Here is a 72,089-nt window from a genome sequence, read left to right on the forward strand (position 1 = left end):
AACGCCATCCTCCCATTGTCATGGTGACTCACCCTACCTGAAGAGAAACACAAACGCCATCCTCTCATTGTCATGGTGACTCACCCTACCTGAAAAGAAACGCCAACGCCATCCTCCCATTGTCATGGTGACTCACCCTACCTGAAAAGAAACGCCAACGCCCTCCTCCCATTGTCATGGGGACTCACCCTACCTGAAGAGAAACACATCCTCCCGTTGTCATGGTGGCTCACCCTACCTGAAGAGAAACGCAATGCCATCCTCTCATTGTCATGGTGACTCACCCTACCTGAAGAGAAACGCCAATGCCATCCTCCCATTGTCATGGTGACTCACCCTACCTGAAAAGAAACGCCAACGCCATCCTCCCATTGTCATGGGGACTCACCCTACCTGAAGAGAAACGCCAACGCCATCCTCCCGTTGTCATGGTGGCTCACCCTACCTGAAGAGAAACGCCAACGCCATCCTCCCATTGTCATGGTGACTCACCCTACCTGAAGAGAAACGCCAATGCCATCCTCCCGTTGTCATGGTGACTCAACCTACCTGAAGAGAAACGCCAATGCCATCCTCTCATTGTCATGGTGACTCACCCTACCTGAAGAGAAACGCCAACGCCATCCTCCCGTTGTCATGGTGGCTCACCCTACCTGAAGAGAAACGCCAACGCCATCCTCCCGTTGTCATGGTGACTCACCCTACCTGAAGAGAAACGCCAACGCCGTCCTCCTGTCTTTCATGTTGATGAAACTGTCCATCACTCTGTCATACAGTACAACCTTTACATTTTTTTTGTTGTCCTTGGCTACCTGGCTAAAACCATTGCTCGCTATTCTAACTTCCTTTCCTGGGCAACGATTAGCCAGCTAGTTAACATGAGCCTTCTACATCTAGCTACATGTTGAACTTCCATCCTCTCAGGCCAGAGGCACAATGTATGAATCTATAGTTGGGTCAGAATCGCCATTATAGTCATTGGCCAGTATGGAGAATGATGTAAAACCACAAGTCCAAATCTCTAATTTAGGAAAGGGCCAATGTTAGCTAGCTAGCTAGACAACAACACAACGAGATGCCACAATTCAAGTTGTTGTGATAAAATATATTTTTTAAATGTCTTGGTGAAGTTTTGGGGTGAAAGCGAGACATAGTGTTGAAACAGACATGGTGCTGTCTGACACAGACATAGTGCTGACACAGACATGGTGCTGACACAGACATGGTGCTGTCACAGACATGGTGCTGACACAGACATGGTGCTGACTGACACAGACATGGTGCTGACACAGACATGGTGATGACACAGACATGGTGCTGACTGACACAGACATGATGCTGACACAGACATGGTGCTGACACAGGCATGGTGCTGTCTGACACAGACATGGTGCTGACACAGACATGATGCTGACTGACACAGACATGATGCTGTCTGAAACAGACATGATGCTGTCTGACACAGACATGGTGCTGACACAGACATGATGCTGTCTGACACAGACATAGTGCTGACACAGACATGGTGCTGACACAGACATGGTGCTGTCACAGACATGGTGCTGACACAGACATGGTGCTGACACAGACATGGTGCTGACACAGACATGGTGCTGACACAGACATGGTGATGACACAGACATGGTGCTGACTGACACAGACATGATGCTGACACAGACATGGTGCTGACTGACACAGACATGATGCTGACACAGACATGGTGCTGACACAGACATGGTGCTGTCTGACACAGACATGGTGCTGTCTGACACAGACATGGTGCTGACACAGACATGGTGCTGACACAGACATGATGCTGACTGACACAGACATGATGCTGTCTGAAACAGACATGATGCTGTCGGACACAGACATGGTGCTGACACAGACATGATGCTGACTGTCACAGACATGGTGCTGACACAGACATGGTGCTGACACAGACATGGTGCTGACACAGACATGGTGCTGACACAGACATGGTGCTGACACAGACATGGTGATGACACAGACATGGTGCTGACACAGACATGGTGATGACACAGACATGGTGCTGACTGACACAGACATGATGCTGACACAGACATGGTGCTGACTGACACAGACATGATGCTGACACAGACATGGTGCTGACACAGACATGGTGCTGACACAGACATGGTGCTGTCTGACACAGACATGGTGCTGACACAGACATGGTGCTGACACAGACATGGTGCTGACACAGACATGGTGCTGACACAGACATGGTGATGACACAGACATGGTGCTGACACAGACATGGTGATGACACAGACATGGTGCTGACTGACACAGACATGATGCTGACACAGACATGGTGCTGACTGACACAGACATGATGCTGACACAGACATGGTGCTGACACAGACATGGTGCTGACACAGACATGGTGCTGTCTGACACAGACATGGTGCTGACACAGACATGGTGCTGACACAGACATGGTGCTGACACAGACATGGTGCTGAAACAGACATGGTGCTGACTGAAACAGACATGGTGCTGACTGACACAGACATGGTGCTGACTGACACAGACATGGTGCTGACACAGGCATGGTGCTGACACAGACATGGTGCTGACTGACACAGACATGGTGCTGACACAGACATGATGCTGACTGACACAGACATGATGCTGTCTGACACAGACATGGTGCTGACACAGACATGGTGCTGACTGACACAGACATGGTGATGACACAGACATGATGCTGACACAGACATGGTGCTGACACAGACATGGTGCTGACTGACACAGACATGATGATGACACAGACATGGTGCTGACACAGACATGGTGCTGACTGACACAGACATGGTGCTGACACAGACATGGTGCTGACACAGACATGGTGCTGACACAGACATGGTGATGACACAGACATGGTGCTGTCTGACACAGACATGGTGCTGACACAGACATGGTGCTGACACAGACATGGTGCTGTCAGACACAGACATGGTGCTGACACAGACATGGTGCTGACTGACACAGACATGGTGCTGACACAGACATGATGCTGACACAGACATGGTGCTGACACAGACATGGTGCTGACACAGACATGGCGCTGACACAGACATGGTGCTGACTGACACAGACATGGTGCTGACACAGACATGGTGCTGACACAGACATGGTGCTGACTGACACAGACATGGTGCTGACACAGACATGGTGCTGTCACAGACATGGTGCTGACACAGACATGGTGCTGACACAGACATGGTGCTGACACAGACATGGTGCTGACTGACACAGACATGGTGCTGACACAGACATGGTGCTGACATAGACATGGTGCTGACACAGACATGGTGCTGACTGACACAGACATGGTGCTGACACAGACATGGTGCTGTCACAGACATGGTGCTATCTGACACAGACATGATGCTGTCTGACACAGACATGGTGCTATCTGACACAGACATGGTGCTATCTGACACAGACATGGTGCTGTCACAGACATGGTGCTGACTGACACAGACATGATGCTGTCTGACACAGACATGATGCTGACTGACACAGACATGGTGCTGACTGACACAGACATGGTGCTGACTGACACAGACATGGTGCTGACTGACACAGACATGGTGCTGACACAGACATGGTGCTGACACAGACATGGTGCTGACACAGACATGGTGCTGACTGACACAGACATGGTGCTGACACAGACATGGTGCTGACTGACACAGACATGGTGCTGACTGACACAGACATGGTGCTGACTGACACAGACATGATGCTGACACAGACATGGTGCTGACTGACACAGACATGGTGCTGACACAGACATGGTGCTGACACAGACATGGCGCTGACACAGACATGGTGCTGACTGACACAGACATGGTGCTGACTGACACAGACATGGTGCTGACACAGACATGGTGCTGACTGACACAGACATGGTGCTGACTGACACAGACATGGTGCTGACTGACACAGACATGGTGCTGACACAGACATGATGCTGACACAGACATGGTGCTGACACAGACATGTTGCTGTCTGACACAGACATGGTGCTGACACAGACATGATGCTGACTGACACAGACATGGTGCTGACACAGACATGGTGCTGACTGACACAGACATGGTGCTGACTGACACAGACATGGTGCTGACTGACACAGACATGGTGCTGACACAGACATGATGCTGACACAGACATGGTGCTGACACAGACATAGTGCTGTCTGACACAGACATGGTGCTGACACAGACATGGTGCTGACTGACACAGACATGATGCTGACACAGACATGGTGCTGACACAGACATGATGCTGACACAGACATGGTGATGACACAGACATGGTGCTGACACAGACATGGTGCTGACACAGACATGGTGCTGACACAGACATGGTGCTGACACAGACATGGTGATGACACAGACATGGTGCTGACACAGACATGGTGATGACACAGACATGGTGCTGACTGACACAGACATGATGCTGACACAGACATGGTGCTGACTGACACAGACATGATGCTGACACAGACATGGTGCTGACACAGACATGGTGCTGACACAGACATGGTGCTGTCTGACACAGACATGGTGCTGACACAGACATGGTGCGGACACAGACATGGTGCTGACACAGACATGGTGCTGAAACAGACATGGTGCTGACTGAAACAGACATGGTGCTGACTGACACAGACATGGTGCTGACTGACACAGACATGGTGCTGACACAGACATGATGCTGTCTGACACAGACATGGTGCTGACACAGACATGGTGCTGACACAGACATGGTGCTGACACAGACATGGTGCTGAAACAGACATGGTGCTGACTGAAACAGACATGGTGCTGACTGACACAGACATGGTGCTGACTGACACAGACATGGTGCTGACACAGACATGGTGCTGACACAGACATGGTGCTGACTGACACAGACATGGTGCTGACACAGACATGATGCTGACTGACACAGACATGATGCTGTCTGACACAGACATGGTGCTGACACAGACATGGTGCTGACTGACACAGACATGGTGATGACACAGACATGATGCTGACACAGACATGGTGCTGACACAGACATGGTGCTGACTGACACAGACATGATGATGACACAGACATGGTGCTGACACAGACATGGTGCTGACTGACACAGACATGGTGCTGACACAGACATGGTGCTGACACAGACATGGTGCTGACACAGACATGGTGATGACACAGACATGGTGCTGTCTGACACAGACATGGTGCTGACACAGACATGGTGCTGACACAGACATGGTGCTGTCAGACACAGACATGGTGCTGACACAGACATGGTGCTGACTGACACAGACATGGTGCTGACACAGACATGATGCTGACACAGACATGGTGCTGACACAGACATGGTGCTGACACAGACATGGTGCTGACACAGACATGGCGCTGACACAGACATGGTGCTGACTGACACAGACATGGTGCTGACACAGACATGGTGCTGACACAGACATGGTGCTGACTGACACAGACATGGTGCTGACACAGACATGGTGCTGTCACAGACATGGTGCTGACACAGACATGGTGCTGACACAGACATGGTGCTGACACAGACATGGTGCTGACTGACACAGACATGGTGCTGACACAGACATGGTGCTGACACAGACATGGTGCTGACACAGACATGGTGCTGACTGACACAGACATGGTGCTGACACAGACATGGTGCTGTCACAGACATGGTGCTATCTGACACAGACATGATGCTGTCTGACACAGACATGGTGCTATCTGACACAGACATGGTGCTATCTGACACAGACATGGTGCTGTCACAGACATGGTGCTGACTGACACAGACATGATGCTGTCTGACACAGACATGATGCTGACTGACACAGACATGGTGCTGACTGACACAGACATGGTGCTGACTGACACAGACATGGTGCTGACTGACACAGACATGGTGCTGACACAGACATGGTGCTGACACAGACATGGTGCTGACACAGACATGGTGCTGACTGACACAGACATGGTGCTGACTGACACAGACATGGTGCTGACACAGACATGGTGCTGACACAGACATGGCGCTGACACAGACATGGTGCTGACTGACACAGACATGGTGCTGACTGACACAGACATGGTGCTGACACAGACATGGTGCTGACTGACACAGACATGGTGCTGACTGACACAGACATGGTGCTGACTGACACAGACATGGTGCTGACACAGACATGATGCTGACACAGACATGGTGCTGACACAGACATGTTGCTGTCTGACACAGACATGGTGCTGACACAGACATGATGCTGACTGACACAGACATGGTGCTGACACAGACATGGTGCTGACTGACACAGACATGGTGCTGACTGACACAGACATGGTGCTGACTGACACAGACATGGTGCTGACACAGACATGATGCTGACACAGACATGGTGCTGACACAGACATAGTGCTGTCTGACACAGACATGGTGCTGACACAGACATGGTGCTGACTGACACAGACATGATGCTGACACAGACATGGTGCTGACACAGACATGATGCTGACACAGACATTACATTTAAGTCATTTAGCAGACGCTCTTATCCAGAGCGACTTACAAATTGGTGAATTCACCTTCTGACATCCAGTGGAACAGCCACTTTACAATAGTGCATCTAAATCATTAAGGGGGGTGAGAAGGATTACTTATCCTATCCTAGGTATTCCTTGAAGAGGTGGGGTTTCAGGTGTCTCCGGAAGGTGGTGATTGACTCCGCTGTCCTGGCGTCGTGAGGGAGTTTGTTCCACCATTGGGGGGCCAGAGCAGCGAACAGTTTTGACTGGGCTGAGCGGGAACTGTACTTCCTCAGTGGTAGGGAGGCGAGCAGGCCAGAGGTGGATGAACGCAGTGCCCTTGCTTGGGTGTAGGGCCTGATCAGAGCCTGGAGGTACTGCGGTGCCGTTCCCCTCACAGCTCCGTAGGCAAGCACCATGGTCTTGTAGCGGATGCGAGCTTCAACTGGAAGCCAGTGGAGAGAGCGGAGGAGCGGGGTGACGTGAGAGAACTTGGGAAGGTTGAACACCAGACGGGCTGCGGCGTTCTGGATGAGTTGTAGGGGTTTAATGGCACAGGCAGGGAGCCCAGCCAACAGCGAGTTGCAGTAATCCAGACGGGAGATGACAAGTGCCTGGATTAGGACCTGCGCCGCTTCCTGTGTGAGGCAGGGTCGTACTCTGCGGATGTTGTAGAGCATGAACCTACAGGAACGGGCCACCGCCATGATGTTGGTTGAGAACGACAGGGTGTTGTCCAGGATCACGCCAAGGTTCTTAGCGCTCTGGGAGGAGGACACAATGGAGTTGTCGACCGTGATGGCGAGATCATGGAACGGGCAGTCCTTCCCCGGGAGGAAGAGCAGCTCCGTCTTGCCGAGGTTCAGCTTGAGGTGGTGATCCGTCATCCACACTGATATGTCTGCCAGACATGCAGAGATGCGATTCGCCACCTGGTCATCAGAAGGGGGAAAGGAGAAGATTAATTGTGTGTCGTCTGCATAGCAATGATAGGAGAGACCATGTGAGGTTATGACAGAGCCAAGTGACTTGGTGTATAGCGAGAATAGGAGAGGGCCTAGAACAGAGCCCTGGGGGACACCAGTGGTGAGAGCGAGTGGCGAGGAGACAGATTCTCGCCACGCCACCTGGTAGGAGCGACCTGTCAGGTAGGACGCAATCCAAGCGTGGGCCGCGCCGGAGATGCCCAACTCGGAGAGGGTGGAGAGGAGGATCTGATGGTTCACAGTATCGAAGGCAGCCGATAGGTCTAGAAGGATGAGAGCAGAGGAGAGAGAGTTAGCTTTAGCAGTGCGGAGCGCCTCCGTGATACAGAGAAGAGCAGTCTCAGTTGAATGACTAGTCTTGAAACCTGACTGATTTGGATCAAGAAGGTCATTCTGAGAGAGATAGCGGGAGAGCTGGCCAAGGACGGCACGTTCAAGAGTTTTGGAGAGAAAAGAAAGAAGGGATACTGGTCTGTAGTTGTTGACATCGGAGGGATCGAGTGTAGGTTTTTTCAGAAGGGGTGCAACTCTCGCTCTCTTGAAGACGGAAGGGACGTAGCCAGCGGTCAGGGATGAGTTGATGAGCGAGGTGAGGTAAGGGAGAAGGTCTCCGGAAATGGTCTGGAGAAGAGAGGAGGGGATAGGGTCAAGCGGGCAGGTGGACATGGTGCTGACTGACACAGACATGGTGCTGACTGACACAGACATGGTGCTGACTGACACAGACATGGTGCTGACACAGACATGGTGCTGGCTGACACAGACATGGTGCTGACACAGACATGGTGCTGACTGACACAGACATGGTGCTGACTGACACAGACATGGTGCTGACTGACACAGACATGGTGCTGACTGACATAGACATGGTGATGACACAGACATGGTGATGACACAGACATGGTGCTGACACAGACATGGTGATGACACAGACATGGTGCTGACACAGACATGATGCTGACACAGACATGGTGCTGACTGACACAGACATGGTGCTGACACAGACATGGTGCTGACACAGACATGATGCTGACACAGACATGGTGCTGACTGACACAGACATGGTGCTGACACAGACATGGTGATGACACAGACATGGTGCTGACACAGACATGGTGCTGACACAGACATGGTGCTGACACAGACATGGTGCTGTCACAGACATGGTGCTGACACAGACATGGTGCTGACACAGACATGGTGCTGACTGACACAGACATGGTGCTGACACAGACATGGTGCTGTCTGTCACAGACATGGTGCTGACACAGACATGGTGCTGTCTGACACAGACATGGTGCTGACTGACACAGACATGGTGCTGACACAGACATGGTGATGACACAGACATGGTGCTGACACAGACATGGTGCTGACTGACACAGACATGGTGCTGACACAGACATGGTGCTGACACAGACATGGTGCTGACTGACACAGACATGGTGCTGACACAGACATGGTGCTGACACAGACATGGTGCTGACACAGACATGGTGCTGACACAGACATGATGCTGACACAGACATGATGCTGACACAGACATGGTGCTGACTGACACAGACATGGTGCTGACACAGACATGGTGCTGACACAGACATGGTGCTGTCTGACACAGACATGGTGCTGACACAGACATGGTGCTGACACAGACATGATGCTGACACAGACATGGTGCTGACACAGACATGGTGCTGACACAGACATGGTGCTGACACAGACATGGTGCTGACTGACACAGACTTGATGCTGACACAGACATGGTGCTGACACAGACATGGTGCTGTCTGACACAGACATGGAGCTGACACAGACATGGTGCTGACACAGACATGGTGCTGACACAGACATGGTGCTGTCTGACACAGACATGGTGCTGACACAGACATGGTGCTGTCTGACACAGACATGATGCTGACACAGACATGGTGCTGACACAGACATGGTGCTGACACAGACATGGTGCTGACACAGACATGGTGCTGTCTGACACAGACATGGTGCTGTCTGACACAGACATGGTGCTGACACAGACATGGTGCTGACACAGACATGGTGCTGACACAGACTTGATGCTGTCTGACACAGACATTTTAGAGATCGGAAACCCAAATTGGTCTACATGGACAAGTTCTGGCCTGGTTTAGATCTTATCTGTCGGAAAGATATCAGTTTGTCTCTGTGAATGGTTTCTCCTCTGACAAATCAACTGTAAATTTCGGTGTTCCTCAAGGTTCCGTTTTTAGGGCCACTATTGTTTTCACTATATATTTTACCTCTTGGGGATGTCATTCGAAAACATAATGTTAACTTTCACTGCTATGAGGATGACACACAGCTGTACATTTCAATGAAACATGGTGAAGCCCCAAAATTGCCCTCGTTAGAAGCCTGTTTCAGACGTAAGGAAGTGGATGGCTGCAAACTTTCTACTTTTAAACTCGGACAAAACAGAGGTGCTTGTTCTAGGTCCCAAGAAACAAAGAGATCTTCTGTTGAATCTGACAATTAATCTTAATGGTTGTACAGTCGTCTCAAATAAAACTGTGAAGGACCTCGGTGTTACTCTGGACCCTGATCTCTCTTTTGAAGAACATATCAAGACCATTTCAAGGACAGCTTTGTTCCATCTACGTAACATTGCAAAAATCTGAAACTTTCTGTCCAAAAATGATGCAGAAATATGTATCCATGCTTTTGTTACTTCTAGGTTAGACTACTGCAATGCTCTACTTTCCAGCTACCAGGATAAAGCACTAAATAAACTTCAGTTAGTGCTAAATACGGCTGCTAGAATCCTGACGAGAACCAAAAAAATTGATCATATTACTCCAGTGCTAGCCTCCTTACACTGGCTTCCTGTCAAAGCAAGGGCTGATTTCAAGGTTTTACTGCTAACCTACAAAGCATTACATGGGCTTGCTCCTACCTATCTCTCTGATTTGGTCCTGCCGTACATACCTACACGTACGCTCCGGTCACAAGACGCAGGCCTCCTAATTGTCCCTAGAATTTCTAAGCAAACAGCTGGAGGCAGCTTATTATTATTCGACCCACATATGCTCTCTCTAATTCTCTTTCTTTCTCTCTCTCGGAGGACCTGAGCCCTAGGACCATGCCCCAGGACTACCTGACATGATGACTCCTTGCTGTCCCCAGTCAACCTGGCCATGCTGCTGCTCCAGTTTCAACTGTTCTGCCTTATTATTATTCAACCATGCTGGTCATTTATGAACATTTGAACATCTTGGCCATGTTCTGTTATAATCTCCACCCGGCACAGCCAGAAGAGGACCTGCCACCCCACATAGCCTGGTTCCTCTCTAGGTTTCTTCCTAGGTTTTGGCCTTTCTAGGGAGTTTTTCCTAGCCACCGTGCTTCTACACCTGCATTGCTTGCTGTTTGGGGTTTTAGGCTGGGTTTCTGCACAGCACTTTGAGATATCAGCTGATGTACGAAAGGCAATATAAATAAATTTGATTTGATATGATGGTGCTATCTGACACAGACATGGTACTGTCTGACACAGACATGATGCTGACACAGACATGGTGCTGACACAGACATGGTGCTGACACAGACATGGTGCTGACACAGACATGGTGCTGTCTGACACAGACATGGTGCTGACTGACACAGACATGGTGCTGACACAGACATGGTGCTGACACAGACATGGTGCTGACACAGACATGGTGCTGTCTGACACATGTTAAATGGTGCTGACATGCACAGACATGGTGCTGACACAGACATGGTTAAACACAGACATGGTGCTGACCATTTGAAAGACATGATGCTAAAATCCCCAAATGTATCATGGTGCATGACACAGACATGGTGCTGAGCACAAACATGGTGCTGACAAGTTGAATAAACATAAAAAGATGTGGAACAAGTGACATAATGCTGACTAGCTGAAATGGTGCTGAAAAAGACAGTGTTTCTGTACTGACACAGACATGGTGCTGACACAAGACATGGTGGGACAGGACATCAGACATGGTGCTGACTATGCTCCTTCAGATTCATGGTGCTGACACAGACATGGTGCTGACTGACACAGACATGGTGCTGACTGACACAGACACACGCACACAGACATGGTGCTGACACAGACACAGACATGGTGCTGACACAGACATGGTGCTGACTGACACAGACATGGTGCTGACTGACACAGACATGGTGCTGACACACACACATGGTGCTGACACAGACATGATGCTGACACACACAGACATGGTGCTGACACAGACATGGTGCTGACACAGACATGGTGCTGACTGACACAGACATGGTGCTGACACAGACATGGTGCTGACACAGACATGGTGCTGACACAGACATGGTGCTGACACAGACATGGTGCTGACTGACACAGACATGGTGCTGACACAGACATGGTGCTGACTGACACAGACATGGTGATGACACAGACATGGTGCTGACTGACACAGACATGGTGCTGACACAGACATGGTGCTGACACAGACATGGTGCTGTCTGACACAGACATGGTGCTGACACAGACATGGTGCTGACACAGACATGGTGCTGACACAGACATGGTGCTGACTGACACAGACATGGTGCTGACACAGACATGGTGCTGACTGACACAGACATGGTGCTGTCTGACACAGACATGATGCTGACTGACACAGACATGGTGCTGACACAGACATGGTGCTGTCTGACACAGACATGGTGCTGACACAGACATGTTGCTGACACAGACATGGTGCTGACACAGACATGGTGCTGACCCTGACACAGACATGGTGCTGACTGACACAGACATGGTGCTGACACAGACATGGTGCTGACACAGACATGGTGCTGACACAGACATGCTGCTGACTGACACAGACATGGTGCTGACTGACACAGACATGGTGCTGACACAGACATGGTGATGACTGACACAGACATGGTGCTGACACAGACATGGTGCTGATTGACTGACACAGACATGGTGCTGTCTGACACAGACATGGTGCTGACTAACACAGACATGGTGCTGACTAACACAGACATGGTGATTTCTGACACAGACATGGTGCTGACTGGACACAGACATGGTGCTGACACAGACATGGTGCTGACACAGACATGGTGCTGACTGACACAGACATGGTGCTGACACAGACATGGTGCTGACTGACACAGACATGGTGCTGACACAGACATGGTGCTGACACAGACATGGTGCTGACACAGACATGGTGCTGACACAGACATGATGCTGTCAGACACAGACATGGTGCTGGACCATGTTACACAGACATGGTGCTGACACAGACATGGTGCTGACACAGACATGGTGCTGACACATGTTATGGTGCTGACACAGACATGGTGCTGACACAGACATGATGCTGTCAGACACAGACATGGTGCTGACACAGACATGGTGCTGACACAGACATGGTGCTGACACAGACATGGTGCTGACACAGACATGGTGCTGACACAGACATGGTGCTGAAGATCATAATGTCGTGATCCAGTTAGAGGACATGTTTGGAATGATAGCTAAATGAACATGCACAATATCAACATGTGTCAAATATGTACATTGAAAACATTGTATGTTAAAAGCACTGTGGACCATGTGTGTGGTGATTTAACTGTCTTGATTTGGACATGTTTATGTTAAAATTTCCCAAATGTATCACTGTCTTGAGTTTGGACCATGTTAGTTTGTTGGTGATTTCATATGAACAAAACTGGCTTTCTCAAGTTGGACCAAACACTTGTTTTTTTCTTCAGCTGTCTAAAAGTTGAATAAACTATAAAAAGATGTGGAACAAGTGACGTAATCATGACTAGCTGAAATGTGTTTGGAATATTTTTGTTGGTGTTTCATTACTACACAAAAAGAGAGAGAGGACACAAGTCTAGCTGGGACAGGACATCTGGGCTTGCCCTGCTAATACAAATATGCTCCTTCAGATTTCAAATTCCACTGCCTGTCTCTGCCCAACCCGCTCCTTACACACACCATGTTAGTTTGTTGGTGATTTCCACACTTCACACACTACGTGTGTTTGGACCATGTTAGTTTGTTGGTGACACCCACGCACACTGTCTAGGTGTGTTTGGACCATGTTAGTTTGTTGGTGATTTCCCTCTTCACGACACACTTGGCAGACACAGACCATGTTAGTTTGTTGGTGACACACACACAGACACAGACACACACCAGATACAGACACACTTCACACACAGACACACCATGTTACAGACACACACACCCTCTTCACGACACACACACACACACACACCATGTTAGTTTGTTGGTGATTTCACACAGTTTGGACCATTGGTGACCCTCTTCACACACACACACACACACACAGATTTGTTGACCCTCACACACACACACACATGATACAGTTGGTGATTTCCACACACACACACTACACCATGTTACACCACACACACGACACACACACACACCACGACTGTCTACGCACCCACTTCACACACACACACCATGTTACGCAGATTTCACACACACACACACACACCACCACGTTTGTTGGTGATTTCAGACACACACACACACCATACAGACACACACACACTACACACATGTTACATTTCCCACACAGACACGTGCACCATGTTACACACAGTCTTGACAGACACACACACACACATGTTAGTTTGTTGGTGATTTCCCTCTTCACACTGTCTTGACACTTGGACCATGTTACGTTGGTGATTTCCTCACACACACACCATGTTACGCAGACACACTGCACCATGTTACACACTTCACACACCACACTTCACACTGTCTTGAGGATCACTATTTCAGAGGAGGATTCTGCTTCCACCATGTAAGGGCTGTAATCAAGTTCATGTTTCATCACTTTAATGTGAAAAAACAATGAGCCAGTTGTTTGTGTGTGATTTCCCTCTGTGTCTTGACGTGCTTGGACCATGTGTTGTTGGTGATGACTGTTGTGTGTGTGTGGTGATTTCCCTCTTCACGTGTGTGTGTGTGTGTTAGTTTGTTGTGTGTGTGTGACGTGCTTGGACCATGTTAGTTTGTTGGCATTTCTGTGTGTGTGTCTTGTGTGTGTTGGACCATGTTGTTTGTTGGTGATTTCCCTCTGGTGCAGCTGTAGAACCTTTCATGGATCTGAGGACCCATGTTAGTTTGTTGGTGATTTCCAAATCTTTCCAGTCTCCTGAGGAGGACTAGGATTTCCCTCTTCACGACTGTCTTGACGTGCTTGGACCATGTTAGTTTGTTGGTGATTTCCCTCTTCACGACTGTCTTGATGTGCTTGGACCATGTTAGTTTGTTGGTGATTTCCCTCTTCACGACTGTCTTGACGTGCTTGGACCATGTTAGTTTGTTGGTGATTTCCCTCTTCACGACTGTCTTGACGTGCTTGGACCATGTTAGTTTGTTGGTGATGTGGACACCAAGGAACTTGAAGCTCTCAACCTGCTCCCCAACAGCCCTGTCGATGAGAATGGGGGCGTGGCTCGGTCCTCCTTGTCCTGTAGTCCACAATCAACTCCTTTGTCTTGAAGGAGAGGTTGTTGTCTTGGCACCACATGTCCAGGTCTCTGCCCTCCTCACAATTGGCTGACACATCGTTGTCGGTGATCAGGCCTACCACTGTTGTGTTATCGGCAAACTTAATGATGGTGTTGGAGTCGTGCCTGGCCATGCAGTCATGAGTGAACAGGGAGTACAGGAGGGGATGGATCACGCACCCCTGAGGGGCCCCTGTGTTGAGGATCAGTGTGGCGGATGTGTTGTTACCTACCCTTACCACCTGGGGGCAGCCCATCAGGAAGTCCAGGATCCAGTTGCAGAGGGAGCTGTTTAGTTCCAAGGTCCTAAGTTTAGTGATGAGCTTTGAGGGCACTGTGGTGCTGAGCGCTGAGCTGTAGTTAATGAATAGCATTCTCACATAGGTGTTCATTTTGTCCAGGTGGGAAAGGGCAGTGTGGAGTGCAATAGAGATTGCATCACCTGTGGATCTGTTGGGGCGGTATGTATATTGGAGTGGGCTTAGGGTTTCTGGGATAATGGTTTTGATGTGAGCCATGACTAGCCTTTCAAAGCACTTCATGGCTACAGACGTGAGTGCTACGGGTTGGTAGTCATTTAGGCAGGTTAACTCAGTGCTCTTGGGCACAGGGACTTTGGTGGTCTGCTTGAAACATGTTGGTATTACAGACTCAGCCAGGGCACAGGTTGAAAATGTCAGTGAGGACACTTGCCAGTTGGTCAGCGCATGCTCGGAGAACACGTCCTGGTAATCCGTCTGGCCCTTCGGCCTTGTGAATGTTGATCTGTTTAAGGCAGTATTCAGAATTTCGGATGACTGACGTGCCCAAAATAAACTGCCTGTTACCCAGAAGCTCTGATATGCATATAATTGGTAGCATTGGACAGAAAACACTCTGAAGTTTTTCCAAAACTGTTTAAATCATGTCTGTGAGTGTCACGTCCTGACCTTAGTTCCTTTTTTATGTCTCTGTTTTAGTTTGGTCAGGGCGTGAGTTGGGGTGGGCATTCTATGTTTTTGTTCTAGGTTTTGTATTTCTGTGTTTGGCCTGGTATGGTTCCCAATCAGAGGCAGCTGTCGATCGTTGTCTCTGATTGAGAAGCATACTTAGATAGCCTGTTTTCCCACTATGATTTGTGGGTAGTTGTTTTCTGTTGTGTGTCTGCACCAACCAGAACTGTTTTGGTCGTTCGCTTTGTTTGTTTTTTTGTGATTTCAGTGTTCATCAAATAAATATAGACACATACCATGCTGCACCTTGGTCCTCTAATTCTTCCACCTACGGAAATCGTTACAGTGAGTATAACAGAACTGATATGGCAAAAACCTGAGGAGAATCCATCCAGAAAAACATTTGAGGTCACCACCCATTCAAATGCTTGTCTATGGGATATTCAAAGGAAATCCTCCCAAATTGCAGTTCTTAAGGCTTCCACTAGATGTCAACAGTCTTTAGAATGGGTTTCAGGCTTGTTTTTTGAAAAATTAGTTAGTAATTGTAGTTTTTCAAGGTGGCTCTCATTTTGGACTGTAGTCTTGTGGTGCGCGTGGATGAGGGCGCGCACTTCGTTATTTATCTCCGGTATTGAACATACTACCTTCCGTCTTAAATTGTATCGTTTATTTACATATTAGGGTACCTGAGGATTGATTAGAAACGTTGTTTGACTTGTTTGGACAAAGTAACTTTTTGGGGGATATAAAGAAGAACTTTATCGAACAAAACAACCATTTGTTGTGTAGCTGGGACGCTTGGGATTGTCAAACATAGGAAGATCTTCAAAGGTCAGTGATTTATTTTTTTTGCTATTTCTGACTTTTGCGACGCCTCTGCTGGGTTGGAAAATGTTTTTAATGCTGGTGCGCTGTCCTCAGATAATCGCATGGCTTTTGCGGTAAAGCCTTTTAAAAATCTGACAAAGTGGCTGAATTAACAAGAAGTTAAGCTTTTAAATGATGTATGACACTTGTATTTTCATGAATGTTTAATATTACGATTTTTGTATTTTGAATTTCGCGCTCTGCAATTTCACCGGATGTTGTCGAGACTAGCGTCCCACCTAGCCCAAATAAGCAGGTCTTACTCACATCGGCTGCGGAGGGCGTGATCATACAATCGTATGAATAACCACACGTTAGATACCTAAAGATTTGAGCTAGTCAATGCCTTGGCTTAAACTCAGTGAACTGAGTCTTCTAACGCCTAGGGCTTTAACTCTGTGTGCTTCCATAGTCATGTGGATTACAGGAGACTTGGGTTCCCTTATATGGGAACAAGATAACCTTTCTAATGTGGCACATCTGTTCTTCACTCAGGATTCACTTCCAGGCTGGCAAACTGTCTAAAGCTGACATTGAGACCTGTGAGTTGGTTTTGATTGTTTCTCAATGCTTTCCTAAAGGTACACTGATTATTTTTTGGAGCTCATATCATCAAATATAATACTCTCTCTTTCTCTTCCTCCTCTGCAGATGTCTGTCTGTCTGTCTGTCTGTCTGTCTGTCTGTCTGTCTGTCTGTCTGTCTGTCTGTCTGTGTATGTCTAACTCTCTAGATATTTCTCTCCCTCCCTCTTTCCATCTCACTCACACTTTAACACCCACAGGCTTCTGTCCCAAATGGCACCTTATCCCTCGTAGGGTCCTGGTCTAAAGTAGTGCACTACACTATATTATAGGGTGCATTGGGTCCTGGTCTAAAGTAGGGCACTACACTATATTATATGGTGCATTGGGTCCTGGTCTAAAGTAGGGCACTACACTATATTATATGGTGCATTGGGTCCTGTCTAAAGTAGGGCACTACACTATATTATATGGTGCATTGGGTCCTGTGCACTCACTATTATAGGGTGCAAGTAGGGTTGGGTCTGGTCTAAAGTAGTGCACTACACTATATTATATGGTGCATTGGGTCCTGGTCTAAAGTAGTGCACTACACTATATTATAGGTGCATTGGGTCCTGGTCTAAAGTAGTGCACTACACTATATTATAGGGTGCATTGGGTCCTGGTCTAAAGTAGTGCACTACACTGTATTATAGGGTGCATTGGGTCCTGGTCTAAAGTAGTGCACTACACTGGTCTATATTATATGGTGCATTGGGTCCTGGTCTAAAGTAGTGCAGTGCATTGGGTCCTGGTCTACACTACACTGTATTATAGGGTGCATTGGGTCCTGGTCTAAAGTAGTGCACTACACTATATTATAGGGTGCATTGGGTCCTGGTCTAAAGTAGTGCACTACACTATATTATAGGGTGTATTGGGTCCTGGTCTAAAGTAGTGCACTACACTATATTATAGGGTGTATTGGGTCCTGGTCTAAAGTAGTGCACTACACTATATTATAGGGTGCATTGGGTCCTGGTCTAAAGTAGTGCACTACGCTGTATTATAGGGTGCATTGGGTCCTGGTCTAAAGTAGTGCACTACACTGTATTATAGGGTGCATTGGGTTCTGGTCTAAAGTAGTGCACTACACTATATTATAGGGTGCATTGGTTCCTGGTCTAAAGTAGTGCACTACACAGGGAATAGGGTGCCATTTTGGACGCAAGCACATAAACATGTTGAGATGTGAGCACTCAGCAGGTATCCAGGACCCAGCAGGTATCCGGGACCCAGCAGGTATCCGGGACCCAGCAGGTATCCAAGACCCAGCAGGTATCCGGGACCCAGCAGGTATCCGGGACCCAGCAGGTATCCGGGACCCAGCAGGTATCCGGGACCCAGCAGGTATCCGGGACCCAGCAGGTACCTGGGACCCAGCAGGTATCCGGGACCCAGCAGGTATCCAGGTGACACACACTTTACCCCTGTGTGTGTGTGTGTGTGTGTGTGTGTGTGTGTGTGTGTGTGTGTGTGTGTGTGTGTGTGTGTGTGTGTGTGTGTGTGTGTGTGTGTGTGTGTGTGTGTGCATATTCATCTTGTCAATGAAATATGTGTAGAAATAAAATAAATTTCAATCGATTGAATCAATTTAATCAATGGTGGACATGCAAGATGGCGGCCTCCATGCACTTATGTCTCGTTTGCTAAATTTGTCGTATTGTAGCTTAATCTCGTTATAAACTACTATCTGCATGAGCACAGTTTAGGCCTACATGATCCCAAGACGCTGGCAATATAAAAATAAATGGGATAAAGTTGATTGTGTTGATTGGTTGTTTTGAAAACTGTGGTCCCGTGGGCCTAGTTCTAAAATGATGACGGTCAAATCTGTAATTCTGACATCTTTCTAGACATGAACAGAGAGGAAGAGGCAAAGCGAGAGGGTTTACTCTCGTCAAAATCTATCCATGATAAGCAGATCGCCAGCCTTCCCGCCTTGGGACAACAACTCCCATTGATAGGACAGAGACAAGACCATCTGGTCATCATTGTGTCTTACTTTGACTTTCTGTTTTCCTCTGTAATGAGATACCTAAGCCACAAGGTGGCGCCAAACATCAGTCCTTTCACCTCAGCTTCACTACAAGGATCAACTGGAGATACTGTAAGAGGTGTCTGAGCAGTTTTCGTCAAATATAAAGATCTGAAAGAGATTAATAAAAGTGGTCTGAAAAAGTACCTGGTTAAAATGTATTAAAAACACAAGATACATTCAGATAAAAATAAAAACAACCGGAAAAAAGCAATGCCTAAATGTTCAACCTCGGCCAACATATGAATATATGACATCATTAAACAGTTACCCAGGGGCGCAACTTTGGTTTTATAAGTGGGGGGGGGGGGACATAATTATTCTTATTATTATATATCCAGTCGGATAAACACTCCAAACAGCCTGTCCGACTGCTCAGAGGCAGTGTCACATTCCAATGATAAAACTGGGGAGGACGAAAATACAATGCCCCCCTGCCCCTCCCCCTGCCCCCCTGTCCCCTGTCCCCCCTGCCCCTCCCCCCCCTGTCCCTCCCCCTCCCCCTGCCCCTCCCCCTGCCCCTCCCCCTGTCCCCCCTGCCCCCCCCCCCTGTCCCTCCCCCCTGTCCCTCCCCCCTGCCCCCCCCCCTGTCCCTCCCCCTGCCCCTCCCCCTGCCCCTCCCCCTGTCCCCCCCTGCCCCCCCCCCCCCTGTCCCCCCCCCTGTCCCTCCCCCCCCCCTCCCCCTGCCCCTCCCCCCTGCCCCTCCCCCTGTCCCCCCCCCCCCCTGTCCCCCCCCCCCCCTCCCCCCCCCCCCCTGCCCCTCCCCCCCCTGTCCCCAGCGAAAGGTGCACCCCTGCCTGAGCAACCTAATAGGTATTCTAACCAGGCAATGATGAGCACAATTTGTTCAAAGATAACGGTTTATTTTATTTAGGTAAGTTTATGTTATCAGCGTTATTACTCATTTAAAAAGGTTGTAATTAAAAAACTTTGCTATAACAATAAAAACAAATATGAATAATTGTATTCGCGATCAGTGTTTCATAGTGCTCCTAAAATCTTCCATGTTTCATAGTGCAGGCAGCATACTGTTCTGTAAACTCAGGGTGTTTCATAGTGTAGGCAGCATACTGTTCTGTCAACTCAGGGTGTTTCATAGTGTAGGCAGCATACTGTTCTGTAAACTCAAACTCAGGGTGTTTCATAGTGCAGGCAGCATACTGTTCTGTAAACTCAGGGTGTTTCATAGTGCAGGCAGCATACTGTTCTGTAAACTCAGGGTGTTTCATAGTGTAGGCAGCATACTGTTCTGTAAACTCAGGGTGTTTCATAGTGCAGGCAGCATACTGTTCTGTAAACTCAGGGTGTTTCATAGTGCAGGCAGCATACTACTGTTCTGTAAACTCAGGGTACTGTTCTGTAAACTCAGGGTGTTTCAGTGCAGGCAGCATACTGTTCTGTAAACTCAGGGTGTTTCATAGTGCAGGCAGCATACTGTTCTGTAAACTCAGGGTGTTTCATAGTGCAGGCAGCATACTGTTCTGTAAACTCAGGGTGTTTCATAGTGTAGGCAGCATACTGTTCTGTAAACTCAGGGTGTTTCATAGTGCAGGCAGCATACTGTTCTGTCAACTCAGGGTGTTTCATAGTGCAGGCAGCATACTGTTCTGTAAACTCAGGGTGTTTCATAGTGCAGGCAGCATACTGTTCTGTAAACTCAGGGTGTTTCATAGTGCAGGCAGCATACTGTTCTGTAAACTCAGGGTGTTTCATAGTGCAGGCAGCATACTGTTCTGTAAACTCAGGGTGTTTCATAGTGTAGGCAGCATACTGTTCTGTCAACTCAGGGTGTTTCATAGTGCAGGCAGCATACTGTTCTGTAAACTCAGGGTGTTTCATAGTGTAGGCAGCATACTGTTCTGTAAACTCAGGGTGTTTCATAGTGTAGGCAGCATACTGTTCTGTCAACTCAGGGTGTTTCTCAATATGTATACTACCGTACTTCACACTCTCATGCTACAGTATGTGTGCATTCTACTCATTCTTGAGTACGTTCTTGTGAGGACGCGAGTGTGGGGAATGCATCCCTTACCAATGATACATAGCCTAGTCCAGACATGGGCAACTTTGATGGGGCTGGCCTCAAATAATCTAAACTCATCATGAGAGCCTGCCATTAACCTCCACCCATCCCCCAAGTTAATTTGTTGTAATTCTACACATTATGCAATGGGGTGTAGAGAAAATGCTGTGAGTTTAAAGCAAATTTGCTGAAATTCTAAACATGTTGCCATAGGATAGAGAGAGATGTTGACAGTTGTGGCTGTAATATCTGAGTGAAATTGACTAACAAAATCAATGGGGAGCCCCCAGGTGGTCATTTGGCCATGATTACTACAAGTTTAGATAGCTGGCTACTAGACTAATTTACCAAGCTAAAACATGTTCGCTGACATGGGCTAATTGAGGAACTATCAGTGATTGAAATAACGAGAAAACTGCTAATGTGCAACCGAATTTGATTTTTTTTTTTACCTTTATTTAACCAGGCACGTCTGTTAAGAATAAATTCTTATTTTGTACCTTGTGTATTCTACTATTCTAACTCGCAACCGTAAACAACAGACGGGGGGGAGGGGGGTTTCCCGGGGGAGGTCCCCGTCCCTGGCCTAGTCATTACTGTTCTACCGAGCCCAACGGATGAGGCGGGGAGGCCACACCAGGTGACCAACCGACAGTGAAGCCTACGGGTTAGATAATCTTCGCGCAGGTCTGTGCTGTCCATGTGACTCTGGAGCGCGGTGTGTGTTTGTGTGCGTGTTATCCGCTTACAGGGGCTCTCAACGCAAAGCCCCTGTCATCTTGCTCGCGCTGCTGCTTGCTCATTCCCGATGTGCCAACTGGAGAGAGAAGAGAAGCGACGTTAGTTGCTTGAACCGTTAAGGGGAAAACGTTAGGAGAGCCATGGCGAACCCAGGACAAAAAGTGGTCCTAATCACCGGTTGCTCCTCCGGGATCGGGCTGAGGATGGCGGTGATGCTCGCTAAGGACGAGAAACAGCGCTATCACGGTAAGAGAGTAACCTCCAGGACCTCCAGGAAGTATTCACATACCCTTTGACTTGTTCCACTTTGTGTTGCAGCCTGCATTTAAAATGTATACCGTTTAGATGGTTGGCCACTGGCCTACACACAATATCCCATAGTGTCAAAGTGGAATTATGTCTTTTTAAATTGTTACAAATGAATACAAAAAAGTGAAAAGCTAAAGTGTCTTGGGTCAATAAGAGTTCAGTCCCTTTGTTACATCAACCCTAAATAAGGAGTAAACATGTACTTAACAAGTCACATAATAAGTTGCATGGAGTCTGTGTGCTAAAATAGTGTTTAACATTATTTTTGAAATAAATTCCTCATTACCTGTAAAGTCCCTGAGACGAGCAGTGAATTTCAAAACACAGATTCAACCACCCAGAAAATAAACATAAGAATTTGTTCTTAACTGACTTGCCTAGTTAAATAAAGGTTCTAACCACAAATGAATTCACCCTTCAGCAGGACAATCACCGATAGCCAAGGCCAAATCTACGCTGGATTTGTTTCCCAAGAAGACAGGGAATGATGCTGAGTGGCTGAATCACAGTTTCCACTTAAACCTATGGCAAAACCTGAGAGTGGTTGCCTAGCAATGATCATAAACCAATTTGACATCCCTTGAAGAATTCAGAAAAGAATAATGTGCAAATGCTGCACAATCCAGGCATGGAAAGCTCTTAGAGACTTACCCAGAAACACTCACAGCTGTAATCACTCTTAGAGACTTACCCAGAAACACTCACAGCTGTAATCACTCTTAGAGACTTACCCAGAAACACTCACACACTCACAGCTGTAATCACTCTTAGAGACTTACCCAGAAACACTCACAGCTGTAATCACTCTTAGAGACTTACCCAGAAACACTCACAGCTGTAATCACTCTTAGAGAAACACTTGTAATCACTCTTAGAAACACTCACAGCTGTAATCACTCTTAGAGAAACACTCACAGCTGTAATCCTCTCAGAAACACTCACAGCTGTAATCACTCTCTTAGAGACTTACCCAGAAACACTCACAGCTGTAATCAAACACTCACAGCTGTAATCACTCTCTAGAGACTTACCCAGAAACACTCACAGCTGTAATCACTCTCTTAATCACTCTTAGAGACTTACCCAGAAACACTCACAGCTGTAATCACTCTTAGAATCTTACCCAGAAACACTCACAGCTGTAATCACTCTTTAGAGAGACTTACTGTAATCCAGAAACACTCACAGCTGTAATCACTCTTAGAGACTTTCACAGCTGTAATCACTCTTAGAACTTACACACTCACAGCTGTAATTGCTCTTAGAGACTTACCCAGAAACACTCACAGCTGTAATCACTCTTAGAGACTTACCCAGAAACACTCACAGCTGTAATCACTCTTAGAGACACCCAGAAACACTCACAGCTGTAATCACTCTTAGAGACTTACCCAGAAACACTCACAGCTGTAATCACTCTTAGAGATTTAAATCAGAAACACTCACAGCTGTAATCACTCTTAGCATTTAATTTTCACCCAGAAACACTATGCAATCATTTTTTACTCAAAACATGTTTTGTAATCACTTTGAGACTTACCCAGAAACACTCACAGCTGTAATCGCTGCTAAAGGTGCTTTGACAAAGTGTTGATCAGGGGAGAGAATAATTATGTAAATGAGATGTTTCTGCATTTAATTTTCAATAAATATGCAACATTTTTCTCAAAACATGTTTTCACTTTGTGACTATGGCGTGTGTGTGTGTGTGTGTGTGTGTGTGTGTGTGTGTGTGTGTGTGTGTGTGTGTGTGTGTGTGTGTGTGTGTGTGTGTGTGTTCTGGTGTACAGCAGCCTAATGGTGACGATGCTGTTGGTAGGTTATTAAGTCCAAATAGTCCAATATATTGGGTTATAAAAACCTGTAGTCTTATGATTTATCTCCATAAAAAACATGATTTATGGTTAAAAGTAGGGTGCACTGTGTAGGGAATAGGGTGGACTGTGTAGGGAATAGGGTGCCCTGTGTAGGGAATAGGGTGGACTGTGTAGGGAATAGGGTGGACTGTGTAGGGAATAGGGTGCACTGTGTAGGGAATAGGGTGCACTGTGTAGGGAATAGGGTGCACTGTGTAGGGAATAGGGTGCACTGTGTAGGGAATAGGGTGCACTGTGTAGGGAATAGGGTGGACTGTGTAGGGAATAGGGTGCACTGTGTAGGGAATAGGGTGCACTGTGTAGGGAATAGGGTGCACTGTGTAGGGAATAGGGTGGACTGTGTAGGGAATAGGGTGCACTGTGTAGGGAATAGGGTGCACTGTGTAGGGAATAGGGTGCACTGTGTAGGGAATAGGGTGCACTGTGTAGGGAATAGGGTGGACTGTGTAGGGAATAGGGTGCACTGTGTAGGGAATAGGGTGCACTGTGTAGGGAATAGGGTACACTATGTAGGGAATAGGGTACACTATGTAGGGAATAGGGTGGACTGTGTAGGGAATAGGGTGGACTGTGTAGGGAATAGGGTGCACTGTGTTGGGAATAGGGTGCACTGTGTAGGGAATAGTGTGCCATGTGACACTAACACAGCAGGTTAACACTAACACAGCAGGTTAACACTAACACAGCAGGTTAACACTAACACAGCAGGTTAACACTTACACAGCAGGTTAACACTTACACAGCAGGTTAACACTTACACAGCAGGTTAACACTAACACAACAGGTTAACACTCACACAGCAATCACCACCTTCCGGAGACACCTGAAACCCCACCTCTTCAAGGAATACCTAGGATAGGATAAAGCAATCCTTCTCACAGCAGGCTTAACATGATTTAGATGCACTATTAACACTAACACAGCAGTAAACAGGCAGTTCCACTGATGTCAGCAGGTGAATTCACCAATTTGTAACAGTCGCTCTGGATACACAGCAGGTTAACACTAACACAGCAGTTCTGGCTTCAACACTTAAAGGTTTCAGACTTAAATGTAAATGTAAATGTTAACACTTACACAGCAGGTTAACACTTACACAGCAGGTTAACACTTACACAGCAGGTTAACACTTACACAGCAGGTTTCAACACTTACACAGTAGGTCAACACTTACACAGCAGGGTTACATGATTGTCCGTGTATGTACAGTACCAGTCAACAGTTTGGACACGCCTACTCATTCCGGGGTTTTTCTTTATTTTTACTATGTTCTACATTGTAGAATAATAGATAAGACATCAAAACTATGAAATAACACATATGGAATCATGTAGTAACCAAAAAAGTGTTAAACAAATCAAAATATATTTTCTGGTTTGAGATTCTTCAAATTAGCCACCCTTTGCCTTGATGACAGCTTTGCCAACTCTTAACCTTCTGTAAGTGTCCGTGGAAACGTTCTGCTTTACTCCAACCCCTGCTAGAGACTCACATACACAACACACATCAACTACATAGCAGGTTATAACACTGGTACACAACACACATCAACTACATAGCCGGTTATAACACTGGTACACAACACACATCAACTACATAGCCGGTTATAACACTGGTACACAACACACATCAACTACATAGCCGGTTATAACACTGGTACACAACACACAACAACTACATAGCAGGTTATAACACTGCTACACAACACACATCAACTCCATAGCATGTTATATCACTGGTACACAACACACATCAACTACATAGCAGGTTATAACACTGGTACACAACACACATCAACTACATAGCAGGTTATAACACTGGTACACAACACACATCAACTACATAGCAGGTTATAACACTGGTACACAACACACATCAACTACATAGCAGGTTATAACACTGGTACACAACGCACATCAACTACATAGCCGGTTATATCACTGATACACAACATACATCAACTACATAGCATGTTATAACACTGGTACACAACACACATCAACTACATAGCCGGTTATATCACTGATACACAACATACATCAACTACATAGCATGTTATAACACTGGTACACAACACACATCAACTACATAGCCAGTTATATCACTGGTACACAACATACATCAACTACATAGCATGTTATATCACTGATACACAACACACATCAACTACATAGCCGGTTATATCACTGATACACAACATACATCAACTACATAGCATGTTATAACACTGGTACACAACACACATCAACTACATAGCCGGTTATATCACTGATACACAACATACATCAACTACATAGCATGTTATAACACTGGTACACAACACACATCAACTACATAGCAGGTTATATCACTGATACACAACACACATCAACTACATAGCAGGTTATAACACTGATACACAACGCACATCAACTACATAGCAGGTTATATCACTGGTACACAACACACATCAACTACATAGCAGGTTATATCACTGATACACAACACACATCAACTACATAGCAGGTTATAACACTGGTACACAACACACATCAACTACATAGCAGGTTATAACACTGGTACACAACACACATCAACTACATAGCAGGTTATAACACTGGTACACAACACACATCAACTACATAGCCGGTTATATCACTGATACACAACACACATCAACTACATAGCATGTTATATCACTGGTACACAACACACATCAACTACATAGCAGGTTATAACACTGATACACAACACACATCAACTACATAGCCGGTTATAACACTGGTACACAACATACATCACTTACATAGCAGGTTATATCACTGGTACACAACATACATCACTTACATAGCAGGTTATAACACATAGCATGGTTACATGATTGTCTGTCTGCAGTCTGGGCTATGTAAGGCTCTGTGTATGTAAGAGTGTGTCTGCAGTCTGGGCTATGTAAGGCTCTGTGTATGTAAGAGTGTGTATGTAAGAGTGTGTCTGCAGTCTGGGCTATGTAAGGGTCTGTGTACGTAAGAGTGTGTCTGTAAGAGTGTGTCTGCAGTCTGGGCTATGTAAGGCTCTGTGTACGTAAGAGTGTGTATGCAGTCTGGGCTATGTAAGGCTCTGTGTACATAAGAGTGTGTATGTAAGAGTGTGTCTGCAGTCTGGGCTATGTAAGGCTCTGTGTACGTAAGAGTGTGTCTGCAGTCTGGGCTATGTAAGGCTCTGTGTACGTAAGAGTGTGTATGTAAGTTACACATCATGGTTATTATGTCTCATCCCTGCTTAACCTGAGACCAATCAGTAAGAGTAGTAGCATTATCACTGCTCTCAGTGTCCTAATGCCTGGTGGATAATACCTAAACCTCCAGGAGGGGCCCTGGCTGGGCCGCTTACTGCCCCACTTAGAGGCCTCATCCTGGGCCGCGGGCGAGCCAGAGGGTAGGGTGGGATGGGTATTCTTGGTGCTGTCGGGTGAGTGCTAACGCTAAGCTAGCCCCATAATAAGATCAGCCCACAGTGCCAGGGCTAAATCAGACAGCAGACACGTGAGGCACAGGTAGTTCAGGGCCGTCTGGCTGCCATCTATAGAACAGTATAACGCAGTGTTTTTTAATCCTGGTTCTGAGGGGCGAACATGTTTATGTTTTAATCCTTAACTCTATTCAGTTGAATCTCTCTGATCAACACATCGTTAAACCTTTCATTAGTGGAATCAGCTGTGCGTTACTCAGAGCCATGTGGTATAAGGTAGGGACATATAGATGTATATAGTAGTATAGGATAGTATAGGATACTCAGAACCATGTGGTATATATTAACCTGTACAGGGTTAATTGTTATGTATATAGTACAGGATACTCAGAGCCATGTGGTATGAGGTAGGAACATATAGATGTATATAGTAGTATAGGATAGTATAGGATACTCAGAGCCATGTGGTATGAGGTAGGGACATATAGATGTATATAGTAGTATAGGATAGTATAGGATACTCAGAGCCATGTGGTATGAGGTAGGGACATATAGATGTATATAGTAGTATAGGATAGTATAGGATACTCAGAACCATGTGGTATGAGGTAGGAACATATAGATGTATATAGTAGTATAGGATAGTATAGGATACTCAGAGCCATGTGGTATGAGGTAGGGACATATAGATGTATATAGTAGTATAGGATACTATAGGATACTAAGAGCCATGTGGTATAAGGTAGGGACATATAGATGTATATAGTAGTATAGGATACTATAGGATACTCAGAACCATGTGGTATATATTAACCTGTACAGGGTTAATAGTTATGTATATAGTACAGGATACTCAGAGCCATGTGGTATAAGGTAGGAACATATAGATGTATATAGTAGTATAGGATACTATAGGATACTCAGAGCCATGTGGTATAAGGTAGGGACATATAGATGTATATAGTAGTATAGGATACTCAGAGCCATGTGGTATGAGGTAGGGACATATAGATGTATATAGTAGTATAGGATACTATAGGATACTCAGAACCATGTGGTATAAGGTAGGGACATATAGATGTATATAGTAGTATAGGATACTCAGAGCCATGTGGTATGAGGTAGGGACATATAGATGTATATAGTAGTATAGGATACTATAGGATACTCAGAGCCATGTGGTATAAGGTAGGGACATATAGATGTATATAGTAGTAGGATATAGGATACTCAGAGCCATGTGGTATGAGGTAGGGACATATAGATGTATATAGTAGTATAGGATACTATAGGATACTCAGAGCCATGTGGTATGAGGTAGGGACATAGATGTATATAGTAGTATAGGATACTCAGAGCCATGTGGTATGAGGTAGGGACATATAGATGTATATAGTAGTATAGGATACTATAGGATACTCAGAGCCATGTGGTATGAGGTAGGGACATATAGATGTATATAGTAGTATAGGATACTCAGAGCCATGTGGTATGAGGTAGGGACATATAGATGTATATAGTAGTATAGGATACTATAGGATACTCAGAGCCATGTGGTATGAGGTAGGGACATATAGATGTATATAGTAGTATAGGATAGTACAGGATACTCAGAGCCATGTGGTATGAGGTAGGGACGTATAGATGTATATAGTAGTATAGGATACTATAGGATACTCAGAGCCATGTGGTATAAGGTAGGGACATATAGATGTATATAGTAGTATAGGATACTATAGGATACTCAGAGCCATGTGGTATAAGGTAGGGACATATAGATGTATATATTAGTATAGGATACTATAGGATACTCAGAGCCATGTGGTATGAGGTAGGGACATATAGATGTATATAGTAGTATAGGATAGTATAGGATACTCAGAGCCATGTTGTATGAGGTAGGGACATATAGATGTATAGGATAGTACAGGATACTCAGAGCCATGTGGTACACACAGTTAGATGGAGACCAGCGGTACACAACCTGTGGTCCGTGGACTGGCGCCAGCCCCTGGGGTGATACTGAGCGGTCCATCAGATAGTTAACTGACAGTTATTTAGTTATACGGGGCGGCAGGTACTGCCGGTTCGAATCCCGGGGTCTGACGGGACCCATGAGTTGCTGGAATCAAATCCCAGCTGCCATTGCTTGTCGTTGTACCCTTGAGCAAGGCACCTAAACCCCCCCCCCCCCCCCCACACAACTGCTCCACGGGCGCCCAGTGTGACAGCCCCCTGCTACAACCTCTCCAACCTGTATACAGGTGTCCTATCTTAATTTGATCACTCTGTTTTCGCAGAGAATTTTCCTGCACAGCAGAAAATTCTTAATTTGATATTTTTTGGGGGGCTTCTAAATTTCGTAATTTCCACTGTAAAATCTCTGAATGTATCAACTCCTACAAAAATGTCTATTAATCATAATCCACAGAATAATTCAAATGTCCTGTTGCTGCAGAATTGTTTTCCTGCCGTGAGAAACTAGTCAAATTAAAATGTAACATATTTTTGTGTCTTTCAGAGGGGTTGGGATCATTTGGGTTTGACCTTGTATACAGATGATGAAAAAAAGGATCTCCATCTTTTGATGTAGCTAAACGGTCCTCCTTCCTTCTCTCTAACCTTAAGGCTAACTGACCTTAAGGCCTATTGGTGTGTGTGTGTGTGTGTGTGTGTGTGGTTCCACCCTGAATGAACTGTCATATGAACAGCATAATGTGCTACAAGAAGAGACCGACCTGGAAAAGGTCCCCATAAAGAAGTAGAGGGGGAGGGAGAAGGTCTCCATAAAGAAGTAGAGGGGGAGGGAGAAGGTCTCCATAAAGAAGTAGAGGGGGAGGGAGAAGGTCTCCATAAAGAAGAAGAGGGGAGGGAGAAGGTCTCCATAAAGAAGTAGAGGGGGAGGGAGAAGGTCTCCATAAAGAAGGAGAGGGGGAGGGAGAAGGTCTCCATAAAGAAGTAGAGTGGGAGAGGGGGAGGGAGAAGGTCTCCATAAAGAAGAAGAGGGGAGGGAGAAGGTCTCCATAAAGAAGGAGAGGGGGAGGGAGAAGGTCTCCATAAAGAAGTAGAGGGGGAGGGAGAAGGTCTCCATAAAGAAGAAGTGGGGGAGGGAGAAGGTCTCCATAAAGAAGGAGAGGGGGAGGGAGAAGGTCTCCATAAAGAAGGAGAGGGGGAGGGAGAAGGTCTCCATAAAGAAGGAGAGGGGGAGGGAGAAGGTCTCCATAAAGAAGGAGAGGGGGAGGGAGAAGGTCTCCATAAAGAAGAAGAGGGGGAGGGAGAAGGTCTCCATAAAGAAGAAGAGGGGGAGGGAGAAGGTCTCCATAAAGAAGAAGAGAGGGAGGGAGAAGGTCTCCATAAAGAAGGAGAGGGGGGAGGGAGAAGGTCTCCATAAAGAAGGAGAGGGGGGAGGGAGAAGGTCTCCATAAAGAAGGAGAGGGGGAGGGAGAAGGTCTCCATAAAGAAGGAGAGGGGGAGAGGGGAGAGGAGAAGGTCCCCATAAAGAAGGAGAGGGGGGAGGGAGAAGGTCTCCATAAAGAAGGAGAGGGGGAGAGGGGGAGGGAGAAGGTCTCCATAAAGAAGGAGAGGGGGAGGGAGAAGGTCTCCATAAAGAAGGAGAGGGGGAGGGAGAAGGTCTCCATAAAGAAGGAGAGGGGGAGGGAGAAGGTCTCCATAAAGAAGGAGAGGGGGAGAGGGGGAGGGAGAAGGTCCCATAAAGAAGGAGAGGGGGAGGGAGAAGGTCTCCATAAAGAAGAAGAGGGGGAGGGAGAAGGTCTCCATAAAGAAGGAGAGGGGAGGGAGAAGGTCCCCATAAAGAAGAAGACGGGGGAGGGAGAAGGTCTCCATAAAGAAGGAGAGGGGGAGGGAGAAGGTCTCCATAAAAAGAAGTAGAGGGGGAGGGAGAAGGTCTCCATAAAGAAGAAGAGGGGAGGGAGAAGGTCTCCATAAAGAAGGAGAGGGGGAGGGGGAGGGAGAAGGTCTCCATAAAGAAGGAGGGGGGAGGGGGGAGGGAGAAGGTCTCCATAAAGAAGGAGAGGGGGAGGGAAGGTCTCCATAAAAGAAGGGGGAGGGAGAAGGTCTCCATAAAAAGAGGGGGAGGGAGAAGGTCTCCATAAAGAAGGAGAGGGGGAGGGAGGAGGTCTCCATAAAAAGGAGAGGGGGAGGGAGAACGTCTCCATAAAGAAGGAGAGGGGGGAGGGGGAAGGTCTCCATAAAGAAGGAGAGGGGGAGGAAGGAGGAGGGGGGGGAAGAAGAGGGGGAGGGAGAAGGTCTCCATAAAGAAGGAGAGGGGGGAGGGAGAAGGTCTCCATAAAGAAGGAGAGGGGGAGGAAGTAGGAGGGGGAGGGGGAAGGAAGGGGAAGAGAGGTGAGAAATAGCTACAAAGATTAACAATATCCAGCTAGAGGGTAAATTCAGTCCTTTGGGAATATGATTATTATCATCATCATGTCTTATAGAATGTGGTTCCCCCCCGCCCTCTCCTCTCCTCTCAACATACACATTCCACACAAACACACAATAGAAAACCCCACCCACCCACACAAATAATATAAACATTCCATACTCAAACATGCACTTACATGCAGGGTTTGTAACTTCTATCGAACACCAATGTATTACACACACTTACGTGCTCAAACACACACAGAGTCACACACACACACAGACACACACACAGAGACACACACACACAGACACACAGAGACACACACACACAGAGACACACACACACACACACACAGACACACACACAGACACACACAGAGACAAACACACACAGAGAGACACACACACAGACACACACAGAGACACACACACACAGAGAGACACACACACACAGACACACACACACACACACACAGAGACACACACACACAGAGACACACAGTGTACTTTCTGTTTACTCATTATCAGGTTTAATCCAGTGAACTCTGTTTGACCCTATTCTCTCTCGCCCTCTCTCTCACAATCTCTCTTTCTCCCACCCCCTCTCTCCCCTCTCTCTCCCACCCCTCTCTCTCTCCCCTCTCTCTCCCACCCCCTCTCACCCCTCTCCCCTCTCTTTCTTCCACGCCCCTCTCCTCTCTCTCTCCCAATCTCTCTCCCAACCCCCTCTCTCCCCTCTCCTCTCTCTCTCCCACCCCCTCTCTCCCCTCTCCTCTTTCTCTCCCTCCCAATCTCTCTCTCCCCCCTCTCCTCTCTCCCACCCCCCTCTCTCCCCCCCTCTCCTCTTTCTCTCCCTCCCAATCTCTCTCTCCCAACCCCCTCTCCTCTCTCTCTCCCACCCCCCTCTCCTCTCTCTCTCTCACCCCCCTCTCACCCCTCTCCTCTCTCTCTCACCCCCCTCTCTCCTCTTTCTCTCCCTCCCAATCTCTCTCTCTCCCACCCCCCTCTCTCCCCTCTCCTCTCTCTCTCCCACACCCCCCTCTCTCTCCCACCCCCTCTCCTCTCTCTCTCTCACCCCCTCTCACCCTCTCCTCTCTCCCCTCTCTCTCTCCCAATCTCTCTTTCTCCCACCCCCTCTCTCTCCCTCCCAATCTCTCTCTCCCACCCCCCTCTCTCCCCTCTCCCCTCTCTCTCTCCCATCCCTCTCTCTCCCCTCTCCCCTCTCTCTCCCACCCCCCTCTCTCCCCTCTCCCCTCTCTCTCCCATCCCCCTCTCTCCCACCCCACTCTCTCCCATCCCCCTCTCTCCCCTCTCCCCTCTCTCCCACCCTCCCCCTCTCCTCTCTCTCTCCCCCTCTCCTCTCTCTCTCTCTCTCTCCCCTCTCCTCTCTCTCTCCCCTCTCCTCTCCTCTCTCTCTCCTCTCTCTCTCCCCTCTCCCCTCTCTCTCCCCTCTCTTCTCTCTCTCCCACCCACCCCCTCTCCTCTCTCCCCTCTCCTCTCCTCTCCCCTCTCCTCTCCCCTCTCCTCTCCTCTCTCTCCAGTCATTGCCACCATGCGAGACCTGAAGCGTAAAGACAAGCTGGTGGAGGCAGCAGGTGATGCGTACGGGAAGAGCCTTTCTCTAGCTGTGTTGGACGTGTGTACGGACGAGTCAGTCAAGCAGTGTATCGACGGAATCAAGGACAGACATGTAGACGTACTCAGTAAGGATCAACCTTTGTGACCTATGGACTTCTCTGAAGGTGTCCCAAATGGCACCCTATTCTCTACGCTCTCAGGAAGGAAACAAGCTTTGTTTTTATGACGCAAGGCAACACTTCTGTCAAAACAAAAACAGACCACAGGATTTGAAAATCAACAAAAATCTATAAACCAGAGCCATCTAGGACTGTCAAGGTCTAAAATATTATGTACTGTCGTAGGTTCTCAACTATACTACTATTACACACATCTATTCAGGGTATAAAATACTATGTACTGTTGTAGGTTCTCAACTATACTACTATTACACACGTCTATTCAGGGTATAAAATACTATGTACTGTCGTAGGTTCTCAACTATACTACTATTATACACGTCTATTCAAGGTATAAAATACTATGTACTGTCGTAGGTTCTCAACTATACTACTATTATACACGTCTATTCAGGGTATAAAATACTATGTACTGTCGTAGGTTCTCAACTATACAACACACGTCTTACACACATCTATTCAGGGTATAAAATACTATGTACTGTTGTAGGTTCTCAACTATACAACACATATCTCCCTCCATCCTGACTTTCACCATTAGGGATAAACCATGCAAAACTGACCTCAGTTCAGATCATAGTTCATTGAGAGACTGGAGAGGCCACAGTAAAACCGACCTCAGTTCAGATCATAGTTCATTGAGAGACTGGAGAGGCCACAGTAAAACCGACCTCAGACCATTGAGAGACAGTTCAGATCATAGTTCATTGAGAGACTGGAGAGGCCACAGTAAAACTGACCTCAGTTCAGATCATAGTTCATTGAGAGACTGAGAGGCCACAGTAAAACTGACCTCAGTTCAGATCATAGTTCATTGAGAGACTGGAGAGGCCACAGTAAAACTGACCTCAGTTCAGATCATAGTTCATTGAGAGACTGGAGAGGCCACAGTAAAACTGACCTCAGTTCAGATCATAGTTCATTGAGAGACTGGAGAGGCCACAGTAAAACTGACCTCAGTTCAGATCATAGTTCATTGAGAGACTGGAGAGGCCACAGTAAAACTGACCTCAGTTCAGATCATAGTTCATTGAGAGACTGGAGAGGCCACAGTAAAACTGACCTCAGTTCAGATCATAGTTCATTGAGAGACTGGAGAGGCCACAGTAAAACTGACCTCAGTTCAGATCATAGTTCATTGAGAGACTGGAGAGGCCACAGTAAAACTGACCTCAGTTCAGATCATAGTTCATTGAGAGACTGGAGAGGCCACAGTAAAACTGACCTCGGTTCAGATCATAGTTCATTGAGAGACTGGAGAGGCCACAGTAAAACTGACCTCAGTTCAGATCATAGTTCATTGAGAGACTGGAGAGGCCACAGTAAAACTGACCTCAGTTCAGATCATAGTTCATTGAGAGACTGGAGAGGCCACAGTAAAACTGACCTCAGTTCAGATCATAGTTCATTGAGAGACTGGAGAGGCCACAGTAAAACTGACCTCAGTTCAGATCATAGTTCATTGAGAGACTGGAGAGGCCACAGTAAAACTGACCTCAGTTCAGATCATAGTTCATTGAGAGACTGGAGAGGCCACAGTAAAACTGACCTCAGTTCAGGGGCCATATGTATGAAGTGTCTCAGACTAGGAGTGCTGCTCGAGGATCAGGTCCCCCTCCTGTCAATGTAGTCTTATTCATTGTGTTCCAGAAGGCAACATTTATCCTCGATCATCGCTCCTGAGACGCTTGATGTATACCAGGGCTACTCAACTACTCAGTGGTGTAAAGTACTTCAGTATAAATACTTTAAAGTACTACTTCAGTTGTTTTTAGGGGGTATCTGTACTTTACTTTATTATTCATATTTTTCACAACTTTTACTTCACTACATTACTAAAGAAAATAATGTACTTTTTACTCCACACATTTTCCCTGACACCCAAAAGTACTCGTTACATGTTGAATGCTTAGCAGGACACGAAAATGGTCTAATTTACGCAGTTATCAAGAGAACACGTGGTCATCCCTACTGCCTCTGATCTGGCTGACTCACTAAACACACGTTTAGTTTGTAAGTTATGTTGGAGTGTTGGAATGTTGGAGTGTTGGGGTGTTGGGGTGTTGGAGTGTTTGAGTGTTTGAGTGTTGGAGTGTTGGGGTGTTGGGGTGTTGGAGTGTTGGGGTGTTGGGGTGTTGGAGTGTTGGGGTGTTGGAGTGTTGGGGTGTTGGAGTGTTGGAGTGTTGGGGTGTTGGAGTGTTGGAGTGTTTGAGTGTTGGAGTGTTGGAGTGTTGGGGTGTTGGGGTGTTGGAGTGTTGGGGTGTTGGGGTGTTGGAGTGTTGGGGTGTTGGAGTGTTGGAGTGTTGGAGTGTTGGAGTGTTGGAGTGTTGGAGTGTTGGAGTGTTGGAGTGTTGGAGTGTTGGGGTGTTGGGGTGTTGGAGTGTTGGGGTGTTGGGGTGTTGGAGTGTTGGGGTGTTGGAGTGTTGGAGTGTTGGAGTGTTTGAGTGTTTGAGTGTTGGAGTGTTGGAGTGATTGAGTGTTGGAGTGTTGGAGTGTTGGAGTGTGCCCCTGGCCTCTGGCTATCCATAAAGAAAAAATAAATGGTGCCATCTGGTTTGCTTAATATAAGGATTTTAAATGATTTATACTTTTACGTTTGATACGGAAGTATATTTTAGCAATTAAATTTACTTTTGATACTTAAGTATATTTAAAACCAAATACTTTTAGACTTTTACTCAAGTAGTGTTTTAATGGGTGACTTTTACTTTCTATTAAGGTATCTATCCACCACTGCAACTACTATTTGAGAAGATCTGGTCACACACATTTCCTAGGTGGCAAAGGTCCTAGGTGGCAAAGGTCCTAGGTGGCAAAGGTCCTAGGTGGCAAAAGTCCTAGGTGGCAAAGGTCCTAGGTGGCAAAGGTCCTAGGTGGTAAAGGTCCTAGGTGGTAAAGGTCCTAGGTGGCAAAGGTCCTAGGTGGTAAAGGTCCTAGGTGGTAAAGGTCCTAGATGGTAAAGGTCCTAGGTGGCAAAGGTCCTAGGTGGCAAAGGTCCTAGGTGGCCAAGGTCCTAGGTGGCAAAGGTCCTAGATGGCAAAGGTCCTAGATGGCAAAGGGAAATTGTGATTCATCAGCCTGGTGCATTCTACTATTACAACTCTCAACAGCAGTAAGTTGACAGCCCGACTTCCTAAAAAGTAGAGACCCGCGGTCCTTATTTACCCTTTTCTGGATCCGGATCTGAACCGCGGTCCGCCAGTTGAGTATGGCTGATATGTACTATACAGGCCCTGGTCAGAGACTGGGCTAAAGCCTGGTTATAACTCAGTGTAGTGAGAGACTGGGATAAAGCCTGGTTATAACTCAGTGTAGTGAGACACTGGGATAAAGCCTGGTCCTAGGATGTTATGGTGGCAAGGTTAGGTGGCAAAGGTGGCTAAAGTTGGTTATACTCAGTGTAGTGAGAGACTGGGATAAAGCCTGGTTATAACTCAGTGTAGTGAGACACTGGGATAAAGCCTGGTTATAACTCAGTGTAGTGAGAGACCGGGATAAAGCCTGGTTATAACTCAGTGTAGTGAGAGACAGGGATAAAGCCTGGTTATAACTCAGTGTAGTGAGAGACTGGGATAAAGCCTGGTTATAACTCAGTGTATTGAGAGACTGGGATAAAGCCTGGTTATAACTCAGTGTAGTGAGACACTGGGATAAAGCCTGGTTATAACTCAGTGTAGTGAGACACTGGGATAAAGCCTGGTTATAACTCAGTGTAGTGAGAGACTGGGATAAAGCCTGGTTATAACTCAGTGTAGTGAGAGACTGGGATAAAGCCTGGTTATAACTCAGTGTAGTGAGACACTGGGATAAAGCCTGGTTATAACTCAGTGTAGTGAGAGACTGGGATAAAGCCTTAGGTTATAACTCAGTGTAGTGAGAGACTGGGATAAAGCCTTAGGTTATACTGCCACCCTGTGGTGACTACTGGAACACAACTGAAGAGACAAGAGTGCTCTGATCACCTATGTGAACAGGGGTGTCACTCTTTCCTTCTTGTTTCCCAATTCCTTCCTCTCTCTTCTCCCCCTCCCCCTCTCTACCTCTTCTCTCTCTCCTCTCCTTTCCTCCTCCCTCTCACCTCTCCCTCTTCCTCCTTCCGCCTCTCCCTCCTCCTTCCTCCCACCTCTCCTTTCCTCTTCCTCCTCCCCATCACCTCTCCTTTCCTCCTCCTCCTCCTCCTCCCCCTCCCACCTCTCTCCCCCTCCTTCTCCCATCCTCCACCCTCCCTCCTCCCACCTCTCCTTTCCTCCTCCTCCCCCTCACCTCTCTCTCCCCCTCCTTCTCCCATTCTCCTCCTCCCTCCCACCTCCCCCCCCTCCCATCCACTCCCTCCCACCTCTCCCCCCTCCTTCCCTTCTCCCATCCTCCCTCCCTCCTACCTCCCCATCCTCCACCCTCCTCCTTCCTCCCCCATCTCTCCTTTCCTCCTCCTCCCCCTCACCTCTCTCTCCCCCTCCTTCTCCCATTCTCCTCCCTCCCACCTCTCTCTCCCCCTCCCATCCACTCCCTCCCACCTCTCTCCCCCTCCTTCTCCTTCTCCCATCCTCCTCCCTCCCTCCTACCTCTCCCATCCTCCACCCTCCCTCCTACCTCTCCCGCTCCTCCTCCTCTCTCTCTCTCTCTCTCTAGTTAATAATGCAGGTATAGGTCTGGTGGGACCGGTGGAAAGCATCAGTATAGCTGAGATGAAGAGTGTGTTTGAGACCAACTTCTTCGGTGTGATCCGGATGATCAAGGAGGTGATGCCAGATATGAAGAAGAGGAAGGGAGGACACATCATAGTGGTCAGCAGTGTCATGGGACTACAGGGTATGGAACTATGCTTTATTGATTGGTTGATTGATTGGCTGATGTGAAAAAGAGGAGGAGATACACATCATAGTGGTCCAAGCGATATGTGGCAAATGTGATATGTTCACTTTTTAATAAAAGCACGAAACTCGGTACACTTGTACAGTTTGAGGCCCTGAACATTTTCAGATATGGAGGCATTGCAAAAACGCCTCCTGGCGGCCGTGGCGGCCATTTTAATGTTCTGCCACAGTCGGACAGTGTGTTTTCCTGTCCTATCTGCTGAACCAGACATGAAGACACAGAAAAGGTGATGTCTACATCTATGTTTTGATGGTGAAGGATGACAATGGTTCCGTGTACAACATCATAACCGGTTGAGAATATGACATAATGGTGGACTTTTATGTAATGGTGAAGCCATGTGAAGAAATTCAATGTAAAAATCGCCTGGTTTCGTAGAATATTATGTCTGTTGTTCATTTGAAAATTGGATGAAACTCATTTCTTTATGGGGTTTTTTTTATATATTTTTTTTTACATAATGCTTGTCAACAGATGTGGTAGTAGTAGGGATCCTGATGAAATACTGCTCTCTGATCTCAGGGGTCGTGTTTAATGATGTGTATGCTGCCTCTAAGTTTGCCATGGAAGGGTTTTGTGAGTGTCTGGCTGTACAGCTGCTCAAGTTTAACGTCACGTGAGTCTCTCTAACACAGCTCGCTATGTTTTCCAAAATGAATGTCTTTATTTTTATTTATTTCAAATGTATATTTTGTCGGGGACGGACCAATTAAAACATACGATTAAAAATATGATCTCTCTTCTGTCCTTCTCCCCCTCTTTCTTTTCTCTCTCCTTCTCCCCCTCTTTCTTCTCTCTCTCCTTCTCCCCCTCTTTCTTCTCTCTCTCCTTCTCTCCTTATTTCTTCTCTCTCCTTCTCCCCCTCTTTCTTCTCTCTCCTTCTCCCCCTCTTTCTTCTCTCTCTCATTCTCCCCTCTCCTTCTCCCCCTCTTTCTTCTCTCTCCTTCTCCCCTCTTTCTTCTCTCTCTCTCCTTCTCCCCCTCTTTCTTTTCTCTCTCCTTCTCCCCCTCTTTTCTCTCTCTCCTTCTCCCCCTCTTTCTTCTCTCTCTCCTTCACCCCTCTTTATTCTCCTTTCTCTCCCTCCCCCTCTTTCTTCTCTCTCTCTTCTCCCCCTCTTTCTCCCCCTTCTTCTTCTCTCTCCTCCTTCTCCCCCTCCCCCTTTTTCTTCTCTCTCTCCCCCCTTCTCCCCCTCCTTCTCTTTTCTTCTCTCTCTCCTTCCCCCTTCTTTTCTTCTCTTCTCCCCCTCTCTTTTCTCTCTCTCTCCCCTTCTTTCTTCTCTCTCCCCCTCTTTCTTCCCCTCTTTCCCCCTTCTCTCTCTCTCCTTCTCCCCCTCTTTCTTCTCTCTCTCCTTCTCCCCCTCTTTCTTCTCTCTCTCCTTCTCCCCCTCTTTCTTCTCTCTCTCCTTCTCCCCTTCTTTCTTCTCTCTCCTTCTCCCCCTCTTTCTTTCTCTCTCTCTCTTCTTTTCTTCTCTCTCTCTCCTTCTCCCCCTCTTTCTTCTCCCCTCTCCCCCTTTTCTTCTCTCCCTCTCCCCCTCTTTCTTCTCTCTCTCCTTCTCCCCCTCTTTCTTTTCTCTCTCCTTCTCCCACCCTCTTTCTTTTCTCTCCTTCTCCCCCTCTTTTCTCTGTCCTTCTCCCCCTCTTTCTTTCTTTCTCTCCCTCCTCTCCACTCTCCTCTCGCCCCTCTTCCTCATCTCTTCCTCTCCCTAGTATGTCTATGATAGAGCCAGGCCCGGTCCATACAGAGTTTGAATCTAAGATGATTCAGGACGTCCGTCAGAAAGAGTTCCCTGGGGCCGATGCCGATACCGTCAACTACTTTAAAAACGTCTACCTGCCCTCCTCCGTCGACATCTTTGAGACGCTCGGACAGACCCCCGATGACATCGCCAGGGTTAGTCCACCTGCCTGAGTGTGTGTCTGGCCTACTCTCTCTCTACTCGCTCTCTCTACTCGCTCTCCCCCTCTGTCTCTCCCCCTCTGTCTCTCCCCCTCTGTCTCTCTCCCTCTGTCTCTCTCCCTCTGTCTCTCTCCCTCTGTCTCTCTCCCTCTGTCTCTCTCCCTCTGTCTCTCTCCCTCTGTCTCTCCCCCTCTGTCTCTCTACCTGCCCTCCTCCGTCGACATCTTTGAGACGCTCGGACAGACCCCCGATGACATCGCCAGGGTTAGTCCACCTGCCTAGAGAGAGACAGAGACACAGAGACAGAGAGACAGAGGGAGAGAAAGTAGAGAGAGTAGGGAGAGAGTAGAGAGAGAGAGACACTCTCTCTCTCCCTCTGTCTCTCTCTACTCCCCCCTCTCTCTTTTTTCTCACTCTCTCTCTCTCCCTCTCTCACCTTCTCTTCCTCCCCCAGCAGTGCACTAACGTGTCTCTCTCTCCTTCCCTTCCTCCCCCAGTAGTGCACTAACTAGTCTCTCTCACTCTCCTGTAGTGTACTAAGAAGGTGATTGAGCAGGGCAGTTCTGCGCGGTTCCGGAACCTTACCAACCCGCTGTACACGCCCATCGTGGCACTGAAGTATGCAGATGAGACGGGCGGCCTGTCGGTGCACGCCTTCTACCATATGTTGTTCAACCTGGGGCCCCTGATGCACGTTAGCATGAAGGCTATGCAGTACCTGACCTGTGGATGTCTACGCTCCAGGACCATCTCCCCTAACTAGACATGGACACACACACACACACACACAGAGACAAGTGCCAGGCACACAGAGACACACACACATAGGCACACGGAGGGACACGGAGGCACACAGTGACACACACACACACACTAGTATGCAGTACCTGACCTGTGGATGTCTGCACTCCAGAACCATTTCACCCAACACACACCGAGAGTCAAGACACACACTCACACGGAAGGTCAAGACACACACTCACTCACACGGAAGGTCAAGACACACACTCACACGCAGGGTCAAGACACACACTCACACGGAGGGTCAAGACACACACTCACACGGAGGGTCAAGCCACACACTCACACGCAGGGTCAAGACACACACACACTCACACGGAGAGTCAAGACACACACTCACACGGAGAGTCAAGACACTCACACTCACACGGAGGGTCAAGACACACACACTCAGACACACACTCACACGCAGGGTCAAGACACACACACTCACACGGAGGGTCAAGACACACACTCACACGGAGGGTCAAGACACACACTCACACGGAGAGTCAAGACACACACTCACACGGAGAGTCAAGACACACACTCACACAGAGGGTCAAGACACACACACACACACACGGAGGGTCAAGACACACACTCACACGGAGAGTCAAGACACACACTCACACAGAGGGTCAAGACACACACTCACACGGAGAGTCAAGACACACACACACTCACACGGAGAGTCAAGACACACACACACTCACACGGAGAGTCAAGACACACACACACTCACACGGAGAGTCAAGACACACACACGGGGAGTCAAGACACACACTGTAAAGACAAACTCAACCCCCCCCTGCAGTTTTAAAGTGTTCCTCCCTCTGTGAGCTGCCATACTTTGTACTGTTTGTTTTGATAGAAGCAGGACCTACAGACGTTGAAATGTAACCTCTCTGTCTGTCTAACATAGTATCTATACATACATAGTCTATCTTGTGTGTAATGTATGTCATTTTGAATAGAATGGATGGGCTCTATTTTTACATTAAAAGCTCTATCTACCTTCTTGAGAAGTCCCTGATTTATATTGGAACAAAAATATGACATTCCATTACTGTTGCCATGTTCCTTAATTATTTTGGGGGGAATTATTCAGAATAGCTGTTTTGGTCGTATATTTGTATGATTATTCAACCTGAAAGAAGAGACATCAGTGAAGTTGAGATGAATGCAATGTGTAGTCGCTCCGTTAAACCACAAGATGGCACTATCGACACGTAAATCAATTACAAACAGTTTGAGTGAAGAAGTTGCTTTCTTTTAATCAGTTTGGAACAGTGATTAACTGCCAAAATGGTCTTCAAGCCAATTCACATATGATCTGAGATGACTTGGTAAAATATAATGTTATCATGCCTCGTTAAATAAATGTTAAATATAATGTAAAATCCTATTCAGAAAGAAAGATTAAATGAATTTGCGCAATATGCGCAGCCACGACGGTCTAGAGCGCACAGATCTGTATTCTCGCGGGAACAGCGCATATCTCGTTCTGTTAAAACAGGGCACACAACAACAGCAGCGGGCAACTTTCAAAATCAAGTGTGAAGGTAAAATCAAACTTTCTATCATTTTCTATAACGTTTCCAGATACAACAAACATGATTTAGTAGTCGGATAATTTGTCCACGCTCACCCGATCAACATTGATTAGTCTATTGATCTAACTAGCTTGCTAACTAGCCTTGAGTAAACACGCTGAGGGCGCGCAAGATGGCGGTCAGTGTAGATAATTTGTTTTGGTAGTTAAATGAATTATTGGATTTCTTTACCCAAATATGACCGTTTGGTAGTTAATTTCTACTGTGATTACCCCCGAATATGAATATGGTTTAGTTTGTTTACCAAAGTAATTGATTACTTTCTGCAAGTTTTCCACCTCTAAAAACGAAGTTTTCGACAATACTAGATAGCCAGATAAGCTTGCTAACTCAAAAACTAGCTTGTAGAACGCACATGGAAACTTCCACGACCAGAACCAAAAGGAAAGAAATGGGGAGATCGTCAGAGGGACAGTTAACCCCAAAAGATGGTGTGATTGAGTGCACTCCTCTTCAGAATGTAAGTGTGGGGGAAATACTCCAATGGGTGATGAAAATGTGGTGAGCACGGACAACAATACCCAACTTGCGCCCCTCCAGTCCTCAGCTCAGGCCGTTACCTTACGACCCTGGCACTCCAGTCAAGCCCCAGGGAGAAAAGATGAGAGCCAAGAGGGTATGTCACTTATTGAGATGCAATTGTGGTAACAATATCTGGTTATCATATGACAACAACCACTCTGCAGGTGTAGCAGTTTTAACCGGTGCATTTAAAGGGAAGGTCATCAGTAGCAAGACTCACCACTCTGCAGGTGTAGCAGTTTTAACCGGTGCATTTAAAGGGAAGGTCGTCACTCTGGACGTTGGTTCATTTTAACAGTGAATTTCAACAGTGAAATGTTTTTATTAGGGAAATATTTATGCATCCAACAACAAACAAAACAACAGAATATTATTTCAAGACTTTGAAGAAGAGACTCATAGAGTTATAGATGTATTTCAGGATATCAAAATGATCTTAGGTGGAGATTTTAATACTGTATCTAATGTGATGATTGGCTGATATCCCCCTCCTAGCAGATCCAGCATTGTTAATCCTGAGTTTAATAACCGCCATCTTGGATTAGCCGATATTTGGAGATCTAAATGTCCTGATAAAAGAGACTTCACTTGGAGTAACAAGGACATGTCCGGACAGTCAACAACTGACTTCTGGTTGATTTCTAATTCATTAGATAATTCTGTAGTGAAAGGTATCAATTGAACCATCAATTCTTGCTGATCATAAAGTTATATTCTCATCTTTAAATATTAATGGATGTGAAGTACAACCGAACCGGAGTTATTGGAAACTCAATAGTAGACTGTTGGAAGATGATCGTTTCAAGATGGATGCCAAAGATTATGTCTTATTATACAAGACAATAGGAAGAAAGCCCAACTATTTAAGTCTTATGGGAAATATTGGGAATTCAGGAAGTGTGAAATAAGACAAACAGCCATGAAGTAAAGAAATTGCTGAAGATTGAGGGAAGATAAACTTATTAAGGAAATACTTTCTCTAATCTCTATGGAGGACCTTGATGAAGAAGGAAAGGCTCAGTTATTCTCTTTACAACTAGAAATGGACCGGATGTATGAAGAGAGAGCAAAAGGGGCATTTGTAAGATCAAGAAGGAGATGGTTGGAGGAAGGTGGGGAAAAAAAATACAAAATACTTTTACAATTTAGAAAGAAAAAAAATCTACATTTGCATCTTTTCATAAGCTTAATATAGATGGCAAAGAAAATGAAAACCCAAAAGATGTTTCAAAAGATGTTTCAGAATTCCATGGTAGCCATGGTAACCTTTATACCAGTCATGCCTGTCCTACTAACAACATATCTGCCTTTCTAGGACTCTGTCAAAGACTATGCAAAATGTATAGATGAAGACTTCCGAAGGTCTTGTGATCAAATTATTTCTATCAATTAAATAAAAAAATGGACCAGCAAGTTAAAAGAGAACAAATCTCCAGGGAATGATGGTGTTATATCTCCAGGGAATGATGGTGTTATATCCCCAGGGAATGATGGTGTTATATCCCCAGGGAATGATGGTGTTATATCTCCAGGGAATGATGGTGTTTTATCTCCAGGGAATGATGGTGTTATATCTCCAGGGAATGATGGTGTTATATCTCCAGGGAATGATGGTGTTATATCTCCAGGGAATGATGGTGTTATATCTCCAGGGAATGATGGTGTTATATCTCCAGGGAATGATGGTGGGGAATGATGGTATATCTCCAGGGAATGATGGTGTTATATCTCCAGGGAATGATGGTGTTATATCTCCAGGGAATGATGGTGTTATATCTCCAGGGAATGATGGTGTTATATCTCCAGGGAATGATGGTGTTATATCTCCAGGGAATGATGGCGTTATATCTCCAGGGAATGATGGCGTTATCAGTGGATTCTATCAATATTATCAGAAGGATATTATTGAATTTATATTTAATGTTTTTAAGGAGGCAATTGATTTAGGGGTCCTGCCTGTTTCTATGACACAAGGCCTCATTTCTGTAATACCCAAACCAAACAAACATTCTATGATGTTAGAAAATTGAAGACCAATCACATTAATGAACAATGATGGGAAGCTACTTGCATCCATCTTTGCAGAAAGACTTGAAAAAGGTCTTGACCAAATCATTGATGAAACCCAGTCTGGTTTTATGAAGGGTAGGCATATGTGTAATACTATTCTACTAGTATTGGACTTGATAGACAACAATGAGCACATTATGGAAGATAACTTTGTTTTATTTGTAGACTTTTACAAGGCATTTGATACAGTTGAACATTATTTTCTTTTTGAGACTCTTCAATTTTTTGGTTTTGGTCAATATTTTCAAAATGTAATTAAGACACTTTACAATAATAGTAACATCTCTGTTAAATTATCCCATGGACCTTCAGAGATTCGATGTTAGACGTGGAATTAAACAAGGACACCCAATTTTCTCCTTTCTTATTTGTATTGATCACACAACTTATGGCTCTTCATATAAATAATGATAGTTTGAGGGATATTCAGGTACAAGACAAAGAGATAAAATATTGACCAATTGGCTGACGACACCAGCATTAAAAAATATTTAAAAAAAGATCATAATGAAGTCAGGAAAGCTATTGAGTGTATTAATGCCTTCCACACCTGTATCAGGTTTATCTCTGAATATCAGGAAATGTGAATTATTTTTGTGGAAAAGATGTGACTTAAACTCAGTATGTAATATCCCCGTAAAAGCTGTGATTACATATCTTGGTACTACAGTTAGCAAAGATCAGAAAGAAAGGACCGACTTAAATTTCTCTCCTATTGTAGAGGACATTGGAAAGAGATTTAACTCCTGGTTATTAAGAGATCTTTATCTGGGCGTGTACTTTTATCACAGTCTGAAGGTCCAGATGAGTTTATACCTCCCTTGCCTTGGATGGTCCTCTGTCAGTAACTACAATGGTTGATACTAAATGATTTAACTTCCTATGGAGGAATAAAGCTCATTATGTAATAAAAGCGGTACTATGTAGCACCCAAGGTGAGGGAGGGTTGAATACTCTGGATATTAAAACCTCTAATATAATATTTAAGATTAAATGGATAAAAACTACTCAAGAAATAAGGATTGCATTTGGAATATCATCCCTAATTTAATATTCCAACAGATTGGTGGTCTAGAAGTCTTACTAAAATGCTACGTTGATTTGGGTAAAATCCCTATTAAGCTTGCAAACTTTCATAAACAAGTACTTCTAACTTGGAACCTCATGTACAAACACAATTTTCCCTACATAGATATACAATCTGGAATAATAAAGACATAAAATACAAAAGCAAGTCTTTATTGTTCCAGAACTGGTTTGACAACAACATTATTTGGGTGAAACAATTATTGAATAATAATGGACAACTATTTGATTATCCAGAATTTATGAGAACACACCATGTTAAATTCACTCCCGAGGAGTATCAAATTGTCATTAGTGCTGTCCCTAAAGGTGCTATTCTTCATTTTAGGAGAATATAACAGTACTCCAAGTGCAACTGTTGAGGGTTTTGTAGCCTCAATACAACTAGAAGGAATTTACATTTTAAACTATAAATGTAATAATATGTATATAAGGAAACTATGTCAATATGTTACTATTCCCTCTTCTAAAATGTACTGGAATGCAGCCCTAGGACAAGTGAACTGGAGCAAAGTTTCGTTGTTGTCTGGTAAATATCGTATATCTAATAAGGTGAAAGAAGTATCATACCAACTCATTCATAGAATCCACCCTGTAAAGACCTTTATTATACACAGATTTAAAATAGCTATTGATAACAAATCAAATTTTATTTGTCACATACACATGGTTAGCAGATGTTAATGCGAGTGTAGCGAAATGCTTGTGCTTCTAGTTCCGACAATGCAGTAATAACCAACAAGTAATCTAACTAACAATTCCTAAACTACTGTCTTATACACAGTGTAAGGGGATAAAGAATATGTACATAAGGATATATGAATGAGTGATGGTACAGAGCAGCATAGGCAAGATACAGTAGATGGTATCGAGTACAGTATATACATATGAGATGAGTATGTAAACAAAATGGCATAGTTAAAGTGGCTAGTGATACATGTATTACATAAGGATGCAGTCGATGATATAGAGTACAGTATATACATATGCATATGAGAAGAATAATGTAACAAATGTCTATTTTGTGGTTGTGACCCAGAGACTCTTGACCATTTGTTTTGGGACTGTTCTTATGTCAGAAGATTAGGGAGTGAGTTAGAAGATTAATGTAACGGAATGTCATATTATTGTACCAATATAAATCAGGGACTTCTCAAGAAGGTAGAAAGAGCTTTTTAATGTCAAAATAGAGCCGATCCATACTATTCAAAATGACACGCATTACACACAAGATAGACTATTTATGTATACACACTATGTTAGACAGACAGAGAGGTTGCATTTCACCTTATGCTGTACCTCTGTTTGTCTTATGTAGTAAAAAATAATGGATTTCAGCAGACAAAGACAGGCAACTACACAGGACAGACAGAGGTACATGGTAAGCATTTACCACAACTACACAGGACAGACAGAGGTACAAGCATTTACCATGTTACATTTTTAAGAAATCGATGTAGTCGGAGCTGACCTCTACAGACCCTTGTCACCCTTTGACCCCGAGGAGAAGATTATCTTCAAAAACCTCCGTCATGGGGTCAATGGCTGTTCTGTGTAATGTACTGGAACTGTATCATGACCAAGGGCTGGTCAGTAAGCTAAAGATAACCCAATAATAGCTCCACATTGCTGACGTTAGCTGTCGTTGCCATCACCATAGCAACGTGAGCAAGCTAGTTCCATTTTATTAGCAGGGATTCCTAGTGCATTATATCCCTTTTATTATTTAGTGAAACTCACCTTTCACGTGTTGTTCTTCCTCTTTTGGATCCATCTGTAGCCTTCCATGTCTGAACCCAAGTCCACAGAGTCCCCAGGTTCTGGCTGTAGTGTTCCAGCCCAGAGAACCTCAAAGCAGGGTCCCCAGAGATGGTCTCAGTGAAGCTGGAGGACTGCAGTCAAACACTGGAACTTAATGTGATTGTCAAAGAGGAATGGGAGGAGAGAGAAGTCAAAGAGGAGGTGGAGAACAGGGAAGTGTCTGCTCCAGACCTAGAGGAGGAGGTAGCCGTAGATAGTATCACTGACCCAGGTAAGTTCAGGTGTGGAATACGAAGAGAGGTTTATGCCTATTGTATTGCTTCTGCTTGCATCAAACGTATGTTAAAGCCCCTTCCAATGCTCTGTTCCTGATTCTAACCCCATATCTGTTCATGTTCCCACAGGAGAGATCTCCAACCCAGGTTCAGACAGTGAGCCCAGTTCCACAGCATCAGGAAACCATAAACACAGACAGAGGAACTCAAGACAGAAACATCACCACTGCATGGACTGCTTCACTTGTTTCTATGATCCAGAGGAGTTGAGAAGGCACACTTGTAGGCCCCGCCCCTGCTCAGATTGCAGAGACAGTTTTATTTGTCCAACTCACCTCAAATCACACCAACAGACTCTCAAAACAAAGAAGCCTTACAGGTGTGGTCAATGTGGCAAGAGATTTCAGACCCCAAGCATATTGAAGACACACCAGCTTACTCACACAGGAAAGAAGCCTTTCCACTGCTCCCAGTGTGGGAAGACTTTCGATTCGTCATTACATTTGAAGAGACACCATAAAATACACACAGGAGAGAAGCCTTTCCATTGCGCCAAATGTGGGAAGAGTTTCAGTGATGAAGGAAATCGTAATAAACATCAGAGAATACACACAGGAGAGAAGCCTCATCAATGCTCTGAATGCAGGAAGAGTTTCAATCAGTTATCACATTTAAAGGCACACCAACAAACTCACACAGGAGACAATCTTTTTCACTGTTCTCCGTGTGGGAAGGGTTTCAGTCTGTCATCTAATCTGAAGAGGCACCAGCTAATGCACAACGAGAAGCCTTACCACTGCTCTCATTGTAGGAACAGTTTTAAGTTGGAAGGATGCCTTCAGAGTCATCAGAGAATACAAAGTGGAGAGAAGCCCCACTGTTCCCAATGCGGTAAAATCTTCAATCAAGCAGGAGACCTAAAGACACATCAGAGAGTACACAGTGGCGAGAAGCCCTACCACTGCTCCCAATGTGGGAAGTGCTTTAGTCGGGCAGGACGGTTAAATGAACACCAGAAATATCACACCGGAGAGAAGCCATACCGCTGTGATCAGTATGGGAAGAGTTTCCATCAGGTAGGACATTTAAATAACCACCAAAGGATACACACGGGAGAAACCGCACAGCTGTGAACAGTGTGGAAAGAGATTCCATTGGGAAGGATTCCTAAATAATCATCAGAGAATACACACAGGCGAGAAGCCTTACCACTGCTCTCCGTGTGGGATGAGTTTCACTTGGTTATCGTCCCTAAAATATCACCAGTTAAAATGGCAGGGTCGTTCCATTATTACTGTTATTATCCAATATAAAAATATATGTTCAATGAGATGCCCTTTAATATAGGCCATTGTGAAATCAATAAATCCGGTTTTTAATATAAATAGTAAAGGCATGGCCGATTTTAATTAGGAGCGATTTTTCAAGTTTTCATAACAATTGGTCATCGGCATTTTTGGACACCGATTATGGCCGATTACATTGCATTCCATGAGGAAACTGCGTGGCAGGCGAGTGCAGTAGGAGCCAAGGTAAGTTACTAGCTAGCATTAAACTTATCTTATAAAAAACAATCAATCTTCACATAATCACTAGTTAACTATACATGGTTGATGATATTACTAGGTCAACAAGCTTGTCCTGCGTTGCATATAGTCGATGCGGTGGCTTTTAATTTATCATCGAATCACAGCCTACCTCACCAAGCAGGTGATGATTTAACAAAAGCACAATTGTTGCACGAATGTACCTAACCATAAACATCAATGTACCTAACCATAAACATCAATGTACCTAACCATAAACATCAATGTACCTAACCATGAACAGCAATGTACCTAACCATAAACAGCAATGTACCTAACCATAAACAGCAATGTACCTAACCATAAACATCAATGCCTTCTTAAAATCAATACAAAGAAGTATATATGTTTCTTAAACCTGCATATTTAGTTAAAATAAATTAATGTTAGCAGGCAATATTAAACTAGTGAAATATCAATATTAAACTAGGGAAATATTCAACTAGGGAAATATTCAACTAGGGAAATATTCAACTAGGGAAATATCAATATTAAACTAGGGAAATATCAATATTAAACTAGGGAAATATTCAACTAGGGAAATATTCAACTAGGGAAATATTAAACCAGGGAAATATCAATATTAAACTAGGGAAATATTAAACTAGGGAAATATCAATATTAAACTAGGGAAATATCAATATTAAACTAGGGAAATATCAATATTAAACTAGGGAAATATCAATATTCAACTAGGGAAATATTAAACTAGGGAATATTAAACTAGGGAAATGTCAATATTAAACTAGGGAAATATTAAACTAGGGAAATATCAATATTAAACTAGGGAAATATCAATATTAAACTAGGGAAATATCAATATTAAACTAGGGAAATATTAAACCAGGGAAATATTCATATTAAACTATGGAAATATCAATATTAAACTAGGGAAATATTAAACTAGGGAAATATTTATATTAAACTAGGGAAATATCAATATTAAACTAGGGAAATATCAATATTAAACTAGGGAAATATTAATATTAAACTAGGGAAATATTAATATTAAACTAGGGAAATATTAATATTAAACTAGGGAAATATTAAACTAGGGAAATATTAATATTAAACTAGGGAAATATTAAACTAGGGAAATATTAAACTAGGGAAATATTAATATTAAACTAGGGAAATATTAAACTAGGGAAATATTAAGCTATGGAAATATTAATATTAAGCTAGTGAAATATAAATATTAAACTAGGGAAATATTAATAATAAACTAGAGAAATATCAATATTAAACTAGGGAAATATCAATATTAATAATAAACTAGAGAAATATCAATATTCAACTAGGCAAATATCAATATTAAACTAGGGAAATATTAAACTAGGGAAATATTAATATTAAACTAGGGAAATATCAATATTAATAATAAACTAGAGAAATATCAATATTCAACTAGGCAAATATCAATATTAAACTAGGGAAATATTAAACTAGGGAAATATTAATATTAATCTAGGGAAATATCAAAATTAAACTAGGGAAATATTAATATTAAACTAGGGAAATATCAATATTAAACTAGGGAAATATCAATATTAAACTAGGGAAATATCAATATTCAACTAGGGAAATATCAATATTCAACTAGGGAAATATCAATATTAAACTAGGGAAATATTAAACTAGGGAAATATCAATATTAAACTAGGGAAATATCAATATTAAACTAGGGAAATATCAATATTAAACTAGGGAAATATTAAACTAGGGAAATATCAATATTAATAATAAACTAGAGAAATATCAATATTCAACTAGGCAAATATCAAAATTAAACTAGGGAAATATTAATATTAAACTAGGGAAATATCAATATTTAACTTGTGTCACTTCTCTTGCGTTCATTGCACGCAGAGTCAGGGTATATACAACAGAGTGGGCCGCCTGGCTCGTTGCGAACATAATTATGACATAACATTGAAGGCTGTGCAATGTAACAGCAATATTTAGACTTAGGGATGCCAGCCGTTAGATAAAATACAGAACGGTTCCGTATTTCATTGAAAGAATAAACATTTTGTTTTCGAAATTATAGTTTCCGGATTTGACCATATTAATGACCAAAGGCTCGTATTTCTGTGTTAATATAATATTATAATTAAGTCTACAATTTGATATTTGATAGCGCAGTCTGACTGAGTGGTGGCAGGCAGCAGAAGGCTCGTAGGCATTCATTCAAACAGCACTTTCCTGCGTTTGCCAGCAGCTCTTCGCAATGCTTGAAGCAAATCAAAATCAAATCAAATGTATTTATATAGCCCTTCGTACATCAGCTGATATCTCAAAGTGCTGTACAGAAACCCAGCCTAAAACCCCAAACAGCAAGCAATGCAGGTGTAGAAGCACGGTGGCTAGGAAAAACTCCCTAGAAAGGCCAAAACCTAGGAAGAAACCTAGAGAGGAACCAGGCTATGTGGGGTGGCCAGTCCTCTTCTGGCTGTGCCGGGTGGAGATTATAACAAAACATGGCCAAGATGTTCAAATGTTCATAAATGACCAGCATGGTCGAATAATAATAAGGCGGAACAGTTGACACTGGAGCAGCAGCACGGCCAGGTGGACTGGGGACAGCGCTGTTTATGACTTCAAGCCTATCAACTCCTGAGATTAGGCTGGCAATACTAAAGAGCCTATTAGAACATCCAATAGTCAAAGGTATATGAAATACAAATGGTAGAGAGAGGAAAAAATTGACGTGTCATAATTCCTATAATAAGTTACGGCTGAACTTGAAAGGGGTTCCTTCGTTATTTTACCGTTCATGTTATTATCACTACTTAGTGTGTGATGATGGTACTGGTATACTGTTACTATCATTATGACCTCATCATGTTGGTCTGACCCCATAGAGAACGTCTTGATCTCCTCCAACGCCTCTGTGTTGTTGATACCCGTGTAAATCTCACTAGGATAAGGTAACATTTGTCAACATATTTTCAATAAATCCACTCTACTGAAAAAATATTTATCTTCGGCTTATATTTAGTCGATATTGATCAGAGTTACCTTGTCCTGTGGATATCTGCACAGTGATCAAATTGTGAAGGTGTAATCCGACAGGAAACACAGACCTTATTTGAATTCGACCTAAAAAATATCGTATGGAATGAATGAAGGAACCGCTTTTCAGATTTTGCTGGAAGGTGTCATGGGAATTATGACTCACACTTTGGTCGTCGGTTCTTACCATGCCCATTATTAAAATAGGATTTCTTGCATATAGAAATGACAGTTTTTGTTTTCAACATTCATCACAGGTAACTTAAACTCTATCTTTATTAGTCAAACAGTTGAGTAGTTGTGTCTCCTAAGCAGACTTCTGTATCCTTGTCACTTCAGAGAGGTGTGTGTGTGTGTGTGTGTGTGTGTGTGATAATTTTACAGGTGGCAGAGAAAAGCAGAGCACCAGTGTGGGACCATTACATTGAATTGGCACCAGGGAAAGCAAGGTGTCTTATTTGTGATAAAGATATAAGCATGGGGTCAGCAATGGCTAAATCCAAAAATACCACTAACCTGTGGAATCACCTTAAGAACATCCACCCAAACGCCCATAAGGAAGCAATGATGAAAAAAGCAAACGCAAATTCTTCACAAGGAAAAAGTGATTCAGACACATCACAGGCTACACTCTTGCAACTTTTTCATAAACAAGCAAAATGGCAGGACAAAGACGCAAAATGGCAGGACAAAGACTCAAAATGGCAGGACAAAGACTCAAAATGGCAGGACAAAGACTCAAAATGGCAGGACAAAGACTCAAAATGGCAGGACAAAGACTCAAAATGGCAGGACAAAGACTCAAAATGGCAGGACAAAGACTCAAAATGGCAGGACAAAGACCCAAAATGGCAGGACAAAGACCCAAAATGGCAGGACAAAGACCCAAAATGGCAGGACAAAGACCCAAAATGGCAGGACAAAGACCCAAAATGGCAGGACAAAGATCCAAAATGGCAGGACATAGACCCAAGGGCCAAGAAGATGGATGAAGCAATTATTGAGATGATTGCCACTGACAACCAGCCATTCACTTTGGTGTCTGACGTTGGTTTTCAGCGGCTGATTACTCTTGCTGAACCCCTGTACAGGATCAAAGATGAAACATTCTTTGGCACAGAAATGCTAGATAAAACACATGAAAGAGTTGTGATGAAAGTGAAGAATCTGGTGGCACCAGGGAACGCTCCACACATGGCATTCACAACGGACTGCTGGTCAGGCACTACAGAGTCCCTGGTGAGCCTTACTGGACATTTCATTGACGATGTCTGGACAAGAAAGCAGGTTGTGCTGAATGTCAAGACTATGACTGGATCACATGCAGGAAACGACATCAGAGAGATGTTTTTGACCACGTTGGAATACTGGGAAATCCACACAGAACGTGTAGTGCTGGTCCTCAGGGACAGTGGGCCAAACATGGTGAAAGGTGTGAGACTGGCAGAGCCTCCAGACTTCAGCTGCAGTGCACACACCCTACAGCTTGTAATCAACGACGGCCTATCCTGTCAGAGAGCTGTGCTAAACATTATTGCCATGCTGGAGAGCTGTGCAACTCACTTTGACCACTCTGTACTGGCCAAACAGAGGCTGAGGGCCATTCAGGAAGAGCTTGGCCTTCCCAAACACAGCATCATCCAAGCAGTTCAAACTCGCTGGATCTCAACACTACACATGTTGCAGAGGATGTTTGAACAGAAGCGTGCACTGAATGCGTATGCAGGTGAATACGGACACATCAGCGGTCTGTCTGCTGCACAGTGGGACATGGTCTCTAACCTAATTGAGACTCTGGCACCTATGGAGGAGGTGACCGTGGAGATGAGCCACTCCAACTCGACAGCAGCATGCATCATCCCCAGTGTGTCGGTGCTGAAGCTGATGCTGCAGCAGGAGGGTTCTTCTACTCAAGGCATCAACACTTTACGGAAGACCATGTTGGACAGTCTGACAAGGAGGTTCTCCAAGGCTGAGGAGACAAAGTGCCTGGTGCTGGCAACTGTCCTGGATCCACGTTACAAGAGTTATGCCTTCAGCTCAGGGACAACACCAGAGAAAGCAACAGAGTGGCTGAAGGAGGAGTCTGAGCTACTAAGGAAACCAAATCCCAGAGCCACAGCAGAAAGGACAAGTGAAGAGGAGGACACAGATCCAGGTGCAAAACGGCAAAGAGTCCAGGTAGATCAGCCACCCAGTCTGGTGGACAGCCTCTACGCTAGAATCCTTGGTAGCCAACAGGGCAGGGCTGGAGTCCAGGGCAGTTTTGACATTGAGTTGGAGCGTTACCTCACAGAGCCTGTCATTGACAGAAAGAGCGGCTTGCCTCTGGAGTGGTGGAAGCAGAACGAGTTCAGATTTCAATCACTTGCTCCACTGGCGAAGAAGTTTCTCTGTCCTCCACCTTCTTCGGTCCCAAGCGAGAGAGTGTTCAGTGAGGTGGAAATCATTTATGATAAGTGGAGGAGCAGACTGACAGGGGACCAGGCAGACAAGCTCTGCTTTCTGCACTACAACCTAAAACTTCTTAACTGGGATTATTGAAGACCCGTGAAAGCTGATGGTTCCTTTTAACAGGTGGTTCTCATGTTATTTGAGACTAGATTGATTTGATGTATTCAGTTAAAATTAAAAGTGTACATTGTTTATTCAGTATTGTTGTAATTGTCATTATTACAAATATATATATATTCGAGGATACAAAAGCCGATACCGATTTAATCGGCCAATTAAAAAAAAATATATATATATATCTCGATTGGTCAAATAAAAACTCGGCCGATTAATCGGTTTCAGCTTTTTTTGGTCCTCAAACAATCGGTATCGGCGTTGAAGAATCATAATCGGTCGACCTCTAATCGACTTGCTAAATTGCCAAAATTCAGCATTTTAAAATGCCCCTCTGTGTCACTTCTAGGGAGATTTTAACCCACGTAATCCCAAAATGCCCCTTTGTGTCACTTCTAGGAAGATTTTAACCCACGTAATCCCAAAATGCCCCTTTGTGTCACTTCTAGGAAGATTTTAACCCACTTAATCCCTAAATGTCTCCAAGCTTCACCACTATTGTAAAGCCCGAGTTGTTGCTTTGACAGTCATTTCTGAAGATTGTTATTTATTTCATGTGGAAACATTGAACGTGTAATAGTGAACACAGAGTGAAAGCAGATGAGCTGGTTCATTGGCCATTTCCTGGTGTTTGGTTGTGAAAACTGTGTGGGATCTCCTGTTCGCCAGGCTAGAAATGTTTCAACTATTTTTGTTGTTGTTGTGAAGCATTCAACTGCCTGATGGACACAACAAGCTTTCATTTCCCCTGTCATAAGGGGATTGATGGCTGATTGAAGAAGATATCGCCAACCCTGCAACTAATCGCCACTACAGTAATTGTTTTATTGAACCTCTTGAGATGGGAACACGTGTTTTTATGAAGTTGAACATGTGCTCTTTGTGATATAATGTTGAAATTATGTGAAATCAAAAGTTTTGTTTTACCAATTTTGCACTTTGCAAAAGGCACCAAATTGGTGGAACGACCCACTATATCCCTGCCCACTGTATCCCTGCCCACTGTATCCCTGCCCACTGTATCCCTGTCCACTGTATCCCTGCCCACTGTATCCCTGCCCACTGTATCCCTGCCCACTGTATCCCTGCCCACTGTATCCCTGCCCACCGTATCCCTGCCCACCGTATCCCTGCCCACCGTATCCCTGCCCACCGTATCCCTGCCCACCGTATCCCTGCCCACCGTATCCCTGCCCACCGTATCCCTGCCCACTATATCCCTGCCCACTATATCCCTGCCTCTTGGCAGTATTCTGCTGCATCAACTTCAAACCCAGGTGCGAAAGTAGATTGTATTACTTGGCGGTACAGATCTCCTATGTACATAATGTTTTTCTGATTGGCCTAATTAGTCAAATACATCTTTACACTTTTAACGCTCTACTGCACGCATTAAAATAGGACCAAACTGTCGGATTTGTTTTTCTCACTTAAAATGGCCCCAAATAGACAAAAGTCAAAAATATATTTTTAAATGTGTATATGTTGCCGTATGGTAACACTGCAGCAACCGCAACAATATGGAACTACTAAAAACATTGGACAATGTGATTTTCTCAAATTAATATGTTTATTTCTGTGTTGATTGTGCTATTTGAAACGAATGTAAAAATATATATGTCGTTTTCTAATAGAAATTAGGTGAATTGTCTAGAGTGGCGCTGTGGTCTAAGGCATGACATCGTAGTGCTTGAGGCATCACTACAGACCCGGGTGCGATCCCAGGCTGTGTCACAACCGGCCGTGACCAGGAGTCCATAGGGCGGCGCACAATTTGCCCAGCATCATCATTTCTGTCTATAATATACCCTTTTGTGGGGGGAAACTCGTTCTTATTGGCTGGGCCTAGTTCCCCAGTGGCTGGGCCTAGCTCCCCAGTGGGTGGGCCTATGTCCACCCATGACTGCTCTGCCCAGTCATGTGAAATCCATAGATTAGGGCCTAATGAATTTATTTAAATTGACTGATTTCCTCATATGAACTGTAACTCAGTAAAATTGTTGCCTGTTGCGTTTATATTTTTGTTTAGTATATTTGTCAGCGACAGAACAATTTAAACATACTAATTAAAACTTGATCTTCTCCCTCGCCCTCTGACAGTTCCTAAAATAACATTTGAGCACATTTCTGTAGAGGTGTGGGCAGAATGTTTCAACCTTTTGCAGTGACTTTTCCAAACTGAAACTGCTATAAGGAGCCATTCTGCAAGATTGGTTGTTTATTGAACAATTTAAAAGTAGCCTAAATGCTTCCTACAGCCAACACTTATATGCAAAAGACAAATTGCTGTAATATTTAGTTTATCGATACATGATTGTGTTTCCATCTCCTGCCTTGGTATTGGCTCTGAGATTAACTAGACTAGGATGTCACGCTCCTATCGCTCAGCAATACTGTAGCCTTCCCATATAAGTCCACTGTCAAGTATTAGTCTACCGACCCATTTACTTTGGAGCATGGTTGGCTAATGACTGATCAGTGGATAAATGGTAGGCTGATGAATGATAAATGGTAGCATGGTTGGCTAATGACTGATCAGTGGATAAATGGTAGGCTGATGAATGATAAATGGTAGCATGGTTGGCTAATGACTGATCAGTGGATAAATGGTAGCATGGTTGGCTAATGACTGATCAGTGGATAAATGGTAGCATGGTTGGCTAATGACTGATCAGTGGATAAATGGTAGCATGGTTGGCTAATGACTGATCAGTGGATAAATGGTAGCATGGTTGGCTAATGACTGATCAGTGGATAAATGGTAGCATGGTTGGCTAATGACTGATCAGTGGATAAATGGTAGCATGGTTGGCTAATGACTGATGAGTGGATAAATGGTAGCATGGTTGGCTAATGACTGATCAGTGGATAAATGGTAACATGGTTGGCTAATGACTGATCAGTGGATAAATGGTAGCATGGTTGGCTAATGACTGATCAGTGGATAAATGGTAGCATGGTTGGCTATTGAATGAGCGATAGATAAATGGCTATTGTCACGTAGAGAAAGCCAGAAGGTTAAACTGGAAAACCTCTAACAGTACTTCTGGGTGTTTATTTACATAGTGAACCCAGAAGAAAAACAACAGTACTTCTGGATGTTTATTTACATAGTGAACCCAGAAGAAAAACAACAGTACTTCTGGGTGTTTATTTACATAGTGAACCCAGAAGAAAAACAACAGTACTTCTGGGTGTTTATTTACATAGTGAACCCAGAAGAAAAACAACTACTGCCATCCAAAGTATACATTATGGGGACAGCTTAAAAACAATGCTGCCCCATTAACCTGTTGAAACTCTGGGGGCGCTATATCATTTTTGGATAAAAAGACGTGCCCGTTTTAAGCGCAATATTTTGTCACAAAAAGATGCTCGACTATGCATATAATTGGTAGCTTTGGAAAGAAAACACTCTGACGTTTCCAGATCTGCAAAGATATTTTCTGTGCGTGCCCTAGAACGTCAGCTTCAGGCAAAACCAAGATGAGACGGCATCCACGAAATGAGCAGGATTTTTGAGGCTCTGTTTTCCATTGTCTCCTTATATGGCTGTGAATGCAGAGGAGTAAGTCTGCCCTTTCTGTCGTTTCCCCAAGGTGTCTGCAGCATTGTGACGTATTTGTAGGCATATCATTGGAAGATTGACCATAAGAGACCACATTTACCAGGTGTCCGCCCGGTGTCCTGCGCCGAAATTGGTGCTCAGCTGCAAGTATTTTTCCACAGCATTCAGAGAATAATGCAGGCTTCCAGCAGGTTGATTGAACGATTATCAATGAAGAGATATGTGAAAAAACACCTTGAGGATTGATTCCAAACAAGTTTGCCATGTTTCGAGAGCGATATTATGGAGTTAATTCAGAAAAAGTTTGATAAACAACGAGTTGTAGGTGACTGAATTTTCGGTTCGTTTCGGTAGCCAAATGTGATGTACAAAACGGAGCGATTTCTCCTACACACAGACGCTTTCAGGAAAAAAAATGTGATACTGCGCATTTGGTATGTAACTGAGAGTCTCCTCATTGAAAACATCCGAAGCTCTTCAAAGGTAAATGATTTTATTTATTTGGTTATCTGGTTTTTGTGAAAATGTTGCGTAAATGCTACTCAAAATGCTAAGCTAACTTAGCATACTCTACACAAATTAGTCAATTGCTATGGTTCAAAAGCATATTTTGAAAATCTGAGATGACAGTGTTGTTAAGAAAAGGCTAAGCTTGAGAGCAGGCGCATTATTTTCATTTTATTTGCGATTTTCAGAAATCGTTAACGTTGCGTTATGCTAATGAGCCTGAGGCTTTAGTCACGATCCGGGATGGGGAGATTCAAGAGGTTAATGGCTCAATCCAAAATGGTCCCTCCTTTGAATAGAATGAGAGGCTCTTTTTGTAGGGGAAGCCCCTCTCATCAGAACATACCAAGCACTAATTAATTAAGCAATTACCATCAAAGCCTACATTTTCCATTCAGCTCAACATAATAAATTATATACATTGCAACACGTTTTTCATGATACAATATAACACATTTAGAAAACCCCACCCCTACTGACATGGAGTCTTCCAATATGCCCATTCACAAGCCATTCTGGACAGGCACTACAAAGCCAGCCCGATTCCCTTAGCTCGGGTCCTTATCTCTGCATACCCGGAAGCTACAGAGACGGAGAGCGAGGAACAGAACCAAATAAACAACGTGCTCATCCATAACATTGATAACTACAATAAACGTTGCTTAAATTAAACATGAACGCTTGTCTGTATATTATTTATACCATAAACTGTTACTGACGGGAGGTAATAGTGTGTGATGTATGTTCTAAGATAGAGAAGTTAACTTGTGTGATAACAGAGAGTCAAACGCTGCCAGTGACGGACTTCTCCATCACAGCTATTGATTGAGCGATGGATAAATGGTAGCCTAATATTAGTGTAGCGGGAGTAAACCAGTCATGTCAGAAAAGGAGAGAGAGAGAGATGGCCTGCAATATGATTATGGTAGTTCTATATAATACAAATCTAATGAATAGGAGACATGCTGCTTTTGGTATTTATTAAGGATCCCCTTTAGCCGTGCTATTTGTATTTATTAAGGATCCCCATTAGCCAAGGCAGCAAGTACTCTTCCTGGGGTCCAAAGAAGCAAGTATAAAATACAACAGTATGTTTAACATTATTACACCACTACATATCTGCAATACATGTTTAGTGCCACCATACATACTTTTGTATATATAGTGTATGTGGAGACCCCTTAAAATTAATGGATTTGGCTATTTCAGCCACACCGTTGCTTGACAGGTGTATAAAACCGAGCACACAGCCATGCAATCTCCATAGACAAACATTGGCAGTAGAATATCCCTACTGAGAGCTCAGTGACTTTCAAAGTAGCACTGTCATTGGATGTCACCTTTTCAAACAAGTCAGTCAGTTAAATTTCTGACCCTGCTAGAGCTAAACCGGTCAACTGTAAGTGATTGTTATTGTGAAGTGGTGTCTCTGCGCGCCCGTGTGTCTCTGCGTGCCTGTGTGTGTGTCTTTGTGGGTCTCTGTGTGCCCCGGTGTCTCTGTGTTTGCGTCTCTGTGCCCCGGTGTCTCTGTGTTTGTGTCACTGTGTGCTCGGGTGTCTCTGTGTGCCCCGGTGTCTCTGTGTTTGCGTCTCTGTGCCCCGGTGTCTCTGTGTTTGTGTCACTGTGTGCTCGGGTGTCTCTGTGTGTGTCCATGTCTAGTTAGGGGAGATGGTCCTGGAGCGTAGACATCCACAGGTCAGGTACTGCATAGCCTTCATGCTAACGTGCATCAGGGGCCCCAGGTTGAACAACATATGGTAGAAGGCGTGCCCCGACCTCTCTCTTTTGGGTCACTTTTGCCGGTCCCAAGCCCGGATAAAGGAGGGTTGGAATTGTGACGTAAAAAAAACAAGAATCAACAGAATAAAGTTCATTTGTAGTTTTAAACATATTTAGGGTGTTTTTTTACTAACTTTTTGTCTCTCCCATTATGTTATTTCTCTCTCCTACAGTGCCCATCACAATTACATGCACATGGTCAATTATCCAAATTAGGCGCTGACGTCATTTAGCGACTTTTAGGACAGCCAATAGCTACTTCCCTTCCTGAGGAGTTGGCAACACTGGAGTCAAGAAGTTGCCTTTTCTTTTCGAATAACTAAAATGGCGGTGAGGTAGTATGGAAGAGACGGGGAGAAGGCTGGAGAAGCAACAGCTGTGCTGGAGTGCAGTCAATATGGTGGCACCTTTCTGATGGTATGGAGCCGGAGGATGAGGGTCAAGGATCTGAATGGGCTTTAGAGGAAAGACAGAGAGGAGGAGAGCTCCTGGTACAGAAAGCACTGGAGTGTCTAGTAGTCAAAGGTAGGAAGTAGTGATGTGTTGGAGTGGAAAGTGGTGACGGTGTTTGATGAGACCACACGGACATAGAAGAAGAAGTTGCTTTCTTAAAATGGACGAGCCAGGAGGTTTAGGAAGATGGCGGAAGCAGAAGTGTCGTTTTGAAGTTGAAAGCACATTGAGTACAGTTAGTGGACAACAGTAGAATCAAAGAAGGGAGAGAGAAAAAATGTCTAAAATTGTTGTGGGATATGAGTCTGATGAATCGTTGCTTGTTGGAGAACGTTTTTTGGATAATGATGTTTATTTGGGAAACTCTTTTGAAGTCACGAGGATGGTGAAGAAGGCTTCAGGAAAAGTGGAAGCAGTCAAAGTAACCAGGAGTGGTATGGTGTTGACATCATGTAGTCATAGTAACCAGGAGTGGTATGGTGTTGACATTGTGTAGTCATAGTAACCAGGAGTGGTATGGTGTTGACATCATGTAGTCATAGTAACCAGGAGTGGTATGGTGTTGACATCATGTAGTCATAGTAACCAGGAGTGGTATGGTGTTGACATCATGTAGTCATAGTAACCAGGAGTGGTATGGTGTTGACATCATGTAGTCATAGTAACCAGGAGTGGTATGGTGTTGACATCGTGTAGTCATAGTAACCAGGAGTGGTATGGTGTTGACATCATGTAGTCATAGTAACCAGGAGCGGTATGGGGTCGATATCATGTAGTCATAGTAACCAGGAGTGGTATGGGTTGGTATTGTGTAGTCATAGTAACCAGGAGTAAATGTGTTGACATCATGTAGTCATAGTAACCAGAAGCGGTATGATGTTGACATTGTGTAGTCATAGTAACCAGGAGTGGTATGGTGTTGACATCATGTAGTCATAGTAACCAGGAGCGGTATGGGGTCGATATCATGTAGTCATAGTAACCAGGAGTGGTATGGGTTGGTATTGTGTAGTCATAGTAACCAGGAGCGGTATGGGGTTGATATCATGTAGTCAAAGTAACCAGGAGTGGTATGGTGTTGACATTGTGTAGTCATAGTAACCAGGAGCGGTATGGGGTTGATATCATGTAGTCAAAGTAACCAGGAGTGGTATGGTGTTGACATTGTGTAGTCATAGTAACCAGGAGCATTATGGTGTTGTCATCATGTAGTCAAAGTAACCAGGAGCGGTATGGGGTTGATATCATGTAGTCAAAGTAACCAGGAGTGGTAGGGGGTTGACATTGTGTAGTCATAGTAACCAGGAGCGGTATGGTGTTGATATCGTGTAGTCATAGTAACCAGGAGCGGTATGGTGTTGATATCGTGTAGTCATAGTAACCAGGAGCGGTATGGTGTTGATATCGTGTAGTCATAGTAACCAGGAGCGGTATGGTGTTGATATCGTGTGTATCTAAAGAGCAAAAGGAGTGTACTATGTGTTGGCAGTGAAGAGTTGAAGGGTCAAGAGGCCACAGTTCTGAAGAAGATATGGAGGTGGATGCGTCACAACCAGTTGCCAATGTTATTCGTCAATCCAGTGATCTGGATACGCTTATTGTAAAGAAGGTGGATTTTGTAGAATTTATAGCCACAGTTATTAATGCTACTGCACAAGAGTCCAAGAAGCTAGACAACATATCAGCAGTCAAGAAGTCTTTGAGCCTTCGAGACTTAACAGCAGAATCACTGCATGGACTACTGTTGCCAGGAAATGTCCTGCAATCACAGGATCCTTTAAAACAGAAAGCAGGCAGATTTTGTTTCATTCACATTTCGTTATTGATAGTTTGTATGGATTTGATTTTTTTACCCCTCTTTCTGTTTTTCGGATCTTTATTATCCACCTGTACTGTAGATGGCGGAATGCACGTATCGTTGTTGCGAACGCCATTATACCAAAGAAGAAGAAGTTACTCTCTTTCGTCAGTGTGGAACGGTGATTTCAGTGCTGAAAGGGTCTTCAAGCCGCTTCACATATGATCTGAAATGTTCTATTACTTCCAAACCAATGCGTAAAATATAATATCCTATTCATAAAGAGACGTATTAAGTTGCGCAATGTACGCATTTAGCGCAGCCATGGCGGTCAGGAGAACTCCCAATATGTACTCTCGCGGCGACAGCACCTATCGCGTTCTCATACAGGGTGGTCTCTAGCTAGCTACATCAAAAACAAGAGCTGTCAACTTTCAAAATCAAGTGTCAAGGTAAGATCAAGCTTTCTATCATATTCTATAATGTTTCCAAATACACAACATCATTTAGTTGTCGGATTATTTTTCCACGTCCACCGGATCAACAATTAGCCTATTGATCTGGCTAGCTACGTCGTTAGCTTGCTAACTAGCCATTAGAAGCTAACTAGCTATCAAAGCAAGTTTGTTGATTTTCAAGACGCTGTGTTGTGAATCACCATATTATTTGTTATCATACAAATTCTCAAATATATGAAGTGTGAATCGTTCATCTTTAAGATGACAAATCCATTGGCTACTCGGATCAGCTAGTAAGTTAGCATGGCTAGCTAGCCCATTTTGTTAGGTAGACAAGGTGGCTAACTTCATTTCAGTAAGCATTGTTCATGTTTTGGCGATTACAAACTAAATGTCGGTTTTAGTTCTCCTTTGCTTTAAAGGGGCTATCAGCAGTTTCTACATCCATTCGTGGACTTGTAAATTAATTATATATATATATATATATCTCCACCTCCATTCGTTCTTGAAGAATATAACTTGAAATGTCTCATGAGCTTAGTTTAACTGTTGCACCCCATCAGAACCCAAAATACAAGCTTGTTTTATGCCAACGTTTGGGGGGAAAAAATACTGTATAGCCTCAAAACATGGTTAAAACTATAATTTTGATATAATGGATGGATTTGAATTTGAAAGTGGTTACATTTCTCCAGCCCCACCCCTCAGCTTTTCCCTGTACCAGGCGCGTGGAGTCCACTTTATTGTTTCCACTAAACTATAGCGCGTGATTTAGCTAGCAGTGGAGCGCTGTGTCTTCACAGACAGCCTAATACTAGCCATACCCCACCAGACATTCACAAAAGTTTCTTAACTTTTATTCGGGTAATATCTCAAGTCAAGTCGTTGGGCTCCCGAGTGGCGCAGTGGTCTAAGGCACTGCATCTCAGTGCTAGAAGGCACTGCATCTCAGTGCTAGAAGGCACTGCATCTCAGTGCTAGAAGGCACTGCATCTCAGTGCTAGAGGCGACACATCAGACCCTGGTTCTACATGGCAATATGAATGTCCAATACGCACAATGGACTGACTGGGGAGGTGATTTCTCACAATTAAAGTCCCTCAATTAGAGCTACGATGTTAATATTTGTGTTATTTCTTCAGAATTGTAATCTGTGGGTCTCACACCATTTCATGGACCCAAGATCCATAGGTAAGGCTGTACGTTGCAAGAAAAGGAGGCTATGCCCCCAATGCAATGTCTATACGTTCACAATGTGATTTCAACTGATTTTTGGGGGGGTCAAATTAACAACTTATTGTCTTGTTGAATTTATTTAACACCATTCCAAACTTGTTTAGCATTATTTTGTCCAATTGTGGCAGGTTTCCACTATTTGCATGTTTGCATCAGTTCCTTTGGGGGACTTTTAATTTGAAGGTGAAACACCGATTCCACTATTGTTGCTCACTCTGTTGTTCATGACACACAAGTAGCTATAAAGCTATCATTGCCTTCGCCATGGCAACGTTAGCTTGCTAGATACATTTTAAAGCAGAGATTCCTAGTACATATATTTTGCATGGTTTATCCCTTTATTATGGAATTTGTGAAAATCACCTTTCACGTGTTGTGCTTCCTCTTTTGGAACCATCTGTAGCCTTCCATGTCTGAACCAAAGTCCACAGAGTCCCCAGGTTCTTACTGTGGTGTTCCAGACCAGAGAAGCTCACAGCAGGGTCCAGAGATGGTCTCAGTGAAGCTGGAAGACTGCAGTCAAACACTGGAACTCAATGTGATTGTCAAAGAGGAAGAGGAGAGAGGAATCGAGGAGGAGATAGAAGTAAAAGAGGTGGATCAGAGAGCAGTCAAAGAGGAAATGGAGAAGATAGAAGTCAAAGAGGAAGTAGAGATGCCAGTCAAAGAAGAGCATGAGAGAACAGTCAAAGAAGAAGAGGAGGAGGAGGAGGAGGAGGAGGAGGAGCAAGCAGTCAAAGAAGAGCATGAGAGAACAGTCAAAGAAGAGCATGAGAGAACAGTCAAAGAAGAAGAAGAAGAGGAGGAGGTAGTTATAAGCATCAAAGAAGCGGTGGAGAAAAGATCAGTGAAAGCAGAAGAGAACAAGGAAGGAGCTGCTCAACATCTAGGAACTAAAGAAGTAGATAGTATCAGTGACCCAGGTAAGTTCAGGTGTGGAGTACAGAGAGGGAGGTGCCTCGGTGGCACCAGGGGATTCCACAACTATTATTACTACTCCTGGTTACTATGACTACACGATTCCACAACTATTATTACTACTCCTGGTTACTATGACTACACGATTCCACAACTATTATTACTACTCTTGGTTACTATGACTACACGTTTCCACAACTATTATTACTACTTCTGGTTACTATGACTACACGATTCCACAACTATTGTGCTTTTGCTGGCATCAAGTATTTTAAAGCCTCCTGTTGATGTTACTCTTCAATAACACAAACCCCCTGTTAGCGTTGATGTTACTCTTCAATAGCACAAACCCCGAAGGGAGGTAGATGTTCATTCTCCCCTGTCCTCAGTGATTCTCTCCTCAGTGATTCTCTCCACAGAACAAAGGGACATGATGTACTTTATAACCCAGCCCTAGTCTGTGGTTGTCCAATTTAGCCAATGGGCAAAATAACAAGTACCGTAATTGCTGGACTATTAAGCGCATATAAACCGCACCCACTGAATTATTAAAAAATATGTATTTTGTACATAAATAAGCCGCACATGTCTATAAGCCGCAGGTGCCTACCGGTACATTGAAACAAATGAACTTTACACAGCCTTTAAACGAAACACGGCTTGTAACAAAAATAAATAGGCACGGCTTGTAACAAAAATTAAAACAGTAGCCTACCAAGAAAGTCATTGGTCACCATCTTCCTCCTCCTGTGCACTGAAACCACTGAAGCCATCTCCTTCGGTGTCGGAGTTGAATAGCCTCAGAATTGCTTCATCCGATGTTGGATCGTTTTCATTGTCGCTCTCGTCACTTTCATCCGGAGGGAAATACCCCGCTGAGCTCATGCTGCCCCTTCAACACGCAGCAGTCCAGCCTTTCGAAACCCGTTGATGATAGTGGATTTTTTTACAATGCTCCACGCTGTCAGGACCCACTGGCAGACTTGACCATAAGTTGCTCTTCGCATGTGGCCTGTTTTAGTGAAGGATTTCTCCCCACTTGTCATCCAAGCCTCCCACTGAACAAGGAGCACCACCTTAAATGCACGATTTCCACTGATGTCGAGTGGCTGCAAATACTTTGGGCCATCTGCTTTTCTTCCCTCTGAAATATTTTGTTGTCTTTTTGCACTGAGTCAGTTCCTCACGCTGCTGTTTCCAACGTCTTATCATCGACTCATTAAGGCCAAGCTCCCGTGCAGCAGCTCTATTTCCTTTTCCAACAGCCAGATCGATCGCCTTCAACTTGAAAGCTGCATCATATGCATTTCTCCGTGTCTTTGCCATGATGAGGGTGACAAAATGACTACCGTAATCAGAATGATGGGAAGTTTGAGCGCGCTCGATTTACTTCACATTATGTGACGGTGCTCAGTTTTTTGGCGGCATGAATCTTGTGAAAGCGGGACAAATCCATAAATTAGCCGCGTCATTGTATAAACCGCGAGGTTCAAAGTGTGGGAATAAAGTAGCGACTTATAGTCCGGAAATTACGGTTTCATATTTCATGGGCAAAATAACAATTATCCTATTTCAGGTTGTATCCTAGTATCCTATTTCGGGTTGGACCAATGAGAACGTGCCACACGTAGCTATGATTTCAAGACTGACATTCCTAACAGATGATGAACTGAAAAACAACTTTCCATTGATAAGTCCCTATTGATCGTTAATGCTCTGTTGACTTTGTCCTCTTAACCTTTAGTACTGTATTGACCTCTCGTCCTCTGTCTCTGCGTTGTGTATTTATCTTCAAAATATTGTTATACCTTTCTTATGCTCTGTTCCTGATTCTAACCCCATATCTGTTCATGTTCCCACAGGAGAGATCTCCAACCCAGGTTCAGACAGTGAGCCCAGTTCCACAGCATCAGGAAACCATAAACAACACAGATGGAGGAACTCAGGACAGAAACATCACCACTGCATGGACTGCTTCACTAGTTTCTATGATCCAGAGGAGTTGAGAAGGCACACTTGTAGGCCCCGCCCCTGCTCAGATTGCAGAGACAGTGTTATTTGTCCGATTCACCTCAAATCACACCAACAAAGTCTCAAAAGAAAGACAACGTACCCGTGTGGTCAATGTGGGAAGAGATTTCAGACACCAAGCAGCTTGAAGACGCACCAGCTTACTCACACAGGAAAGAGATCGTACCACTGCTTTCAGTGTAGGAAGACTTTCGGTTGGTCATTCAATTTGAAGAGACACCAGAAAATACACACAGGGGAGAAACCTTTCCACTGCTCCCAGTGTGGAAAGAGCTTCAGTCAGACAGGAGACCTAAAGAAACATCAGAGAATACACACAGGAGAGAAGCCTTACCACTGCTCTGAGTGTGGGAAGAGCTTCAGTATAGAAGCAAATCTAAAGGAGCACCAGAAAATACATACAGGAGAGAAGCCTTTCCACTGCTCCCAATGTGGTAAAAGCTTCAGTCGGTTGAGAGAACTAAAGAAACATCAGAGAATACACACAGGGGAAAAGCCATACAGCTGTGATCAGTGTGGGAAGAGTTTCAGTCAAACAGGAGTCCTAAAGAGACACCAGCTAACTCATACAGGAGAAAAGCCTTTCAACTGCTCCCAGTGTGGGAAGGATTTCAGTCAGTCATCACTTTTGAAGAGACACCAGTTAACACACACAGGAAAGAAGCCTCACCACTGCTCACATTGTGGAAAAAGTTTTAAATTGGAAGGAAGCCTTCAGAGTCACCTGAGAATACACAATGGAGAGAAGCCCCACCACTGCTCCCAATGTGGGAAGGCTTTCAGTCAGGCAGTAGACCTAAAGAAACATCTGAGAATACACACAAGGGAGAAGTCTTTCCACTGCTCTCAGTGTGGGAAGACTTTCGGTCGGTCATTATTTTTGAAGCGACACCAGAGAAGACACACAGGGGAGAAGCCTTTCCACTGCTCACAATGTGGGAAGACCTTCAGTGAAAAAGGAAATCTAAAGCAACACCAGAGAAGACACTCAGGAGAGAAACCGTACAGCTGTGATCAGTGTGGGATTTGTTTTAAATGGAAACAAAGCCTGAAGGAACATACGGAGGCAAAGCACAGTGCAGTGCCCAACTCTAACCTTATAATGGAGTTGCCAAGCTGGGCATCTACATATCTGACTAATATTGACTGACTGTTTTTTTGTTATTCTGTTAAATCTCTTTTAAAATATATATTTGATCTTCTAACACTTTATTTAGACAACCAAAAACACAGGGGGAGACAGGAAACTGATAGGGTGGACACAGGAAACTGGTAGGGTGGACACAGGAAACTGGTAGGGTGGACACAGGAAACTGGTAGGGTGGACACAGGAAACTGGTAGGGTGGACACAGGAGACTGGTAGGGTGGACACAGGAGACTGGTAGGGTGGACACAGGAGACTGGTAGGGTGGACACAGGAGACTGGTAGGGTGGACACAGGAAACTGGTAGGGTGGACACAGGAAACTGGTAGGGTGGACACAGGAGACTGGTAGGGTGGACACAGGAGACTGGTAGGGTGGAGACTGGTAGGGTGGACACAGGAAACTGGTAGGGTGGACACAGGAAACTGGTAGGGTGGACACAGGAAACTGGTGGACACAGGAATTGAAAACCGGTGTCCAGTGGGGAGGACGTGTGACTGGCTGCAGTGTTACCACTATACAACAGGTTATTATTCTGTCACACTTGGAAGTTCATTTATAATATTCTCATATGGAAATGTACTAAAGAGTTCCAGCACGTGGATCATCCATTCCATTTCTATCTGCATAAAGTCAATTTACTTTCTGAACTAAACTTCCATTACCAGCAAGACACACTTCTCTGGAAAATGTTATGTGCATAATTGATGCAGTTTCACCAGACTGCACACGTATCTGCTTAATGTAACTCTTTCTCTGGGGGATTTGTGATGTTTTACTTCCCGTGACTGTGTTTTTATATGTGTATATTTATATTGTATTATACAGGGCACATTGAAAAGAGAGACCTAGGTCTCAATATGTCTTCCCAGCTAGAATAAAGGTAAATACATCACTAATAATAATAATAATGACCTGATTTTAAAAAGTAGAGGACGGACATAAGGGAAGGCTGTTGTCTGTATTAACCAGTGGTCTACTATAATGCAGGGTATAATGTAAAGTAAAAAATAAAATAATGACAAGAGAAGCACGTTTTTATTTTGGTGTTCTTCACCGTGCAGACAATGGGTTCCATCAGCTTGTTGCTATGCACATCCAGCCATGTCCATTATATGGCATGCACAGGTTCATGAGGTCATCCACCATCAATTGACTGTTGGCACGGTAACAACAGATTGTATGGACTAAACATTAGTAAGGACTAACACATTGAATAACAGATAGTCCTTACTGCTGTTAGTCCATACAAACACATTGAACAACAGTCCTTACTGCTGTTAGTCCATACAAACACATTGAACAACAGTCCCTACTGCTGTTAGTCCATACAAACACATTGAACAACAGTCCTTACTGCTGTTAGTCCATACAAACACATTGAACAACAGTCCTTACTGCTGTTAGTCCATACAAACACATTGAACAACAGTCCTTACTGCTGTTAGTCCATACAAACACATTGAACAACAGTCCTTACTGCTGAATACAAACACATTGAACAACAGTCCTTACTGCTGTTAGTCCATACAAACACATTGAACAACAGTCCTTACAGTCCTTACTGCTGTTAGTCCATACAAACACATTGAACAACAGTCCTTACTGCTGTTAGTCCATACAAACACATTGAATAACATATAGTCCTTACTGCTGTTAGTCCATACAAACACATTGAATAACAGATAGTCCTTACTGCTGTTTAGTCCATACAAACACATTGAATAACAGATAGTCCTTACTGCTGTTTAGTCCATACAAACACATTGAACAACAGTCCTTACTGCTGTTTAGCCCATACAAACACATTGAATAACATAGTCCATACAAACACATTGAATAACAGATAGTCCTTACTGCTGTTAGCCCATACAAACACATTGAATAACAGTCCTTACTGCTGTTAGTCCATACAAACACATTGAATAACAGTCCTTACTGCTGTTAGTCCATACAAACACATTGAATAACAGTCCTTATAGTCCATACTTGCAACAGTGTTTAGTCCATACAAACACATTGAATAACAGATAGTCCTTACTGCTGTTTAGTCCA

At 44.5% G+C, this 72,089-nt stretch overlaps 3 protein-coding genes across 4 annotated transcripts; all 3 read left to right on the forward strand.

Moving 5' to 3' along the window:
• Window positions 1–22,434: 22,434 nt before the first annotated feature.
• LOC135526190 (retinol dehydrogenase 8-like) lies at window positions 22,435–41,625 on the forward strand. Its single transcript, XM_064954348.1, has 6 exons — window positions 22,435–22,564; window positions 33,876–34,037; window positions 38,721–38,900; window positions 39,489–39,582; window positions 40,673–40,856; window positions 41,395–41,625. The coding sequence occupies exons 1-6, from the start codon at window positions 22,459–22,461 to the stop codon at window positions 41,623–41,625; spliced, it is 957 nt and encodes a 318-aa protein (XP_064810420.1). The 5' UTR covers window positions 22,435–22,458.
• Window positions 41,626–43,134: 1,509 nt separating this feature from the next.
• On the forward strand, window positions 43,135–56,226 carry LOC135533058 (uncharacterized). Its single transcript, XM_064960450.1, has 4 exons — window positions 43,135–43,207; window positions 48,717–48,968; window positions 49,102–50,048; window positions 53,958–56,226. Exons 2-4 carry the CDS (start codon window positions 48,806–48,808, stop codon window positions 56,115–56,117), a joined length of 3,270 nt encoding a protein of 1,089 aa, XP_064816522.1. The 5' UTR covers window positions 43,135–43,207; window positions 48,717–48,805; the 3' UTR covers window positions 56,118–56,226.
• Window positions 56,227–64,369: 8,143 nt separating this feature from the next.
• Window positions 64,370–71,062, forward strand: LOC135533069 (zinc finger protein 436-like). Of its 2 annotated transcripts, none has more exons than XM_064960470.1 (3): window positions 64,370–64,698; window positions 65,847–66,863; window positions 68,721–71,062. In XM_064960470.1, the coding sequence occupies exons 2-3, from the start codon at window positions 66,350–66,352 to the stop codon at window positions 70,037–70,039; spliced, it is 1,833 nt and encodes a 610-aa protein (XP_064816542.1). In that variant the 5' UTR covers window positions 64,370–64,698; window positions 65,847–66,349; the 3' UTR covers window positions 70,040–71,062. The 2 variants fall into 2 exon arrangements, with proteins under 2 accessions (XP_064816542.1, XP_064816533.1); XM_064960461.1 differs by having other exon boundaries at window positions 66,344–66,863.
• The last annotated feature ends 1,027 nt before the right edge of the window (window positions 71,063–72,089 follow it).

Source organism: Oncorhynchus masou, chromosome 5 (genome assembly GCF_036934945.1).
Source record: "Oncorhynchus masou masou isolate Uvic2021 chromosome 5, UVic_Omas_1.1, whole genome shotgun sequence".
NCBI classification, from domain to species: domain Eukaryota; kingdom Metazoa; phylum Chordata; class Actinopteri; order Salmoniformes; family Salmonidae; genus Oncorhynchus; species Oncorhynchus masou.

Bases quoted from the DNA above. Each gene is read 5' to 3' on its own strand.
- LOC135526190 (XM_064954348.1), top strand. From the start codon at position 22,459: ATGGCGAACCCAGGACAAAAAGTGGTCCTAATCACCGGTTGCTCCTCC. The intron at 38,901-39,488 runs GTATGGAACTAT...CTCTGATCTCAG, and splicing joins CAGTGTCATGGGACTACAGG to GGGTCGTGTTTAATGATGTG. The intron at 39,583-40,672 runs GTGAGTCTCTCT...TCCTCTCCCTAG, and splicing joins CTGCTCAAGTTTAACGTCAC to TATGTCTATGATAGAGCCAG.
- LOC135533058 (XM_064960450.1), top strand. From the start codon at position 48,806: ATGGTCTCAGTGAAGCTGGAGGACTGCAGTCAAACACTGGAACTTAAT. The intron at 48,969-49,101 runs GTAAGTTCAGGT...ATGTTCCCACAG, and splicing joins AGATAGTATCACTGACCCAG to GAGAGATCTCCAACCCAGGT. The intron at 50,049-53,957 runs GTAGGACATTTA...ATAATTTTACAG, and splicing joins ATGGGAAGAGTTTCCATCAG to GTGGCAGAGAAAAGCAGAGC.
- LOC135533069 (XM_064960470.1), top strand. From the start codon at position 66,350: ATGTCTGAACCAAAGTCCACAGAGTCCCCAGGTTCTTACTGTGGTGTT. The intron at 66,864-68,720 runs GTAAGTTCAGGT...ATGTTCCCACAG, and splicing joins AGATAGTATCAGTGACCCAG to GAGAGATCTCCAACCCAGGT.